We start from the raw sequence: 72089 nt of genomic DNA on the forward strand, positions 1-72089 counted from the left end.
TTCTTGAATTATCTTCAACCGTAAACTACTCTCTTGAATGCACAAACAAAGACCTTTGAATAAAAAGCCATCGTGAAGAGTAAAATCTTTAGAAACGCCATTAGTTGCTTCCTCAAACACACGACCAAAGAATACGTCCGTCGGATATAGCTCAACCAAAGAAGAAAATCCAGTAACAGATGTTTGCATTGTCGTAAGTACACTGTGACGCCGACTGAGAGCATCTGCTACACGGTTTGTCTTGCCCGACTGGTGGCGAATTGAAAACGTGAACTGTTGTAGGTAGGCGATCCACGACGCATGGCGGGCAGAGACCTTGGCTTGGCTATCCAGATGACGCAAGGCGTCATGGTCTGTGAAAAGAATAAATTCTCGATGCACCAAATAATGACGCCAATGTTTGATAGCCTGGACGATCGCATAGAATTCCACATCGTAAGTACTATAACGTGAGCGAGCACCAGCCAGTTTCTTGCTAAAATAGGCTATAGGTCGACCCCGTTGACTGAGAACAGCTCCAATGCCCAGCTTAGACGCATCACTATGCAACTCAAATGTCTCGTTGAAGTCGGGTAACACGAGAATAGGTGTGGTCGTTAGTTTAGCTTTGATTAGTTCGAAAGCTTTGGTTGCCTTCTTTCATACAAGTAGTTATCGGTGCCATAATGGTACTAAAGTGATCCACGAACCGACGATAAAACGAAGCGAGACCATGGAAACTTCGAACTTCTGAGACGGTTGTTGGAAGTGGCCAAGAACGTACTGCTTCAACTTTGGATTGGTCCATTGCTAATCCTTTACCAGATACGACGTACCCCAAGAATAAGACCTCAGGAACACCGAACTCGCATTTTTGCTTTGCCGCAAAAAGTTGATCACGCCGAAGAACATGCAGGACATCACGGATATGAGTAAGATGTTCTTCCATGGAAGAGCTAAAGATTAGAATGTCGTCAAAGTAGACGACAACAAATTTCCCAATAAACGGCCGTAGTGACTGGTTCATGATTCGCATGAAAGTACTTGGTGTATTAGGCAATCCGAAAGGCATGACGAGCCATTCGAACAATCCTTCACGGGTCTTAAAAGCTGTCTTCCATTCATCTCCTGGTCGGATCTGTATTTGATGATAACCGCTTTTAAGATCAATTTTTGAGAATATTGATGCTGATCCGATTTGGTCCAAAAGATCATCGAGTCGTGGTATCGGAAAACGGTAACGCACAGTGATCTTGTTGATGGCTCTACTATCGACACACATACGCCAAGATCCATCTTTTTTTGGAATGAGAAGGGCGGGAACCGCACAAGGAGATAAACTCTCACGAATGTGACCTTTCGAAGCAACTCCTCCACTTGTCGACGTAGTTCTTCGTGTTTGTCAGGACTCATCCTGTAGTGAGGACGGTTTGATAGAGTTGCCTCTAGAACTAGATCGATATGGTGTTGAATGTCTCTCAATGGTGGTAAAGAACTAGGTAGGTCCTTTGGAAAGACATCTAGAAACTCTGTTAACACCGATGCAATGTCCGGGTGGATTGCGACGGAAGAAAGAGGTGAGGTAGTCGCCGGGACCAGAGCCAATGCCACTCCTTCCGTACCCAGTTCTGACCTGAACGCTTCATACGAGCAGATGAGAGATGGCTTTTTTGGTGTTGATGATGAGGCCGGCGATGGCAAGGTGGGGGTCGGGGAAGGCGGAGGAGAGTCCTTGGATGGGATAAGGAGAATCTTATGAGTGTTCCACGTGAACTGATAAGTGTTCTCGGCACCGTAATGGATAATGTCACGATCGAACTCCCATGGTCTTCCTAACAACAAGTGGCTTATATCCATTGGAGCCACATCACAATATATGCGATCCTTATAATGTGGTCCGATAGAGAATGAAACAATTACTCGTTGAGAGATACGGATGTTTACTTTGTCGTTAAGCCATCCTAGAGTGTAAGGCGCGGGATGTGTTTCACGAACGAGTCCCAACTTGTCGACTGCCTCTTCCGATATAACGTTTTTGCTGCTGCCGGAATCGATCACAAAGCTGCAGACACGGTCGTTGATCGTGCAGGTGGAGCGAAAGATATTTGTTCGAAGCCACTTTTCATCATGACGACGAGGTGCAAGACAAGTTCTGCGGACGACGAGTAAGTGTCCCGTATCGCTGGTGGTGTGATGGATCTTTTCGTCGAGCTGGTCAGTGTCATCTTGAGAGTCATAGACGTCCTGTTCTTCGATTGTCTCATCGATTAGTAACCCTCGGTGTGTCGCATGAGGACACGCTGACTGTCTGTGACCTGTTTCTCCAGAAGCGTAACATTTAATAGCATTGAGACGCGCTGATCGTCGGAGTTGTTGTTCATCATGTACCGGTGGTTTTGTTCCCGGATTTGTGGTGTCGCCCTCCTCCTTTGTTGTTGTTGCCGGTGTGCTGCTACCCGGTTGGTCTTGAGAAAGACCTCGAGTAGAAGATTGAGACCAATTAGATGAACGAGACTGCTGTTCAAACGAAGCGGCGCATCGGTGTGCTTCTCCCACTGTGGTTGGATCGAACTGAGCCATTGAATTTTGTAGTTGTGGTGGTAGGCCTCCAATGAAACGAGAAACAAGCTGAACTTGGCTGTCATTAATCTCGTTACGAGTTAATAACAAAGCAAATTCCTCCGCGTACTCATCTACACTACGATTTCCTTGCCGCAAATTTTGAAGCTTCGTATACATTGTTCTCTCGTAATTGTGCGGTAGAAACGTTTGACGCAGGTGCTTTGTTAACTTATCCCATGATTGAATTGGTGTCTTGCCCATACGTGATCTCGTCAGCTTCAGTTGTTTCCACCAAGTTGCCGCATGGCCTCGGAAACGTATTGCTACTAGAGGTACACGACGGTCGACTGGTACCTGCTTAAACTCCATGATTTCTTCTACCGATACCAACCAATCGATAAGTTCGTCTCCGCGGAGACCTCCGTGAAACTCTGGGATATCAACCCGAAAGCTCTTTTCCCAGCAGTCATCATAGTTGTGTCTTTGATGGAGGTCCTCAAAATACACCCTTCGATGGAGGTCAGCTTCATCTTCTGCGGGAATATTATGGCGTTGGTGTGGGTGTTGTTGTTGTTGTTGTTGGTGTTGTGATGGCGCGCGAGGATGGTGCTGTTGCGGTGGTACCGATAACTACTTGTATTGAAAACGCGAATTCTTCCCGAAACGTTCTTGCTCTGATACTAACTGATAGAGAGCGGAAGCTATATGATTCAAAGATCAAGGGTTTGATCTTAAAACTGTTAACTTGTGTTCGAAGGTAACTCGAAAACAAGATTGATAGAACGCGATTACTCTTCGCAGTGCCTTTTGCAAAGCTCTTTAAAACCAAAACCTTATAATTCTTATTATCAAAATCGTGTCCCCTAAGTAATGAATACAATCCCTATTTATAATATCTAGAAAATCATAAGCAACATAGTAATGGAAAATCCTTAACCTAATAGTAATTAGAACAAAAGGAAAGAAAGCCCAAATCAAAAAAGGAAACAGAGGTTACTATGACGGTTAGGTTGTAACCGTTGGTTGGGCTGCATCATAATCTCATTCCGTGCAAGGCGCGGGTTATTACCTAGTAGTAGTATTATAGTTGAAACATGTATATGTATCACATAGGAGGATACAGCCAAAGGAGAAAAGGTACCAACAGTAATATTTGCAACAAAGGTTAAGAAAAGTCAAAATACAATCCACTCCATGTTTTCTATGAAACAAAGCTGGAAAAAATCTATGGAATCTATCAAACTAATTACCAAAAGGTGTCAAATTTTTTCTATTGAATCCATGACTGTTAGTCTGTTACAATGCATTTTCTTTCCAAAAATTAGCTGAAGCAGCAATAAAAAACATGGAGAGAGAAACGGTGATCACACTACCTTGAAGCTCAATTTGAACGTCCAAAAACATGGACGAGGATCCATTTCTTCATTATTGATCACGGAAGAACCACCAGATTCGTATGTTATATATGTGTATATATATAATAGCAAAAATTCATAAGAAATGTTGTTTTATTATCTTTGCCGAATATGATGAATGCACTTGTTTATTATTCACTAAATCCTATATACTCTCTTTTACATATCAACAAACACGATAGAAACGAAATAGAAAAGAAATAAAAAAATCCTCAGAAATCTTGTTTGGTTCTGGACAGCCTCAACGCTGTTCTTAGTACAACGTTAAAGAAAATTTTTCAGTCTAATCGGAAATAGAAGTCCAAATGAATTCAAATGCCTCAAACTCCAACATATCATTACTAAACCTTTTCACTGGCAACCTCAGTTCACTACTCCCTTCAAACATGTCATTTCCATCATCTATGAACGGAAAAGGAGATCCCGGTAGACTCCAATCAAGGGAGGTGGAGATCATGCTATCTTTCATCCAGGGAAACTCAAACACTCCGAAACTCTCCTGCCCGGATTTCTCAGTTCTTTCGCATATCTTCTTTTCCTCAGGATTTAAGTTAATACTATTGTTGATCACATGTCTCTTCTTGTTTTTCTTCATATGCTCATCTATTTTTTTTCGCTTATTGTTTTTAGACGAGCCCTCCATCGATGTGAAGCTTTGAGATGATGAGATCCGGAGTAAATTGAAATAAATATATACGGGAGTCACGCCTTTTTACCCGTATTCATCTGTCATTTAGCATTTTAAAAGCAAACCAACCAAATCCTTTTGTGTTAATTTCGTGTATTCCGTCTTTTACGTTCTCCATTCTCCCTCCCCCATCCACACAAGAAATTGACAAACGTTTTTGAGATATCAAAGGATGAGGTGGAACATTAAGAAACAAACGGCTATTTTTAGGACTTTTTTTAAGTTCAGTCACCACTCATCCAATTCACATGATCACTTTTTTAGATATTGATAAATAAATAGACTACAAATTAGTCTTAGTTCAATTCAAAATACAGTTTTTTTTTTAATATTACATCTGTCACATGTTTAATCTAAATTCGGCACATATTAAATGTAACGAATTCAATGGTGAGTTATTTGAAAGATTCCGGATATGTATAACAAGAAGAAAGATTGAATTTATGTGAAAGGATGTTTGATAGGTCCCATAATTTATCACTTAGGCCATGTTATAAGCCATATTTAGAGTTCTTATTATGTACTTAGAGTATGTTTTAGGTCATTTACAGGTCTATGTCCGTTTGGTTGGACTTTGAAGATAAATGAGTTTTTTGAGATGCAGAACTGCGCAGTCGCGCAGAAGTTTAGCAACGGATGGACGCTTTTCCGTGGTGTGATTGAGCTCATATTTTGACATTAGATATAGCTTTGAGTGTTATTTCCAATTCCACCAGTTTAAGGTCAATCAGAATCCTAGATCAGAAGTTATGTTAGTTTTACTGAAGATTGGTCCGTCTTACGCGCAAAGAGAAGCTGTCGAGTATTGAAGTCTGCGAAAAGCATCGACTGACGAACCATGAGCGTCGAAAGAGGTCCATGCTGCTAAGTACCCAACAAGTTTTTATCAAGTTACAAGAATTTCATTTTGGTCCAGAAATATCCCTTATTTACAAAGAAGTGCCTATGTGTTTTAACCTATATTTTGTAAAGCCATTGTTGGTGGCTAAGCTTTCTTTTGTATTGGAAAGGAGAAGAATTCCTTGAGAGTCTACTTCAAAACTCTTTTGGGTTTTTTATTGAGTTTACTATATGATTCCTATTCAGATTATGATTTGTGCTCCTACTTTCATGTCTGAGTAATGACCCTGTTAGATCTAGGGATTTTATGAGCTTAATGTCAAATTGCTAATCATAGAATTGCTAGGGTTATCCATCATATTCTACATCAGGATTTTTTTATCATACTAGGATCTAGAGTAATTCATTAGAACCTTGAATCATATGATCACCGTGAGAGACGAGAGTGTAATTGATTGCTTGAACCTAATCATGCTGAACTAGTTATCCATTAACAGCGAGAATTGCTTTAGGATTGTATTTGCACATTATCGATATTGTTTATTGCTTGTTTGATTCATCGGAAACGCAGTGAGAGTTGGTATTAGATTAGAGTTAGACATCATATAGTTTACACAGCGAGATCTGGATAACTTACTTGTTGCATTCGAGTCATAGAATCCAACTTGACAAACCCTTGGCACCATTGATTGTAGTTTTGAATCCATTATTTGCAATTCCCTAGATCTAACGTTTCTCCTTATAACTTACAAACCGATTTACTTTTTTTTGTTTACTACGTTATATTATTTACTACCTGGCTTAATCTGAGAACCATAAGTCTATTGTGTGAAACACTGAGTCTTTGTAGATTTGATCCCTAAGTACTGCAATGGATCTCTTTTTTTAGAGAGTTGCTCTATGGTAATTTGAGCATATCAAATTTCGCGCCGTTGCCCGGAACTCTAGTCACTATTAGACTAGGTGTAGGATTTAGACTAGTTTTTTCTTTTTGTATATTTATTTTCTCTTGTGGTTCCAGGTACAAGCATATTAGTACTGGAAGCAACAAGGGGAAAGGGCTCTCAATACAAGAGCTACTGGAACTAGAACGCATGAACAGATGACAAGCATCGAACGACACACACAGAGCATCGAGCGACGCCTCTCAAAACATAGCATCATACGACCCCACAAGAGCATCGATCGGCACATTTCAACGAAAGACAGAGGTGGTCGAAGTACTCATACTGAGTATTGATGAGAATGGGGTCTTATGATATACCATGGATTTTACCCATTTTTAGCTATGGTAAATAAGTGTTTTAGGAACTATTTATTTTGTTTTGGAGTATGTTTAGTATATTTAAAGGTTCAAGAGTGTTTTGGAGGAAAGTGGTGATTTTGGTGAGTTTTGGAGATAAAATAAGAAGAAACCCGTAGCTGACAATCGAACCAGTCAGAAGGTCGACAACCATAGACAAACATCAACCGACGCACATCCTGTGCTGTCAATCAACAACAAAGCGCGAAAGACCCGAGTAGGTTTCCAACCGACTTAAATCCCAAGTCACAACACATTTACAAAAATACCTCTGGCCGATTTTAACCTAATAGTTATATGTTATGCCATTGTTCTAGGCAACACACACTTTCATATTTTCTACTTTTCACAACAAACAATACTTAGGGTTGATAGTAGATTTGGATAGAAGATCCAAGACTCCTTCAGAGATTTGTATTAGAACTCCAGTATTTCTAACTCTAATCTATTTATGCATTTTATTCAGTTTATGTTTATGAATTGCTTTACTATGTCTGAGTAATTCATCTGTTAGATGTTCAAAAAGGTTAAGAGGGATTATCCCAAAATATAGAATTGCTAAGGTAATAAATATCTTTCAAAGAATTGTAGTTAATGCATGTGTTTTAGAGTAGCTAAATAGAACCTTGAACTAAGGATTGTGGACAACTACGATGGTAGGTTCTGTACCAGAACTAATTCCTTTGAGCTAGTATTGCTAGAAACAAACGAAAAATTATTTAGACAATACTAGTGAACCTATCGATCAACTCGCTAAAGCATGTCTAAGAGATCACCGATCGACGTTCTTACCATAACATCGATAGACGTTCGTATCAACAAGCGACAGCTGAGATATTTGACTTAGTCAAAACGCAAGAATCACATGCGAAAGCTGGATATTTTTACACTAGGAGTCGAGTTCTAGGATTGACAACCTAAGTATTTTATACCTCTATAATCCTAATTACCTGAATAGAAACCCTAGATCTAGCGCTTTCTAATAACTATTTACAAACCTCAAACCAATCAACTGAACAAATGTTTTGTTCGCTTTACTTGCAATTTACAGTTTTCATTATTTACCTAGCTTAATCACAAACTGTTTAGATCCATTGTATGCCCTAGCTCCTTGTGGATTAGATCCCTAAATACTACAATTGAACATCTTATTTGAGAGAGTAAAATCATTCCTTAGGGTGAGCTTTGATCGTCATTAGATTATGTGGGAACCGAAATTTGCATTGTCGATTTCCGTTTAAATAAGGAAACTAGGAAAACCCTAATTTCCCAGAGGACCCGGATATCTGCTAATTACCACACGTCAAGCAATCAGAACACGAGAATAACAACGATAAAGAATAAGACATCGAAAAAGAGAGCAAAGAAGATCTTATTCCGAATTTGCGTATGAGCGTTTACAACAAGGTATAAGCCTAGGCTCGAGAGCTGTCGGCGAGATTCCTAGTTCTAGTAACCCTAAGACGGCTAAACCTAATTGAGTCGCAGCTCGAAATAACAAAAACGGAAAATTGCCTAAATTGCTATAAGTGCTAAGTTTGCTCTGAAAAAGTTCTCTCCTCATGCTCCTCGCCTAGGACTTCTTATATACTAGCTCCAAGGTCGGTTTATGCTTTTACTCTTCTGCCCTTAAGCCGTCATAGCATAAAATGGAGATATTCCATTTTTCCCGATCTTCACAATTATCTTCAAAACTTCCGTATTTATCCGCGGAAACTTGACATTTATCCTTCCTTGTGGACCAAGCGTAAACCGTGCTGTGGTTTACGGGCTTTTGGTTAAGAAATCGTAGGATGGGCCTCGAGTCGTGTTTTAGGTCCCTTTGGGCCGTCTTCCGACTCGACACGTTTACTACGATTTCTTGTGACAATGAACGAACTTTCCACGGTTTCTAATCCGCGAAGTTTGATCGATGAGTTAGAATAGCGAAAACATGGACTGCGCCTGCTACGGTCTTCGGGAGATAGCATTTGAAGGTTTGACGAGAATGCATGGACTTGTGTCGTATCGATGTTCGGAAGAGTTCAATCGCTACACAGCGACCAAACTTCGGCTCGAGCCCGGTCGCTATGTAGCGATCGAGTGGGACGAGCGCTCGGTCGCTACGTAGCGACCGAGCGGGACGAGCGCTCGGTCGCTACGTAGCGGCCGAGCTTTGGCTCGAGCTCGGTCGCTACGTAGCGACCGAGCTTTGACTCGAGCTCGGTCACTACGTAGCGACCGAGTGGGTCGGACGTTCGGTCGCTATGTAGCGGCCGATATCGACCCGGACTTGGTTGCTACGTAGCGACCAGACGGCGTGTACGCGTGGTAATTACGCAACGACCGAGCTCGGTTTGTTTGGTTTGAATCTTCAAGGATACTTCTTCGTAAAAACTTCGTGTTTGGTTATATTTTACAAAAATTACATCTTTCTTTTTACTATCTCTTTCGGAAATACGATCTCCGAGGATTTTCGGGTGGTAATTCCGTCGTAACCGTTTTTGACCCCAACAGTTAGCCCCCCAGCCCGTTAGGATCATGCATCGTAGGATCCTAGCGTGCGGTTAGGCATGTTTGGCAAGTTAGGCGTGATGGATGGAATTAATATCCGAAAGTTCGAGCTTGAATAGTAAATCCTCATGCCTATAAGAAGGGAGGTAACTTGTTTCATAATTTTTTCACTTTCTTGTCTTTCTCTAAGATCTTTCTTAAGAAAAAAATTTCTTTCTTTCTCTCCACCCTTTTCCTCTATTTTCTTAAGAGAAGTTTAAAAATGTCGAGCAAGAAAAAGATTGCGAAAAAGGGTCTTCATCCGCGAGTGCTTACGAAGAGCTCATTGTTCCGAAGATGGAGTTCGTGCCTCACTCGGTACATCCCGCTGAGAACGAGGCATGGTGGGTTGCTCATTATGGCTCGATGACCCCTCCCAAAGAGAAGTCATTCCCGGTCCTGACCCATCGTGGAGTCGAGAAAGGGGATGCAAGCAGTATTACCGACGAGTTTCTCGCGATCATGCGATCGTTCTACCATATCCCGGATGCTGTGGAGTTCCGGGTTCCCTGCCGCGGGGAATGTGCTAACAGCCCCAGAGGGTTACTTCACTTGCTACGAGGCGTTCGTAGTGCGTTGTCGGTTATGGTTCCCAATACCCGAAATCCTCGTCCGAGTGTTGGACCGTTTCGAGGTTGCGATAAGCCAGTTGACTTCCCTTGCCATTCAGCATCTTATTGGGATCCTGATCCTGAGCTACGAGCATGGCCTTTCCCTTTCCGTCGATCATTATGAAGCGCTTTTGAGGCTTCGTCAAAGATACGGACAAGCATAGGTTGGTCCCTCGGAACTTTATGTCAGTGGTTAAGAAGTTCATTTCGAACTTCAACTCGTGGAAGAAGTTCTTTTTCTTTGTTCGTATAGACGCTGCGTCCGTCGAAGAGAGTTGCATTCCACTGTTCCGGAGGTTGCCGAATGATCGTCCCTTCATCAACCCTCTTGCTCCGTTCCCTGAGGACATCATTGCGGTGAGGGATCTTCTCAGGAACGGTCCCTTCTTCTGGACTTCTTTTACGCCGAAGAGGGTTCGGAAGGCACTGAGATTCGTGCAACCCGGTCCTGCTTCGGCTGCGGACACGGGAAGCGACTCCGAACCCGACGACCAGAATCCCGTCGTAGCTCCAGCAGCTGTGCCGGAGTCGAGCTCTTGGAAGGGAAAAGATGTCGATCTTGGCGACATAGAATGTTTGATGGATGACTCTATGCTTCCAGGATGGGATCCGAACCTTGCTTACGGCGATGGGAGTGGTTCGAGCGAGGTCCCTATTCCGGATTTCGATGATTTCTTTGCTGGTCTGCCACCGGGTTTCGATGCTCCTCCTCCTACGAAAGAATCGGCGAGGCCGAAAGTCATCGCGGAAGGATCTCGCATCATCAATGGGGTTAGTTTTTTGAGAATTTCTTGGTGATTTACCTATGTATATATATATTTTTTTATAACATGTCAATCGATTTTGCAGGGCCTGAGCTTGCTGGGCTCGGCCATTGAGGCGGGCCATAGAGAAGCCATGGTCTACCGCTTCAAGGCGGAGAAAGCGGAGCGAGATCTCGCTCGCGTGCAAGGCAAGATGTTGGAGCGAGAGGCGCAGCTTACTCGTGATCATGCGCGAGCCATCCGCAAAGCGGAAAGGAAGGGCAAAAGGGAAATCGTCGAGGTGATGAAGACTCGTGCCTCTCAATTCCAGGTTGAGTATGGGAACCTCAAGAATGCCTTTACCTCGGTGGGTGATTTCCGTGAGTGCCGCGGTTCGGTCGGAAGTCTTTGGAGGACGCGAGCCGATGACTACGTGTTCGAGGAGGAAATGAGATTGATGAAGAGTGGAATGAATGAACGTGCCCATGCTGAGGCGCTCATCCCTTCGATCGACGAGCGGATTCATGGGTTCTGGGATTCCATCCCGGTTTCCCCTGATACCGAGGAGGTTTCGACCGGGTTTCCTGACGGTGGCGAGGAAGTGGATCGTCCCGCGGATGCGTTCGGTGCTTCGTTGTCCGGGGATTTTGATTTTGGATTATGAGAGGTGGAATAGTTATCGAAAGAAAGATGCTAGTCTTTATGTTTTATGTTTTTGGCCGAGTGTGGCCGAGAGATTTGTACGGGCCTGTTTTGGCCGTTTTTATTGCTTATCGGGACTGGCCGTTGGTGGCTTTGAATCCCCTTACCGCTTTACGTGGTTATTTATATGATGAATGTTTCGTTTTTTGAATTTTCCTGAGTAGGTTCGAAGTAAATATGAGTTGTCGTCTCATATTTAATTCCGATGAGACGTTCAATCTGCTGGTTCGTTCGTGATTTTCGTAAGAATTACCTATCTTTACGATTTTTGAGAACATTGAGATACAAACGGAGATACATGGTTTAGGATCTCGTATCTTTTAGATATCATGCCTTGAGATGTTTGAGACCAGAGCGTTGGGTTTAAGGCAAGACCTAGGTTTACTTTTGGTTAAGGTTTGTGCGGTGACTAGCCGGCTATCGTTTTTCCTGTTGCGATTTCTTCCTGACTCGTACCGATTTAAAGTCCGCGATATGTTCTCGGCTTATATGACTTGTATGGTACGACTCGAGCATCTTCTCAGAGTCAACTGGAAGTGCTAAACCAAAATTTTGGGTTTTTGTTGTAGCGCGCTTTTGTCCTTGTGCTGGACTTTTTGAAGATCAAAAGAGTGATCGAATTGCGTTTGTTTAAGACGGCTAGCTTGTTCGTCGGGGCCAATCGACGAACGGGGTGTAAGGTTTTGGTGGTCGCGTTTGGACAATTTGTTAGTATTATCCTCGAATTTTAACTTTTGCGACGTCTCGCAGTTATTTCGAGGATTGTACATGTATCTTTGAATGTTTGAAAGATGATAATTTTTACGATTTTTGGGCCGGATGAGGCCGCAGACAAGAGTCTTAATGTTTCCAGGCGTGTCCTGAAAGTTTCTTTTGTGTTTTGCTGAAGCGTAAACGTTTTCGATAAAAAGGAAAACGTATATTGTAGTAAAAGTTTTTGAAATTTCTAAAAACTCGATTACAATAATGGTGATTTTTCTAAGTGGGAGTATCCGAGTATACGCACCCACTCCCCCCCTTTTTTAGAGAGGGGGATAGCTGAACTCGTCTTTTGACGAGCTGCCTACGTACCCCTTTCGAGGATCAAGCCATCTCGTAGTTCTGTTTCATGCCGCGAGTGTTCTTACTCGGCGGTAGATGTCGCGATGTCCGCCTTGACCATGTCGATCGTGGCTGGGTCAACGCTATTTTCCGGATGTTCCGGTTGAGTTATAGCGTGGGCTTCGGACTCGTATCGAGCTTCGACGTCCGATACGTTTGCGTTGGTAGACGATTTTAATTCATCTTTTCCTGGGGCGTTTTTGGCCGAGGATCGATCTATCTTCGTGCGTTTGCCGTTTGCAGTTGCAGAAGTCGTGATTTGCCTTAACTTGTGCTCTGCGAGGAAGCATAGCCGCGACTGTTTTTGGCATCCCCTGATAGCCGCGACTCCGCTTGGAGTTGGGAATTTGAGACCCAGGTGGTAGGTCGACGGAACTGCCTGCATGGCGTTGAGCCATGGGGTTCCCATGATCACGTTGTAGATAGCGGGATGATCGACTACCGCGAACTCGACGATTTTCGTGATCTCCTTGGCCATGACTGGCAACTGGATCGATCCAAGAGTCATCGATACTTCGCCTGAAAAACCCGTGAGTGGTTTTGGCGTCGGAATTACTTCTCCGAGTTCGATGCTCATCCGCTTGAGAGTGTCGCGGAAGATTACGTTGACCGTGCTTCCCGTGTCGACGAGTACCCTTCCGACTTCTAAGTCTCGTATGACGAGATCTATGACGAGCAGGTCGCAGTGAGGTTGATCGATGCCGCCGGCTTCTTCCTTTGTGAAGGTGATCGAGCAATTTTGGCCATCTCGGGGAGGAGACCATGTAGGCCAATTTGCACTCGACTCTGCCTTCCGTTGGTAAGCCTTGATGGCTGACACAGTATCGCCGCAGTATTGTGATCCTCCGATGATCATATTGACTCTGCGACGATTGTTATCGTTCCCCTTGTCGTCCGGCCTCCTACCGCGTTTATCCCCAGGCTGGTTTCGTTGAGGGGATTTTTCAGCGGACGGATTTCTGTCCGTCTTTGGAGGGCGATCAGAATCGAGGATGAGATCCTTGACGCTAGTTACTTCCGAGAGCTCTCCAGCGAGTAGCTTCGCGGCCAGTCTTGCTCCCAAGACTTTGCAGTTGATTGTGGAATGTCCTCGGGATTGGTGGAACTCGCAGAAGGTGTTTTCGTCATACACTTGATTGCGAGTCCATGTGTTGCCCGTGGTCCGACCCTGATCCGAATTGATCGCATAGTTATGCGCCCCCTGGAGATCTTCCCCCTCGTGATGGACGTACTTGTCGTTACGAGAGTTCTTCTTTTTCCCTTTCGGATCCACGTCTTTCGAGGATGGTCTTACCGCCTTATGTTTTTGCGATAAGACTTTAGTTTCTTCCTCGACTATGATGTAGTCCGTCGCTTTGTGGAGGGCATCCTGGATCGTTCGCGGTTTGTCGAGAGTTATCCACTTTATGAATTTCGACTTGTACCAGAGCGTCTTTCTCAGCGCGTCGATGACCACCTTGTCGCTTATCCTGCTGACCCTGGACATTATCAGCTCGAACCGACTGATAAACTCGCGGAGGGGTTCGTCTTCCCTCTGGGAGAGACTCCAGAGATCAACATCGGAAGTCTCTCTGTCTATGAATACAGAGTACTGTTTGAGAAATTTCGATGCGAGCTATCGGAAACTCACGATGGTGTTGCGTCGAAGGCGTGCGAACCATTCGAGCGCTGCTCCTTCGACGCAACACCATCGGGAGTTTCCGACAGCTCGCATCGGAATTTCTCAAACAGTACTCTGTATTCATAGACAGAGAGACTTCCGATGTTAATCTCTGAAGTCTCTCCCAGAGGGAAGACGAACCCCTCCGCGAGTTTATCAGTCGGTTCAAGCTGATAATGTTCAGGGTCAGCGGGATAAGCGACAAGGTGGCCATCGACGCGCTGAGAAAGACGCTCTGGTACAAGTCGAAATTCAGAAAGTGGATAACTCTCGACAAACCGCGAACGATCCAGGATGCCCTCCACAAAGCGACGGACTACATCATAGTCGAGGAAGAAACTAAAGTCTTATCGCAAAAACATAAGGCGGTAAGACCATCCTCGAAAGACGTGGATCTGAATGGGAAAAAGAAGAACTCTCGTAACGACAAGTACGTCCATCACGAGGGGGAAGATCTCCAGGGGGCGCATAACTATGCGATCAATTCGGATCAGGGTCGGACCACGGGAAACACATGGACTCGCAATCAAGGGTATGACGAAAAAACCTTCTGCGAGTTCCACCAATCCCGAGGACATTCCACAATCAACTGCAAAGTCTTGGGAGCAAGACTGGCCGCGAAGCTACTCGCTGGAGAGCTCTCGGAAGTAACTAGCGTCAAGGATCTCATCCTCGATTCTGATCGCCCTCCAAAGACGGACAGAAATCCATCCGCTGAAAAATCCCCTCAACGAAACCAGCCTGGGGATAAACGCGGTAGGAGGCCGGACGACAAGGGGAACGATAACAATCGTCGCAGAGTCAATATGATCATCGGAGGATAAAAATACTGCAGCGATACTGTGTCAGCCATCAAGGCTTACCAACGGAAGGCAGAGTCGAGTGCAAATTGGCCTACATGGTCTCCTCCCCGAGATGGCCAAAATTGCTCGATCACCTTCACAAAGGAAGAAGCCGGCGGCATCGATCAACCTCACTGCGACCTGCTCGTCATAGATCTCGTCATACGAGACTTAGAAGTCGGAAGGGTACTCGTCGACATGGGAAGCACGGTCAACGTAATCTTTTGCGACACTCTCAAGCGGATGAGCATCGAACTCGGAGAAGTAATTCCGACGCCAAAACCACTCACGGGTTTTTCAGGCGAAGTATCGATGACTCTTGGATCGATCCAGTTGCCAGTCATGGCCAAGGAGATCACGAAAATCGTCGAGTTCGCGGTAGTCGATCATCCCGCTATCTACAAGGTGATCATGGGAACCCCATGGCTCAACGCCATGCAGGCAGTTCCGTCGACCTACCACCTGGGTCTCAAATTCCCAACCCCAAGCGGAGTCGCGGCTATCTGGGGATGCCAAAAACAGTCGCGGCTATGCTTCCTCGCAGAGCACAAGTTAAGGCAAATCACGACTTCTGCAACTGCAAACGGCAAACGTACGAAGATAGATCGATCCTCGGCCAAAAATGCCCCAGGAAAAGATGAATTAAAATCGTCTACCAACGCAAACGTATCGGACGTCGAAGCTCGACACGAGTCCGAAGCCCACGCTACAACTCAACCAGAACATCCGGAAAATAGCGTTGATCCAGCCACGATCGACATGGTCAAGGCGGACATCGCGACATCTACCGCCGAGTAAGAACACTCGCGGCATGAAACAGAACTACGAGATGGCTTGATCCTCGAAAGGGGTACGTAGGCAGCTCGTCAAAAGACGAGTTCAGCTATCCCCCTCTCTAAAAAGGGGGGGGGAGTGGGTGCGTATACTCGGATACTCCCACTTAGAAAAATCGCCATTATTGTAATCGAGTTTTTAGAAACTTCAAAAAATTTTACTACAACATACGTTGTCCTTTTTATCGAAAACGTTTACGCTTCAGTAAAACACAAAAGAAACTTTCAGGACACGCCTGGAAACATTAAGACTCTTGTCTGCGGCCTCATCCGGCCCAAAAATCGTAAAAATTATCATCTTTCAAACATTCAAAGATACATGTACAATCCTCGAAATAACTGCGAGACGTCGCAAAAGTTAAAATTCGAGGATAATACTAACAAATTGTCCAAACGCGACCACCAAAACCTTACACCCCATTCGTCGATTGGCCCCGACGAACACGCTAGCCGTCTTAAACAAACGCAATTCGATCACTCTTTTGATCTTCAAAAAGTCCAGCACAAGGACAAAAGCGCGCTACAACAAAAACCCGAAATTTTGGTTTAGCACTTCCAGTTGACTCTGAGAAGATGCTCGACTCGTACCATACAAGTCATATAAGCCGAGAACATATTGCGGACTTTAAATCGGTACGAGTCAGGAAGAAATCGCAACAGGAAAAACGATAGCCGGCTAGTCACCGCACAAACCTTAACCGAAAGTAAACCTAGGTCTTTCCCTAAACCCAAGGCTCTGGTCTCAAACATCTCAAGGCATGATATCTAAAAGATACGAGATCCTAAACCATGTCTCTCCGTTCGTATCTCAATGTTCTCGAAAATCGTAAAGATAGGTAATTCTTACGAAAATCACGAACAAACCAACAGATTGAACGTCTCATCGGAATTAAATATGAGACGACAACTCATATTTACTTCGAACCTACTCAAGAAAATTCGAAAAATGAAACATTCATCATATAAATAACCACGTAAAGCGGTAAGGGGATTCAAAGCCACCAACGGCCAGTCCCGATAAGCAATAAAAACGGCCAAAACAGGCCCGTACAAATCTCTCGGCCACACTCGGCCAAAAACATAAAACAGAAAGACTAGCATCTTTCTTTCGATAACTATTCCACCTCTCATAATCCAAAATCAAAATCCCCGGACAACGAAGCATCGAACGCATCCGCGGGACGATCCACTTCCTCGCCACCGTCAGGAAGCCCGGTCGAAACCTCCTCGGTATCAGGGGAAACCAGGATGGAATCCCAGAACCCTTGAATCTGCTCGTCGATCGAAGGGATGAGCGCCTCAGCGTGGGCACATTCATTCATTCCACTCTTCATCAAGCTCATTTCCTCCTCGAACACGTAGTCATTGGCTCGCGTCCTCCAAAGACTTCTGACCTAACCGCGGCACTCACGGAAATCACCCACCGAGGTAAAGGCATTCTTGAGGTTCCCATACTCAACCTGGAATTGAGAGGCACGAGTCTTCATCACCTCGATGATTTCCCTTTTGTCCTTCCTTTCCGCTTTGCGGATGGCTCGCGCATGATCACGAGTAAGCTGCGCCTCTCGCTCCAACATCTCGCCTTGCACGCGAGCGAGATCACGCTCCGCGTTCTTCGCCTTGAAGCGGTAGACCATGGCTTATCTATGGCCCGCCTCAATGGCCGAGCCCAGAAAGCTCAGGCCCTGCAAAATCGATTGACAGGTTATAAAAAAAATATATATACATAGAACAATCACCAAGAAATTCTCAAAAACCCCATTGATGATGCGAGATCCTTCTGCGACGACTTTCGGCCTCGCCGATTCTTTCGTAGGAGGAGGAGCATAAAAACCCGGTGGCAGACCAGCAAAGAAATCATCGAAATCCGGAATAGCGACCTCGCTCGAACCACTCCTATCGCCGTAAGAAAGGTTCGGATCCCATCCTGGAAGCATAGAGTCATCCATCGAAAATTCTATGCCGCCAAGATCGACATCTTTTCCCTTCCAAGAGCTCGACTCCGGCACAGCTACTGGAGCTACGACGGGATTCTGGTCATCAGGTTCGGAGTCGCTTCCCGTGTCCGCAGCCGAAGCAGGACCGGGTTGCACGAATCTCAGTGCTTTCCGAACCTTCTTCGGCGTAAAAGAAGTCCAGAAGAAGGGACCGTTCCTGAGAAGATCCCTCACCGCAATGATGTCCTCAGGGAACGGAGCAAGAGGGTTGATGAAGGGACGATCATTCGGCAACCTCCGGAACAGTGGAATGCAACTCTCTTCGACGGATGCAGCGTCTATACGAACAAAGAAAAAGAACTTCTTCCACAAGTTGAAGTTCGAAATGAACTTCTTAACCACTGACATAAAGTTCCGAGGGACCAACCTATGCTTGTCCGTATCTTTGACGAGTTGAAACCTCAAAAGCGCTTCATAATGATCGACGGAAAGGGAAAGACCATGCTCGTAGCTCAGGATCAGGATCCCAATAAGATGCTGAATGGCAAGGGGAGTCAACTGGCTTATCGCAACCTCGAAACGGTCCAACACTCGGACGAGGATTTCGGGTATTGGGAACCATAAGCGACAACGCACTACGAACGCCTCGTAGCAAGTGAAGTAACCCTCTGGGGGCTGTTAGCACATTCCCCGCGGCAGGGAACCCGGAACTCCACAGCATCCGGGATATGGTGGAACTCGCAGAAGCTAGGATATTGCATAGTGTGCTTTTGTGATTAGGACTTTTTAAATGTGTTTGCAAAATTGTTGAGGAAAAGATTTCTATGGTTTAAAATCTTAAGTCCCTAATATTTTCAAACCTCTTTCAGAGACACTGCCTGTACGTTTTGCTTAAGGACAAGCAAAAAGGTAAGTCTGGGAGAGTTGATATACCTTGGATTTGACCTGTTTTCATCCATGGTATATAAGTGTTTTACTATATATATATCTATGTTTTCTACTCTTCTAGGTATGTTTTCAGGTTCAGGTGCATTTCGGAGTAAAGCTATGACTTTGGAGCATTTTGGAGCTTAAAGGACATTTCACCCGAGCTGACCATGTAGAGGTCGACGAGAGGAAGAACAATCGATCGATGCGCATCCAGTGCTGCCGATCGACACCAGGAGATGCCTCGACAGATGAAGATCAATATCGATCGATGTACACAAGTACCATCGATCGATGTCGAGACATTGGACACGCGACATTTTGGATCCAGCGGACTTAAAACCCAAGGCCAAGCTAAATTACGAAAAATGCCCTGACGAGTTTTTAACCTAGTAGATTATATACTGCCAAGGTGTTTTGACGGCAAGAGAGCTTTTTGGTTACAGTTTCACTTTGAGAGAGAAGAGAGAGTTTTGGAGAGAAGATCACTTGTGATTGGAACTCCTTGTTTTCTTTTATTTTCATCTATACTATGAATTTCCATTTCTTCATTGTTATGAATTGCTTTGCTATGTCTGAGTAGTTCATTTATTAGATCCATGGTTCAGATAGGTTTGTGGGATTAGCCCCAAACTATAGATCTGCCTTGTTGTGATATTCATGATAGATTTGTATTCATTGCTTGTTTTAGCCTTGCTAACTAGAACTTGATCATAGGATTGTGTACTCAAGCACCCTTGTTATCCCATCCTGACATCTATCTATCATATTAGGACTGCTAGAGAGGGCTAACCGCCAATTTAGTATTTTAATAGGGCATATCATACTCGCGCATAGGCCTGGCTAGAACCCGTCGATCGATATCCTCAACTGACTATCGGTCGACGTAGGCAAAGGTGTATCGGTCGACGTCCCAATAGGACCATCGATCGACACTCTTTCGTTGTCAACATACTAACCGTTGAGACACGAGATCTAGCCTGTTAACCAGTGAAACATGCGACAGCTGATCACTGAGTTAAGCGGTTGAGCTCTAACATATCATGCATGCAACAAATAGGCATCTATAGGTATTATAACCTCCAACACTTGAATAGTGGCCCTGCATCTAATATCATTTCCAAGCAAGTTACATTTACTATTTACTTCGCTTGTTACTATTGCTATTTCATTTAAACATTTACAACTCTTAGAATTAATAAACACTAGATTTAATTGTTCCCTAGCTCCTTATGGATTCGATCCCTAAGTACTACATCTGAACCTCTTTTGATGAGAATAACACTCCTTAGGGTAATTTGAGTGGTATCACGCGCGGTTTGATGATTTAGGAAAAGTTAGGCGTATCAGACGAAGTTTGTACTCTAAACTCCGCGGAAGAAAGTCATCGAGAAAGTATATGTTTAACAATATCATAAAAAAAATTCTAAGCCCATACTTCTATAAGTAGTGAGCTCTTGTCATTCATTTTCTTCATACCTTCCCTTCTTCAAACCTTCAAACCTTCTCTAGCTCCCAAATTTTAGCCTTTAACATGTCTTCCTCACAAGGTGGCAAGAGAAGTTCTGACGTTGAGATGGGCGAGGCCACCTCTCCGGCTCCGATTCCGACTTCTTCCGTCGAAGCGCCGGCTTGCGTTGCTGACCATCTCTCCTTCCGAGAGTGATGTGCCCCAGTCCAGGGAACAGACCGATCTGAACGTTCCAGATGTCCCAGCTGAGGTTCATCCTACCGATCAGATCAGACAGATCCACCGGGCCGTCTATCGGCTCGACCTGCGAACGTCCGGATTGGAGCTGCGTCCAGATCCTCGACCAGATGCTCGAACAGACCGAACTGAAGCCTGTCTCTCCCGGCCAACTCGACAAGCCAAGACTGATAGCCAATCCAGACTTGACTTGGATCATGCTAGACTTGAGAAGGATCATGCCAGATTGAGAAAGATCATGCCAGACTTGACTTGGATCATGAGGTTTCACAAAATGATCGAGACTTTTCTCTTTTGTCTCGATTGGCTCGTACCGCATGTACTGATGACCGTGCTGATGATCTCTCTACCTTGTTCAATCCGGTCATGGACTTTTCCTTTGAAAATTTCTCTAAGGCAAGGATCCTTAAGCTATCAGAAGACTTGGGTTTTGTTGGAACGCAACTTGTCCGACCAGAATGCCCCGCGGCCTTAGCAGAACGTCCTGCGGCCCTTGCTGATCGTCCTGCCTATGTGACTGTCCTTACCGCCTTGGACTTAGCCGGTTCAGATGCATCTTGATGGAAGCCGATCAGTCACATTAATTAATCTTCTCTTTATTTCCGTGTAATAACTAGCTCTAGATCTAGATCTACTTTTCATTTAATTCCTAGATCTACAAAACTCTATAAGTATGAAACTCTTTTCATTTTAATAATGAGAAATTGTTTTTGTCTAAAGTTTGAGTTAAACTCTTTGTTCTTTGTTTAAGAACTTGTCTTGTTTCTTGGTGAGTCATATCCAAGTAAACACTTCCTCAAATCGTTGGTCTTGTGAGTCATATCAAGCAACGACGAGAGATCGTTCACTTGGTGGTCTTGTGAGTCATATCAAGCACCATTTTGAGTCGGGAATATTGAAGGCCTTTCCGCAACCTTCGTGCGACCCTTCAATCCATCCAGTTCTCCATCCGGAGTTCATATCCAAATCTGATCCATTCGAGTGAGCCGATCTTAGGGTCCTTCAAGTGGTATCAGAGCCACTTGTTTGGTATCTTCTAAATCATTCATCTTTCTCATCTTCCATTTCTTCATAAACACTCTTCATCTATCTATCTTGAATCCGGGCCCCTCATTACCATCCTCAATCTATGAAAAAAAAAGAAAGAAAAAGATCTATCAAAAAAAAAAAAAATTCGAAAAGTTTTTCATTTGGGGATTGGTGGTGGAAGAGAAAGTCTGCTGGCTGAGGAGAAATCCAGCTTTTGAAGTGGTTAAAACGGATTCCCAAAACAGAAAATCTCTTATCTTTCTCTCTTTTTAAAATTCCCTTGTGTTTGCTTGGATTTTGTCCATTGAGTTTCTTTGATTTGTTCTTCTTAGAATTTTGAGTGAAAACTTGTTGTGTGACCATCCAAATTCTGAGAGAAACACGTGTGTGGGTGAGGATCAAACACTTGAGAGAGTGAGGAATTTTTATCTAACGTTTTGTGTTTAAGAAATTTCAGGAACCATGAGTAGTGATGATGAACGGAACCGTCCCAGAAACTCAGTTGCTGGATTGTCTAACCTTCAAATGCGTGCCTTGAATGATTCTATGTCTAACATGTTGAACAAAGGTTTAGATCAGATCCACTAGAGGCTTGATGAGATTAAGGCCAGCCAAACTCCTTCTACAGCCGGAGTAAGAAGAGACCGTCTGCGTAGGAACACTCGGTCTGACGATGAGATCCGAGAGGAGGATGATCAAGAGGACGAGGCCAGATAAGCATACCATCCAAGAAGAGGTCCTAGAACCCGAGATCCAGGTGATGTCAATCCTTTTGCTAGAAATGAACGTACTAATGATAGCTTAAGTGATTTGAAACTAAAAATCCCACCTTTTGAGGGTAAAAATGATCCTGATGTCTTTCCTGAATGGGAAAGAAAAATTGAACATGTCTTTGATTGTCAAAACTTTTCTGAACTTAAGAAAGTTAGACTAGCTGTTACTGAATTCTCTGGCTATCCTATTAATGGGTATGATCAATTTGTGACCCACAGGAGGAGAACAGGTGAAAGACCGATTGAGACATGGGATGAGTTTTCCATGCTGATGAGGAGACGATTTGTTCCTGCTCATTATCGCAGAGACCTCCACCAGAAATTCAGACGCTTGCTTCAAGGCACTAAGTCCGTGGAAGACTACCACAAGGAGTGTGGGAACCAAAATTTGCACTGTCGATTTCCGTTTAAATAAGGAAGCTAGGAAGACCCTAATTTCCCAGAGGACCCGGATATCTGCTAATACCACACGTCAAGCAATCAGAACACGAGAATAACAACGATAAAAATAAGAAATCGAAAAATGAGCAAAGTAGATCTTATTCCGAATTTGCGTATGAGCGTTTACAACAAGGTATAAGCCTGGGCTCGAGAGCTTTCGGCGAGATTCCTATTCTAGCAACCCTAAGACGGCTAAACCTAATTGAGTCGCAGCTCGAAATAACAATAACGGAAAATTGCCAAAAATGCTCTAAGTGCTAAGTTTGCTCTGAAAAAGACTCTCCCACGCTCCTCGCCTAGGACTCCTTATATACTAGCTCCAAGGTCAGTTTACGCTTTTACTCTTCTGTCCTTAAGCCATCATAGCATAAAAATGGAGATATTCCATTTTTCCCAATCTTCGCAATTATCTTCAAAACTTCCGTATTTTTCCGCGGAAACTTGACATTTATCTTTCCTTGTGGACCAAGCGTAAACCGTGCTGTGGTTTACGGGATTTTGGTTAAGAAATCGTAGGATGGGCCTCGACTCGTGTTTTAGGTCCCTTTGAACCGTCTTCCGACTCGAAGCGTTTACTACGATTTCTTTCGATAAGGAACGAACTTTACGCGGTATTATTCCGCAAAGTTTGATCGATGATTTAGAATAGCGGAAATCATAGACTGAGCTCGCTACGGTTTTCGGGAGACAGCATTGAAGGTTTGACGAGAATGCATGGACTGGTGTCGTCTCGACGTTTCGGAAGAGCTCGGTCGCTACGCAGCGACCGAACTTTGGCTCGAGCCCGGTCGCTACGTAGCGACCGAGCGGACGAACGCTCGGTCGCTACGTAGCAACCGAGCTTGGCCGTGCTCGGTCGCTACGTAGCGACCGAGCTTTGGCTCGAGCTCGGTCGCTACGTAGCGACGAAGCGGGACGGACGCAGCGACCGAGCTTTGGCTCGAGCTCGGTCGCAACGTAGCGACCGAGATTTGGCTCGAGCTCGGTCGCTACGTAGCGACCGAGCAGAACGGACGCTCGGTCGCTACGTAGCGACCGAGCCGAACTGATGCTCGGTCGCTGCGTAGCGACCGAGCTTTGGCTCGAGCTCGGTCGCTACGTAGCGACCGAGCAGAACGGACGCTCGGTTGCTATGTAGCGACCAAGCTTTGGCTCGAGCTTGGTCGCTACATAGCGACCGAGCGGAACGGACGCTTGGTCGTTACGTAGCGACCGGATAGCGTGCGTGTGCGGTACTTTCGCAATGATCGAGCTTGAGTTGTCCATTTTGAGCTTTCAAGGACAACTGGATGATCGACCACCGCGAACTCGACGATTTTCGTGATCTCCTTGGCCATGACTGGCAACTGGATCGATCCAAGAGTCATCGATACTTCGCCTGTCGATGCTCATCCGCTTGAGAGTGTCGCGGAAGATTACGTTGACCGTGCTTCCCGTGTCGACGAGTACCCTTCCGACTTCTAAGTCTCGTATGATGAGATCTATGACGAGCGGATCGCAGTGAGGTTGATCGATGCCGCCGGCTTCCTCCTTTGTGACGGTGATCGAGCAATTTTGGCCATCACGGGGAGGAGACCATGTAGGCCAATTTGCACTCGACTATGCCTTCCGTTGGTAAGCCTTGATGGCCGAAATAATATCGCCGCAGTATTGTGATCCTCCGATGATCATGTTGACTCTGCGACGATTGTTATCATTTCCTTTGTCGTCCGGCCTCCTACCGCGTTTATCCCTGGGCTGGTTTCGTTGAGGGGATTTCTCAGCGAACGGATTTCTATCCGTCTTTGGAGGGCGATCAGAGTCGAGGATGAGATCCTTGACGCTGGTTACTTCCGAGAGCTCTCCATCGAGTAGCTTTGCGGCCAACCTTGCTCCCAAGACATTGCAGTTGGTCGTGGAGTGTCCTCGGGACTGGTGGAACTCGCAAAAGGTGTTTTCGTCATACCCTTGGTTGCGGGTCCACGTATTGCCGGTGGTTCGGCCTTGGTCCGAATTGATCGCGTAATTATGCGCCCCTTGGAGATCTTCCCCCTCGTGATGGACATACTTGTCGTTGCGAGAGTTCTTCTTTTTTGCTTTCGGATCCACGTCCTTCGAGGATGGTCTTGCCGCCTTATGTTTTTGCGATAAGACTTTAGTTTCTTCCTCGACTATGATGTAATCTGTTGCTTTGTGGAGGGCGTCCTGGATCGTTTGCGGTTTGTCGAGGGTTATCCACTTTCTGAATTTCGACTTGTACCAGAGCGTCTTTCTCAGCTCGTCAATGGCCACTTTGTCGCTTATCCCGCTGACCCTGGACATTATCAGCTTGAACCGGCTGATAAACTCGCGGAGGGGTTCGTCTTCCCTCTGGGAGAGACTCCAGAGATCGACATCGGAAGTTTCTCTGTCTATGAACACAGAGTATTGTTTGAGAAATTCCGATGCGAGCTGTCGGAAACTCCCGATAGTGTTGCGATGAAGGCGTGCGAACCATTCGAGCACCGCTCCTTCCAGATTTTCGACGAACAGGCGGCAGTAGCCGGCATCTTTTTCGCCGTCCTTCAGTCTCGCTCTTCCCATCGCAATGTGGAAAGCCTGAAGGTGGGCCTTCGGATCGGTCGTACCATCGTACTTCGGTACTTTGATCTTTCCCGGATCGGAAACTCTCATATCCGAGATACGAGTGGTGAAGGGGGTCTTACGAGCCCCTTCCAGCAGCCTGTCGATCTCGGGAGCAGCGCTAGTAACGTGATGGATTTGAGACTTTACGGCTCTTACTTCCGCCGCAGTCTTGGTGATGTAGTCGCGAAGATCGCGGATATCCGACGTCTCGCCAGCGCTAGTAACGTGATGGATTTCTCACAAGGGTTTTGACCCGAAGGTCGTTCCCGCGCAATTCCAGATCTGTCGAGTGGGGTAGCGAAGTCGAGTCTCTTCCCGCGGATTTTGGTGGTTCCGCGGGGACGGATTGCTCGAGTCCTTGCCATTAAGGTTTCAACCTGTTTGGTCAAGGTACTCCCGAGCTTATCATGTTCTTCCGACCTTTTCTCATAGGTGGCGAACATCTTTTTAAACTCCTCGAGCGCCGCGGCGTTGGCTGGTGCGTTGGCCGCGGATACATCCGCTGCTGGAGTGTGGAGATCGGTGCCGCTGCCTCCGTTAAGAGGAGTCTGCATGTTATCCGCGTCGTTAGTTGACATGTCTGATTGAGCGTGATGTGGCTTTTGCGGGTTAGATTGATCCGTATCCCCCTCCTTCTAGCGCCAAACTGTGGGAACCAAAATTTGCACTGTCGATTTCCGTTTAAATAAAGAAACTAGGATGACCCTAATTTCCCAGAGGACCCGGATATCTGCTAATACCACACGTCAAGCAATCAGAACACGAGAATAACAACGATAAAAATAAGAAATCGAAAAGAGAGCAAAGTAGATCTTATTCCGAATTTGCGTATGAGCGTTTACAACAAGGTATAAGCCTGGGCTCGAGAGCTGTCGGCGAGATTCCTAGTTCTAGCAACCCTAAGACGGCTAAACCTAATTGAGTCGCAGCTCGAAATAACACGGAAAATTGCCTAAAATGCTCTAAGTGCTAAGTTTGCTCTGAAAAAGTCTCTCCCACGCTCCTCGCCTAGGACTCCTTATATACTAGCTCCAAGGTCGGTTTACGCTTTTACTCTTCTGTCCTTAAGTCGTCATAGCATAAAAATGGAGATATTCCATTTTTCCCGATCTTTGCAATTATCTTCAAAACTTCCGTATTTATCCGCGGAAACTTGACATTTATCTTTCCTTGTGGACCAAGCGTAAACCGTGCTGTGGTTTACGGGCTTTTGGTTAAGAAATCGTAGTATGGGCCTCGACTTGTGTTTTAGGTCCCTTTGGGCCGTCTTCCGACTCGAAGCGTTTACTACAATTTCTTTCGATAAGGAACGAACTTTCTGTGGTATTAATCCGCAAAGTTTGATCGATGATTTAGAATAGCGGAAATCATAGACTGAGCTCGCTACGGTCTTTGGGAGATAGCATTGAAGGTTTGACGAGAATGCATGGACTGGTGTCGTCTCGACGTTTCGGAAGAGCTCGGTCGCTATGCCCGGTGGCTACGAGCGGGACGGACGCTCGGTCGCTACGTAGCGACCGAGCTTGGCCGAGCTCGGTCGCTACGTCGCTACGAGCGGGAAGGACGCTCGGTCGCTGCGTAGCGACCGAGCTTTGGCTCGAGCTCGGTCGCTACGTAGCGACCGAGCAGAACAGACGATCGGTCTCTACGTAGCGACCGAGCTTTCGCTCGAGCTTGGTCGCTACGTAGTGACCGAGCGGAACAGACGCTCGGTCGTTACGTAGCGACCGGATAGCGTGCGTGTGCGGTAGTTTCGCAATGATCGAGCTTGAGTTGTCCATTTTGAGCTTTCAAGGACACTTATTCGTAAAAACTTCGTATTGGTTATTTTTTACGAAAATCATATTTTTATTTTACTATCTTCTCGGAAATACAATTTCCGAGGGTTTTTGGGTGTTAATTCCGTTACGACCGTTTTTGACCCCAACAAGGAGATGGAAACTTTGATGATCAAGGCTGATGTAGACGAGCCCATGGACGCCACTATGGCTAGGTTCCTCGCTGGCCTTAACCGAGACATCCAAGACCGTATGGATCTTCAAGAGTATGGTAGTGCGGAACAGATGCTACACAAGGCCATCTTGATCGAGCAACAAGTTAAGAGGAAGAGTTTCTCAAAGCCGGCCGTTACCTCTAAACCAACCTACTCTCCTAAACCGGCTTTTGCTCCTAAGCTAAGCTACAAAGACAAAGGTAAGTCTTCTTCCACAACACATAATGCTTTTAAAACTGATGTCCCTGCTCGTGATGACAAAGGAAAGGCAGTTGATACTTCTGGCCGAGCAAGAGACATTAGGTGTTTCAAATGTCAAGGTCTTGGACATTTTGCCAAAAATTGTCCCAACCAACGAGTGATGATTCTCATGGAGAATGGAGAAGTTGAATCTGAGGATGAGCAGGAGAACAAAGAAGATCTTGGTCCTATCTTTGATAAAGAGGACGAGTCCTTTGGATATCCGCATCACGGGCCATTACTCGTTGCTAGGAAAGGCATGGTCGAGTCTATCTTCGATGAGACGGACGGCCACTTGGTGGATGGTTCCGACCCAGCCTTTGATGATGAGTCTGACCCGATCTATGTTGAGGAGCCTTGCTTCGACTATCTAGCTCATGGTCCTCTACTTGTCACAAGAAGAACTCTGTGTGTCCAACCCTAAAACAATGAAAAGGAACAAAGGGAGAATCTCTTTCATTCTCGATGTTTAGTTTCTGAAAAGGTTTGCTCTTTGATTATTGATGGTGGGAGTTGTACTAATGTTGCTAGTGACACTCTTGTCAGGAAACTAGGACTTGCTACTCGTCCTCTCTCTCGTCCTTTCAGGTTGGAATGGCTAAACGAGGCTGGAGAACAGTATGTGAAAGAGCAAGTCACTGTCCCTATTACCATTGGCCGATATGAGGACGAGGTCGTTTGCAACGTTCTTCCTATGGACGCATGCCACTTTCTCTTGGGCCGGCCATGGAATTTGATAAGAGAGCCGTGCATGATGGCTTCACAAACCGACACTCCTTTGATCATAAAGGGAAGAAGATCACGCTTGTTCCTTTGACACCTTTGGAGGTTCATCAAGATCAGATCCAGCTCAAGAGGAACCGTGACAAGGAACCCAAGCAAGATGAACCTGAATCATCCCAACGGAACTCCAATTTCTATATCAAACAAAGTCAGGTCAAGAGATCTCTTTACTCTGAAAAGCCATTTCTTTTACTTGTGTACAAAGAATCTCTTATGGCTTCTTCTTCTGACCTTGCACCGGAGATTCCGAGTGAACTTTTAGATGTTTTGCAGAAGTATTCTGATGTTTTTCCAGATGAGAATCCTAAGGGATTGCCACCAGTACGAGGCATTGAGCATCAGATCGACCTTGTTCCTGGCGCGTCTCTACCAAACCGGCCAGCTTACCGTACCAATCCGGTGGAGACCAAGGAACTTCAGAAACAGATTGGTGACCTTCTTAAAAAAGGCTACATCCGAGAAAGCCTCAGTCCTTGTGCCGTTCCTGTCCTTCTTGTGCCCAAAAGGGATGGTTCTTGGCGCATGTGTGTGGACTGCCGCACCATCAACAACATCACGGTAAAGTATAGGCATTGTTGGGGTCAAAAACGGTCACGACGGAATTAACACCCGAAAATCCTCGGAAATCGAATTTCCGGAAAAGATAGTAAAAAGAAAAATATAATTTTTCGTAAAAAATAACCATTACGAAGAAGTATCTTTGAAGGCTCAAAGCAAACGAACCAAGCTCGGTCATTGCGTAACTACCGCACATACACGCTGTCCGGTCGCTACGTAGCAACCAAGTCCGAGCCAAGCTCGGTCGCTACATAGCGACCGAGCATCCAACCCGCTCGGTTGCTACGTAGCGACCGAGCGCTCGTCCTGCTCGGTCGCTACGTAGCAACCGGGCTCGAGCCAAAGTTCGGTCGCTGCCCAGCGACCGAGCTCTTCCGAAACGTCGAGACGACACCAGTCCATGCATTCTCGTCAAACCTTCAAATGCTACCTCCCGAAGACCGTAGCGAGCTCAGTCTATGATTTCCGCTATTCTAAATCATCGATCAAACTTTGCGGATTAATACTGCGGAAAGTTTGTTCCTTATCGAAAGAAATCGTAATAAACGCTTCGAGTCGGAAGATGGCCCAAAGGGACCTAAAACACGACTCGATGCCCATCCTACGATTTCTTAACCAAAAGCCCGTAAACCACAGCATGATTTACGCTTGGTCCACAAGGAAAGATAAATGTCAAGTTTCCGCGGATAAATACGAAAGTTTTAAGGATAATCACGAAGATCGGAAAAAATGGAATATCTCCATTTTATGCTATGATGGCTTAAGGGCAGAAGAGTAAAAGCGTAAACCGACCTTGGATCTAGTATATAAGGAGTCCTAGGCGAGGAGCGTGGGAAAGAGAGGATTTTCAGAGAAAACTTAGCACTTAGAGCAATTTTAGGCAATTTTCCGTTTTTGTTATTTCGAGCTGCGACTCAATTAGGTTTAGCCGTCTTAGCGTTGCTAGAACTAGGAATCTCGCCGACAGCTCTCGAGCCCAGGCTTATACCTTGTTGTAAAAGCTCATACGCAAATTCAGAATAAGATCTTCTTTGCTCTCTTTTCGATTTTTTATTTTTATCGTTGTTATTCTCGTGTTCTGATTGCTTGACGTGTGGTATTAGCAGATATCCGGGTCCTCTGGGAAATTAGGGTTTTCCTAGTTTCCTTATTTAAACGGAAATCGACAGTGCGAATTTCGGTTCCAACAGTTTGGCGCTAGAAGGAGGGGGATATGGATCAATCTAACCCGCAAAAGCCACACCACGCTCAATCAGACATGTCAACTAACGACGCGGATAACATGCAGACTCCTCTTAACGGAGGCAACGGCACCAATCTCCACACTCCAACAGCGGACGTATCCGTGGCCAACGCTCCAGCCAACGCCGCGGCGCTCGAGGAGTTTAAAAAGATGTTTGCCACCTATGAGAAAAGGTCGGAAGAACAGGATAAGCTCGTGAGTACCTTGACCAAACAGGTTGAAACCTTAACGGCAAGGACTCGAGCAATCCGTCTCCGCGGAACCACCAAAATCCGCGGGAAGAGGCTCGACTTCGCAACCCCACTTGACAGATCTGGAGTCGCGCGGGAACGACCTTCGGGTCAAAACCCTAGCGAGAAATCTTCCATCGAAAAGGGGAACCCTGAAAGTCCTTCGCCTCCTGCAAAGGATTCAGAGGATAACGAAGCCGAACGCATTGACCTGGATCCTAGCGATGTCTCCAACGACACCGATGAGGACGTCCACAGACATCCAAGAAGGACCAGAAGCCGATATGCTCGGGAAAGCTCTCCGTTCGACAAACCAATGACGGAAGAAGAGGAAATCGTCTATTGGAACGAACAAGAAGAGCTGGCTGAAAAGCAAACCGACCTCACTCGCAGTAAACGCCGACAGGCTCGGAAATCTACTGACGAGACATCGGATATCCGCGATCTTCGCGACTACATCACCAAGACTGCGGCAGAAGTGAGAGCCGTAAAGTCTCAAATCCATCATGCTACTAGTGCTGCCCCCAAAACCGATCGATTGCTGGAAGGAGCTTGGAAAACCCCCTTTAGCAGTCACATTTCGGATATGAGGATATCCGATCCGAGAAAAATCAAAGTACCAAAATACGATGGTACGGCCGATCCAAAAGCACACCTTCAGGCTTTCCACATCGCGATGGGAAGAGCGAGACTGAAGAACGGCAAAAAAGATGCCGGCTACTGCCGCCTGTTCGTCGAAAATCTGGAAGGAGCGGCGCTCGAATGGTTCGCACGCCTCCATCGTAACACCATCGGGAGTTTCCGACAGCTCGCATCGGAATTTCTCAAACAATACTATGTGTTCATAGACAGAGAAACTTCCGATGTCGATCTCTGGAGCCTCTCCAAGAGGGAAGACGAACCCCTCCGCGAGTTTATCAGCCGGTTCAAGCTGATAATGTCCAGGGTCAGCAGGATAAGCAACAAAGTGGCCATTGACGCGCTGAGAAAGACGCTATGGTACAAGTCGAAATTCAGAATGTGGATAACCCTCGACAAACCGCGAACGATCAAGGACGCCCTCCACAAAGCAACAGACTACATCATAGTCGAGGAAGAAACTAAAGTCTTATCACAAAAACATAAGGCGGCAAGACCATCCTCGAAGGACGTGGATCCGAAAGCGAGAAAGAAGAACTCTCGTAACGACAAGTACGTCCATCACGAGGGGAAAGATCTCCAAGGGGCGCATAATTATGCGATCAATTCGGATCAAGGCCGAACCACGGGCAACACGTGGACCCGCAATCAAGGGTATGACGAAAACACCTTCTGCGAGTTCCACCAGTCCCAAGGACACTCCACGACCAACTGCAAATTCTTGGGAGCAAGGCTGGCCGCGAAGCTACTCGCTGGAGAGCTCTCGGAAGTAACCAGCGTCAAGGATCTCATCCTCGACTCTGATCGCCCTCCAAAGACGGACAGAAATCCTCCCGCTGAAAAATCCCCTCAACGAAACCAGCCTGGGGATAAACGCGGTAGGAGGCCGGACGACAAGGGGAATGATAACAATCGTCGCAGAGTCAACATGATCATCGGAGGATCATAATACTGCAGCGATACTGTGTCGGCCATCAAGGCTTACCAACGGAAGGCAGAGTCGAGTGCAAATTGGCCTACATGGTCTCCTCCCCGAGATGGCCAAAATTGCTCGATCACCTTCACAAAGGATGAAGCCGGCGGCATCGATCAACCTCACTTCGATCCGCTCGTCATAGATCTCGTCATACGAGACTTAGAAGTCGGAAGGGTACTCGTTGACACGGGAAGCACGGTCATAGTAATCTTCCGCGACACTCCCAAGCGGATGAGCATCAAACTCGGAGAAGTAATTCCAACGCCAAAACCGCTCACGGGTTTTTCAGGCGAAGTATCGATGACTCTTGGATCAATCCAGTTGCCAGTCATGGCCAAGGAGATCACGAAAATCGTCGAGTTTGCGGTAGTCGATCATCCCGCTATCTACAACGTGATCATGGGAACTCCATGGCTCAATGCCATGCAAGCAGTTCCATCAACCTACCACCTAGGTCTCAAATTTCCGACCCCAAGCGGAGTCGCGGCTATCTGGGGATGCCAAAAACAGTTGCGCCTATGCTTCCTCGCAGAGCACAAGTTAAGGCAAGTCACGACTTCTGCAACTGCGAATCGAAAACGCACGAAGATGGATCGATCTTCGGCCAAAAACGCCCCAAGGAAAGACGAATTAAAATCGTCTGCTGACGAAAACGCATCGGACGTCGAAACTCAACACGAGTCCGAAGCCGACGCTACAACTCAACCGGAACATCCGGAAAATAGCGTTGACCCTGCGACGATCAACACGGTCAAGGCGGACAGTGCGACGTCTACCGCCAAGTAAAAACGCTCGCGGCATGAAACAAAATTACGAGATGGCTTGATCCTCGAAAGGGGTACATAGGCAGCTCGTCAAAAGACGAGTTCAGCTATCCCTCTCTCTAAAAAAGGGGGGGGGAGTGGGTGCGTATACTCGTATACTCCCACTTAGAAAAATCTTCATTATTGTAATCGAGTTTTTAGAAACTTCAAAAACTTTTACTACAATCTACGTTGCTCCTTTTTATCAAAAATGTATACGCTTCAGTTAAACGCAAAAACTTTCAGGACACGCCTGGAAACGTTAAGACACTTGTCTGTGGCCTCATCCGGCCCAAAATCATAAAATTATCATCTTTCAAACACTCAAAGATACAAGTATAATCCTCGAAACAACTGCGAGACGTCGCAAAGTTAATTGTCCGAACGCGACCACCAAAACCTTATACCCAGTTCGTCGATTGGCCCCGACGAACACGCCTGCCGTCTTAAACAAACGCAATTCTGTTGGGGTCAAAATCGATCACGACGGAATCAACGTCTGAAAGTCCGTTGTGGGAACCGAAATTCGCACTGTCGATTTCCGTTTAAATAAGGAAACTAGGAAAACCTAATTTCCCAGAGGACCCGGATATCTGCTAATTACCACACGTCAAGCAATCAGAACACGAGAATAACAACGATAAAGAATAAGAAATCGAAAAAGAGAGCAAAGAAAATCTTATTCCGAATTTGCGTATGAGCGTTTACAACAAGGTATAAGCCTGGGCTCGAGAGCTGTCGGCGAGATTCCTAGTTTTAGTAACCCTAAGACGGCTAAACCTAATTGAGTCGCAGCTCGAAATAACAAAAACGAAAAATTGCCTAAATTGCTCTAAGTGCTAAGTTTGCTCTGAAAAAGTTCTCTCTTCATGCTCCTCGCCTATGACTCCTTATATACTAGCTCCAAGGTTGGTTTACGCTTTTACTCTTCTGCCCTTAAGCCGTCATAGCATAAAAACGGAGATATTCTATTTTTCCCGATCTTCACAATTATCTTCAAAAATTCCGTATTTATCCGCGGAAACTTGACATTTATCCTTCCGTGTGGACTAAGCGTAAACCGTGCTGTGGTTTATGAGCTTTTGGTTTAGAAATCGTAGGATGGGCCTCGAGTCGTGTTTTAGGTCCCTTTGAGCCGTCTTCCGACTCGACACGTTACTACGATTTCTTTTGACAATTAACGAACTATCCGCGGTTTATAATCCGCGAAGTTTGATCGATGAGTTAGAATAGCGGAAAACATGGACTAAGGCTGCTACGGTCTTCGGGAGATAGCATTTGAAGGTTTGACGAGAATGCATGGACTGGTGTCGTATCGATGTTCGGAAGAGTTCAATCGCTACACAACGACCGAACTTCGGCTCGAGCCCGGTCGCTACATAGCGATCGAGCGGGACGAGCACTTGGTCGCTACGTAGCGACCGAGCTTTGGCTTGAGCTCGGTCGCTACGTAGGGACCGAGCGGGACGAGCGCTTGTTCGCTACGTAGCGACCGAGCTTTGGCTCGAGCTCGGTCGCTCCGTAGCGACCGAGCGGGACGAGCGCTCGTTCGCTACGTAGCGACCGAGCTTTGGCTTGAGCTCGGTCGCTCCGTAGCGACCGAGCGGGACGAGCGCTCGGTCGCTACGTAGCGACCGAGCTTGGCTCGGGCTCGGTCGCTACGGAGCGACCGAGCGAGACGAACGCTCGGTCGCTACGTAGCGACCGAGCTTGGCTGAGCTCGGTCGCTACGTAGCGACCGAGTGGGTCAAATCCAAGGTATATCAACTCTCCCAGACTTACCTTTTTGCTTGTCCTTAAGCAAAACATACAGGCAGTGTCTCTGAAAGAGGTTTGAAAATATTAGGGACTTAAGATTTTAAACCATAGAAATCTTTTCCTCAACAATTTTGCAACCACATTTAAAAAGTCCTAATCACAAAAGCACACTATGCAATATCCTAGCTTAGCAACCATTTCTAACATAACACAACCATTTCCAACGTAGCGACCGAGCTTTGACTCGAGCTTGGTCGCTACGTAACGACCGAGTGGGTCGGACGTTCGGTCGCTATGTAGCGGCCGATATCGGCCCGGACTTGGTTGCTACGTAGCAACCGGACGGCGTGTACGCGTGGTAATTACGCAACGACCGAGCTCGGTTTGTTTGGTTTGAATCTTCAAGGATACTTCTTCGTAAAAACTTCGTGTTTGGTTATATTTTACGAAAGTTACATCTTTCTTTTTACTATCTCTTTCGGAAATATGATCTCCGAGGATTTTCGGGTGGTAATTCCGTCCTAACCGTTTTTGACCCCAACAGTTAGCCCCCCAGCCCGTTAGGATCATGCATCGTAGGATCCTAGCGTGCGGTTAGGCATGTTTGGCAAGTTAGGCGTGATGGATGGAATTAATATCCAAAATTCCGAGCTTGAATAGTAAATCCTCATGCCTATAAGAAGGGAGGTAACTTGTTTCATAATTTTTTCACTTTCTTGTCTTTCTCTAGGATCTTTCTTAAGAAAAAATTTTCTTTCTTTCTCTCCACCCTTTTCCTCTATTTTCTTAAGAGAAGTTTAAAAATGTCGAGCAAGAAAAAGATTGCGAAAAAGGGTCTTCATCCGCGAGTGCTTACGAAGAGCTCATTGTTCCGAAGATGGAGTTCGTGCCTCACTCAATACATCCCGCCGAGAACAAGGCATGGTGGGTTGCTCATTATGGCTCGATGACCCCTCCCAAAGAGAAGTCGTTCCCAGTCCTGACCCATCGTGGAGTCGAGAAAGGGGATGCAAGCAGGAGTACCGACGAGTTTCTCGCGATCATGCGATCGGTCTACCATATCCCGGATGCTGTGGAGTTCCGGGTTCCCTGCCGCGGGGAATGTGCTAACAGACCCCAGAGGGTTACTTCACTTGCTACGAGGCGGTCGTAGTGCGTTGTCGCTTATGGTTCCCAATACCCGAAATCCTCGTCCGAGTGTTGGACCGTTTCGAGGTTGCGATAAGCCAGTTGACTCCCCTTGCTGTGGGAACCGAAATTCACACTGTCGATTTCCGTTTAAATAAGGAAACTAGGAAAACCCTAATTTCCCAGAGGACCCGGATATCTGTAAATTACCACACGTCAAGCAATCAGAACACGAGAATAACAACGATAAAAGTAAGAAATCGAAAAGAGAGAGCAAAGTAGATCTTTATTCCGAATCTGCGTATGAGCGTTACAACAAGGTATAAGCCTGGGCTCGAGAGCTGTCGGCGAGATTCCTAGTTCTAGCAACCCTAAGACGGCTAAACCTAATTGAGTCGCAGCTCGAAATAACAAAAACGGAAAATTGCCTAAATTGCTCTAAGTGCTAACTTTGCTCTGAAAAAGTTCTCTCCCTTGCTCCTCGCCTAGGACTCCTTATATACTAGCTCCAAGGTCGGTTTACGCTTTTACTCTTCTGCCCTTAAGCCGTCATAGCATAAAAATGGAGATATTCCATTTTTCCCGATCTTCACAATTATCTTCAAAACTTCCGTATTTATCCGCGGAAACTTGATATTTATCCTTCCTCGTGGGCCAAGCGTGAACCATGCTGTGGTTCACGGGCTTTTGGTTAGGAAAAATTGTAGGATGGACCTCGAGTCGTGTTTTAGGTCCCTTTGGGCCGTCTTCCGACTCGACACGTTTACTACGAGTTTTCCGCGGTTTCTAATCCGCGAAGTTTTATCGATGAATTAGAATAGCGGGAAACATGGACTGAGCTTGCTACGGTCTTCGGGAGATAGCATTCAAAGGTTTGACGAGAATGCAAGGACTGGTGTCGTATCGATGTTCGGAAAGGTTCAATCGCTACACAGCGACCGAACTTTGGCTCGAGCCCGGTCGCTACGTAGCGACCGAGCGAGACGAGTGCTCGGTCGCTACGTAGCGACCGAGCTTTGGCTCGAGCTCGGTCGCTACGTAGCGACCGAGCGGGACGATAGCTTGGTCGCTACGTAGCGACCAAGCGGGACGATCGCTCGGTCGCTACGTAGCGACCGAGCTTTGGCTCGAGCTCGGTCGCTACGTAGCGACCGAGCTTTGGCTCGAGCTCGGTCGCTACGTAGCGACCGAGCTTCGCTCGGGTTTGGTTGCTGCATAGCGACCGGACGGCGTGTATGCGTGGTGACCGAGCTTGGTTTGTGCGGTTTGAATCCCAAAGGATACTTCTTCGTAAAAACTTCGTATTGGTTATTTTTACGAAAATTGCATCTCTTCTTTTACTATCTCTTTCGGAAATACGATCTCCGAGGATTTTCGGGTGGTAATTCCGTCGTAACCGTTTTTGACCCCAACACTTGCCATTCAGCATCTTATTGGGATCCTGATCCTGAGCTACGAGCATGGCCTTTCCCTTTCCGTCGATCATTATGAAGCGCTTTTGAGGCTTCAACTCGTCAAAGATAAGGACAAGCATAGGTTGGTCCCTCGGAACTTTATGTCAGTGGTTAAGAAGTTCATTTCGAACTTCAACTCGTGGAAGAAGTTCTTTTTCTTTATTCGTATAGATGCTGCGTCCGTCGAAGAGAATTGCATTCCAGTGTTCCGGAGGTTGCCGAATGATCGTCCCTTCATCAACCCTCTTGCTCCGTTCCCTGAGGACATCATTGCGGTGAGGGATCTTCTCAGCAACGGTCCCTTCTTCTGGACTTCTTTTACGCCGAAGAGGGTTCGGAAGGCACTGAGATTCGTGCAACCCGGTCCTGCTTCGGCTGTGGACACGGGAAGCGACTCTGAACCTGACGACCAGAATCCCGTCGTAGCTCCAGCAGCTGTGCCGGAGTCGAGCTCTTGGAAGGGAAAAGATGTCGATCTTGGCGACATAGAATTTTCGATGGATGACTCTATGCTTCCAGGATGGGATCCGAACCTTGCTTACGGCGATGGGAGTGGTTCGAGCGAGGTCCCTATTCCGGATTTTGATGATTTCTTTGCTGGTCTGCCACCGGGTTTCGATGCTCCTCCTCCTACGAAAGAATCGGCGAGGCCGAAAGTCGTCGCGGAAGGATCTCCCATCATCAATGGGGTTAGTTTTTTCAGAATTTCTTGTTGATTCTCCTATGTATATATATTTTTTTTATAACATGTCAATCGATTTTGCAGGGCCTGAGCTTGCTGGGCTCGGCCATTGAGGCGGGCCATAGAGAAGCCATGGTCTACCGCTTCAAGGCGGAGAAAGCGGAGCGAGATCTCGCTCTCGTGCAAGGCGAGATGTTGGAGCGAGAGGCGCAGCTTACTCGTGATCATGCGCGGGCCATCCGCAAAGCGGAAAGGAAGGGCAAAAGGGAAATCGTCGAGGTGATGAAGACTCGTGCCTCTCAATTCCAGGTTGAGTATGGAACCTCAAGAATGCCTTTACCTCGGTGGGTGATTTCCGTGAGTGTCGCGGTTCGGTCGGAAGTCTTTGGAGGACGCGAGCCGATGACTACGTGTTCGAGGAGGAAATGAGCTTGATGAAGAGTGGAATGAATGAACGTGCCCACGCTGAGGCGCTCATCCCTTCGATCGACGAGCGGATTCAAGGGTTCTGGGATTCCATCCCGGTTTCCCCTGATACCGAGGAGGTTTCGACCGGGTTTTCTGACGGTGGCGAGGAAGTGGATCGTCCCACGGATGCGTTCGGTGCTTCGTTGTCCGGGGATTTTGATTTTGGATTATGAGAGGTGGAATAGTTATCGAAAGAAAGATGCTAGTCTTTCTGTTTTATGTTTTTGGCCGAGTGTGGCCGAGAGATTTGTACGGGCCTGTTTTGGCCGTTTTTATTGCTTATCGGGACTGGCCGTTGGTGGCTTTGAATCCCCTTACCGCTTTACGTGGTTATTTATATGATGAATGTTTCGTTTTTCGAATTTTCCTGAGTAGGTTCGAAGTAAATATGAGTTGTTGTCTCATATTTAATTCCGATGAGACGTTCAATCTGTTGGTTCATTCGTGAATTTCGTAAGAATTACCTATCTTTACGATTTTCGAGAACATTGAGATACGAACGGAGAGACATGGTTTAGGATCTCGTATCTTTTAGATAGCATGCCTTGAGATGTTTGAGATCAGAGCGTTGGGTTTAGGGCAAGACCTAGGTCTACTTTCGGTTAAGGTTTGTGCGGTGACTAGCTGGCTATCGTTTTTCCTGTTGCGATTTCTTCCTGACTCGTACCGATTTAAAGTCCGCGATATGTTCTCGGCTTATATGACTTGTATGGTACGACTCGAGATTCTTCACAGAGTCAACTGGAAGTGCTAAACCAAAATTTCGGGTTTTTATTGTAGCGCGCTTTTGTTCTTATGCTGGACTTTTTGAAGATCAAAAGAGTGATCGAATTGCGTTTGTTTAAGACGGCTAGCGTGTTCGTCGGGGCCAATCGACGAACGGGGTGTAAGGTTTTGGTGGTCGCGTTTGGACAATTTGTTAGTATTATCCTCGAATTTTAACTTTTGCGACGTCTCGCAGTTATTTCGAGGATTGTACATGTATCTTTGAATGTTTGAAAGGTGATAATTTTTACGATTCTTGGGCCGGATGAGGCCGCAGATTAGAGTCTTAATGTTTCCAGGCGTGTCCTGAAAGTTTCTTTTGTGTTTTACTGCAGCGTAAACGATTTCGATAAAAAGGACAACGTATATTGTAGTAAAAGTTTTTGAAGTTTCTAAAAACTCGATTACAATAATGGCGATTTTTCTAAGTAGGAGTATCCGAGTATACGCACCCACTACCCCCCCCCCCTTTTTAGAGAGGGGGATAGCTGAACTCGTCTTTTGACGAGCTGCCTACATACCCCTTTCGAGGATCAAGCCATGTCGTAGTTCTGTTTCATGCCGCGAGTGTTCTTACTCGGCGGTAGATGTCGCGATGTCCGCCTTGACCATGTCGATCGTGGCAGGGTCAACGCTATATTGCGGATGTTCCGGTTGAGTTGTAGCGTGGGCTTCAGACTCGTGTCGAGCTTCGACATCCGATACGTTTGCGTTGGTAGACGATTTTAATTCATCTTTTCCTGGGGCGTTTTTGGCCGAGGATCGATCTATCTTCGTGCGTTTGCCGTTTGCAGTTGCAGAAGTCGTGATTTGCCTTAACTTGTGCTCTGCGAGGAAGCATAGCCGCGACTGTTTTTGGCATCCCCAAATAGCCGCGACTCCGCTTGGGGTTGGGAATTTGAGACCCAGGTGGTAGGTCGACGGAACTGCCTGCATGGCGTTGAGCCATGGGGTTCCCATGATCACGTTGTAGATAGCGGGATGATCGACTACCGCGAACTCGACGATTTTCGTGATCTCCTTGGCCATGACTGGCAACTGGATCGATCCAAGAGTCATCGATACTTCGCCTGAAAAACCCGTGAGTGGTTTTGGCGTCGGAATTACTTCTCCGAGTTCGATGCTCATCCGCTTGAGAGTGTCGCTGAAGATTACGTTGACCGTGCTTCTCGTGTCGACGAGTACCCTTCCGACTTCTAAGTCTCGTATGACGAGATCTATGACGAGCGGGTCGCAGTGAGGTTGATCGATGCCGCCGGCTTCTTCCTTTGTGAAGGTGATCGAGAAATTTTGGCCATCTCGGGGAGGAGACCATGTAGGCCAATTTGCACTCGACTCTGCCTTCTGTTGGTAAGCCTTGATGGCTGACACAGTATCGCTGCAGTATTGTGATCCTCCGATGATCATATTGACTCTGCGACGATTGTTATCGTTCCCCTTGTCGTTCGGCCTCCTACCGCGTTTATCCCCAGGCTGGTTTCGTTGAGGGGATTTTTCAGCGGACGGATTTATGTCCGTCTTTGGAGGGCAATCAGAATAAAGGATGAGATTCTTGACGCTAGTTACTTCCGAGAGCTCTCCAGCGAGTAGCTTCGCGGCCAGTCTTGCTCCCAAGACTTTGCAGTTGATTGTGGAATGTCCTCGGGCTTGGTGGAACTCGTAGAAGGTGTTTTCATCATACCCTTGATTGCGAGTCCATGTGCTGCCCGTGTTCCGACCCTGATCCGAATTGATCGCATAGTTATGCGCCCCCTGGAGATCTTCCCCCTCGTGATGGACGTACTTGTCGTTACGAGAGCTCTTCTTTTTCCCTTTCGGATCCACGTCTTTCGAGGATGGTCTTACCGCCTTATGTTTTTGCGATAAGACTTTAGTTTCTTCCTCGACTATGATGTAGTCCGTCGCTTTGTGGAGGGCATCCTGGATCGTTCGCGGTTTGTCGAGAGTTATCCACTTTTTGAATTTCGACTTGTACCAGAGCGTCTTTCTCAGCGCCTCGATGGCCACCTTGTCGCTTATCCCGCTGACCCTGGACATTATCAGCTTGAACCGACTGATAAACTCGCGGAGGGGTTTGTCTTCCCTCTAGGAGAGACTCCAGAGATCAACATCGGAAGTCTATCTGTCTATGAATACAGAGTACTGTTTGAGAAATTCTGATGCGAGCTGTCGGAAACTCCCGATGGTGTTGCGTCGAGGCGTGCGAACCATTCGAGCGCTGCTCCTTCAAGATTTTCGACGAACCGGCGGCAATAGCCGGCATCTTTTTCGCCGTCCTTCAGTCTCGCTCTTCCCATCGCGATGTGGAAAGCCTGAAGGTGCGATTTTGGATCGGCCGTACCATCGTACTTCGGTACTTTGATTTTTCCCGGATCGGACACCCTCATGTCCGAAATGCGACTGGTAAAGGGGGTCTTTCGAGCTCCTTCCAGCAGTCGATCGATCTCGGGGGCAGCACTAGTAGCATGATGGATTTGAGACTTTACGGCCCGCACTTCTGCCGCAGTCTTGGTGATGTAGTCGCGAAGATCGCGGATATCCGATGTCTCGTCAGTATATTTCCGAGCTTGTCGGCGTTTACTGCAAGTGAGCTCGTTTTGCCTTTCAGCCCGCTCCTCCTGTTCGTTCCAATAGGCGATTTCTTCTTCTTCCGACATTGGTTTTTCGAACGGGTAGCCTTCCCGAGCAGATCGGCTCCTGGTCCTTCTTGGATGTCTGTCGACGTCCTCGTCGGTGTCGTTGGAGACATCGCTAGGATCCAGGTCAATGCGTTCGGCTTCGTTATCCTCCGAGTCCTTTGCAGGGGGCGGAAGACTTTCAGGGTTCCCCTTTTCGATGGGAGATTTCTCGCTAGGGTTTTGACCGGACGGTCGTTCCCGCGCGACTCCTGATCTGTCGAGTGGGGTAGCGAAGTCGAGCCTCTTCCTGCGGATTTTGGTGGTTCCACGGGGATGGATTGCTTGGGTCCTTGCCGTTAAGGTTTCAACCTGTTTGGTCAAGGTATTCACGAGCTTATCCTGTTCTTCCGACCTTTTCTCATAGGTGGCAAACATCTTTTTAAACTCCTAGAGCGTCGCGGAGTTGGCTTGTGCGTTGGCCGCGGCTACGTCCGCTACTGGAGTGTGGAGATCGGTGCCGCTGCCTCCGTTAAGAGGAGTTTGCACGTTATCCTCGTCGTTAGTTGACATGTCTGATTGAGAGTGATGTGGCTTTTGCGGGTTAGATTGATCCGTACCCCCCCCCTCCTTCTAGCGCCAAACTGTGGGAACCGAAATTCGCACTGTCGATTTCCGTTTACATAAGGAAACTAGGAAAACCCTAATTTCCCAGAGGATCCGGATATCTGCTAATTACCACATGTCAAGCAATCAGAACACGAGAATAACAACGATAAAGAATAAGAAATCGAAAAAGAGAGCAAAGAAGATCTTATTCCGAATTTTCGTATGAGCGTTTACAACAAGGTATAAGCCTGGGCTCGAGAGCTGTCGGCGAGATTCGTAGTTCTAGTAACCCTAAGACGGCTAAACCTAATTGAGTCGCAGCTCGAAATAACAAAAACGGAAAATTGCCTAAATTGCTCTAAGTGCTAAGTTTGCTCTGAAAAAGTTCTCTCTTCATGCTCCTCGCCTAGGACTCCTTATATACTAGCTCCAAGGTCGGTTTACGCTTTTACTCTTCTGCCCTTAAGCCGTCATAGCATAAAAATGGAGATATTCCATTTTTCCCGATCTTCACAATTATCTTCAAAACTTCTGTATTTATCCGCGGAAACTTGACATTTATCCTTCCTTGTGGACCAAGCGTAAACCGTGCTGTGGTTTACAGGCTTTTGGTTAAGAAATCGTAGGATGGGCCTCGAGTCGTGTTTTAGGTCCCTTTGGGCCGTCTTCCGAATCGATACGTTTACCACGATTTCTTTTGACAATGAACGAACTTTCCGCGGTTTCTAATCCGCGAAGTTTGATCGATGAGTTAGAATAGCGGAAAACATGGACTGAGCCTGCTACGTTCTTCGGGAGATAGCATTTGAAGGTTTGACGAGAATGCATGGACTGGTGTCGTATCGATGTTCGGAAGAGTTCAATCGCTACACAGCGATCGAGTGGGACGAGCGCTCGGTCGCTACGTAGTGACCGAGCTTTCGCTTGATCTTGGTCGCTACGTAGCGACCAAGCTTCGGCTCAAGCTCGGTCGCTACGTAGCGACCGAGTTTGGCTCGGGCTCGGTCGCTATGTAGCGACCGAGCTTTGACTCGAGCTTGGTCGAAGCGACCGAGTGGGTCGGACGTTCGATCGCTATGTAGCGGCCGATATCGGCCCGGACTTGGTTGCTACATAGCGACCGGACGGCGTGTACGCGTGGTAATTACGCAACGACCGAGCTCGGTTTGTTTGGTTTGAATCCTCAAGGATACTTCTTCGTAAAAACTTCGTGTTTGTTATAATTTACGAAAGTTAAATCTTTTTTTTTACTATCTCTTTCGGAAATACGATCTCCGAGGATTTTCGGGTGGTAATTCCGTCGTAACCGTTTTTGACCCCAACATCCGTAAAAATCAGCATAAACGTTTTTACGAAAAGTAATCTTCGTAAAGATATCTCAATCGAACCACTAAATACCGATTGTCCGAAGGCAACAGACATGTATCCAAATCGGCCGCGGACAAGCTCGAGTATGGAAATCAGACTGCGGACAAGCCAAGGTAGATCGATACGCGGCGACCAAGCATGCACACAGCTCGGTCGCTACGTAGCGACATAGCTCGAGCCAATCTCGGTCGCTACGTAGCGACCGAGCGTCCGTCCCGCTCGGTAGCTATGTAGCGACCGAGCTCAAGCCAAGCTCGGTCGCTACGTAACGACATAGCGTCCGTCCCGCTCGATCGCAACGTAGCGACCGAGCGGAATGGACGATTGGTCGCTACGTAGCGACCAAGCTCGAGCCAAGCTCGGTCGCTACGTAGCGACCGAGCGTCCGTCCCGCTCGGTCGCTCGTAGCGACCGAGCTCGAGCTAAGCTTGGTCGCTACATAGCGACCGAGCTCGAGCCAAGCTTGTTCTCTACGTAGCGACCGAGCGTCCGTCCCGCTCGATCGCTACGTAGCAACCGAGCGTGCGTTCTGTTCGGTCGTTATGTAGCGACCGAACTCTTCCGAAACATCGATACGACACCAGTTCATGCATTCTCGTCTATCCTACGATGCTATCTCACGAAGACCGTAGCGAACTCAGTTCATGTCTTCCAACCATTCTAAAGACATCAATCAAACTTTGCGGTAAAAACCGCGGAAAGTTCCTTCTTTATCGAAAGAATTTGTAATAAACGTTTCGAGTCGTAAGACGGCCCAAAGGGACCTAAGACACGACTCGAGGCCCAACTTACGATTTCTTAACCAAAAGCCCATAAACCGTATGACGGTTTACGCTTGGTGCGCAAGGAAGGATAAATGTCAAGTTTCCGCGAATAAATACGAAATTTTGAGGATAATTACGAAGATCGGAAAAATGGAATATCTCCATTTTATGCTATGACGGCTTAAGGGCAGAAGAGTAAAAGCGTAAACCGACCTTGGAGCTAGTATATAAGGAGTCCTAGGCGAGAAGCATAAAGAGAACTTTTTAGACTCGGAATTCTCTGCACTTAGAAACTTTAGGCCTTATTCTCGACAAGTTAGGTTTCTATGACTGGCACTCAATTACTAGACAAACTCGCCCAGGCAGTTCGATCTCTTGTCCAGCTCTATCAATTGAACTACGTTCAGCTTGATCCTCGAAAGGGGTACGTAGGCAGCCTTTAACAAGGTTCAGTCCGAAATCAATTGAAAACCTTTTCTGTATTTTTTTTGTCTTTTGTTATCGAGCTGCGACTCAACTAGGTTTGAGCTTTTAGGCCGCTAGAACTAGGTAACTCGCTGACAGCCTTTGCGGCCAAAGCTTTTATGATCTCTTGTAATGATCGCAACGCTCTTACGCAGACTCGAAATAAGATCTACTGTTTTCTCTAAACTCGTTTGTTATCTTTTCACGATTTCCGCATATATTTTTGATCACTTGTCGTTGGCTCTCGCAGAGATCCGGGACCTCTGGGAAATTAGGGTTTTCTTAGTTTCCTAATTTAAACGTAAATCGACAGTGCGAATTTCGGTTCCCACAGTTTGGCGCTAGAAGGAGGGGGGGTTACGGACTACTCTTACTCATGGCCACAAAACGCTTGATCGAAACTATGTCTGGATATATAAAAGACAAACTCGCAGCACTGACTGCTCCTATGGCCAACGCTTACGCAAACGCCGTAGTGTTCAACAAAATTGAAAGCCTTGCTGCGACCTTCCGCCACAGGAAGAGCACTAAAACAAGCTCGCGATTTCTCTTTCTAAACATAAAGGGAAACGATAAATCTTATCAAACCCCATAAGTTTGGCTCATTACCGAACAAAAGAAATCTCGATTCGTAAGGGTTTTACCAAAACACGTTTTCCGTTGACATTTCGGAAGGATAAAACTTGTTCTCCCAAAAACCGCTGAAAAACCCCTAGGTTAATCGCGGAAAAAGGAAACACAACAAAACGATTACCTAGCTCGGTCGTTACGTAGCAACTGAGCACGCACAGGTTGCTCGGTCGTTACGTAGCGACCGAGCACACACACTGCTCGGTCGCTACGTAGCGACCGAGCTCAAGCCAACTCTCCACTCGCTAGGTAGCGACCGGTAAGGCCTCAGAAAGGTCCCCCTTTGGGTTCTCTTGTGAATCCTCATTGCCACGCTTTTCGTTACGTCTCAATCAGAGATTCCGTTGAGATTTTACGACGAAAACAAGTAGGACTCTTCTTGCCTTGCTTCCACTCGCTACGTAGCGACCTGTCAGACCGTCAGTCACTACATAGCGACCTGTAAGGCCTCAGAAAGGTCATCCTTTGGGTTCTCTTTTGAATCCTCATCGAAACGCTTTTCATTTCGTCTCAATCGGAGTTTCCGTTGAATTTTACGACGAAAACAAGTACGACTCTTCTTGGCTTGCATCCAGTCGCTACATAGCGATCTGTCAGGCCGTCAGTCTCTACGTAGAGACCGTTAAGGCCTCAGAAAGGTCCTCCTTTGGGTTCTCTTGTGAATCTTCATCACCACGCTTTTCGTTTCGTCTCAATCAGAGTTTCCGTTGAGATTTTACGACAAAAACAAGTAGGACTCTTCTTGGCATGCTTCCACTCGCTACGTAGCGACCTGTCAGACCGTCAGTCGCTACATAGCGACCTGTAAGGCCTCCAAAAGGTCCTCCTTTGGGTTCTCTTTTGAATCCTTATCGAAACGCTTTTCGTTTCGTCTCAATCGGAGTTTCCATTGAGATTTTACGACGAAAACAAGTAGGACTCTTCTTGGCTTGCTTCCGCTCGCTACGTAGCGACCTGTCAGGCCGTCAGTCGCTACATAGCGACCTGTAAGGCCTCCAAAAGGTCCTCCTTTGGGTTCTCTTTTGAATCCTCATCGAAACGCTTTTCGTTTCGTCTCAATCGGAGTTTCCATTGAGATTTTACGACGAAAACAAGTAGGACTCTTCTTGGCTTGCTTCCGCTCGCTACGTAGCGACCTGTCAGGCCGTCAGTCGCTATGTAGCGACCTGTAAGGCCTCAGAAAGGTCCTCCTTTGGGTTCTCTTTTGAATCCTCATCGAAACGCTTTTCGTTTCGTCTCAATCGGAGTTTCCATTGAGATTTTACAACGAAAACAAGTAGGACTCTTCTTGGCTTGCTTCCACTCGCTACGTAGCGACCTGTCAGACCGTCAGTCGCTACGTAGCGACCTGTAAGGCCTCAGAAAGGACATCCCTTGGTTTCTCTTTTGAATCCTCATCGAAACGCTTTTCGTTTCGTCTCAATCGGAGTTTCCGTTGAGATTTTACGACGAAAACAAGTAGGACTCTTCCTGGCTTGCTTCCACTCGCTACGTAGCGACCTGTCAGACCCCCATATCGCTACATTGCGACCTTTCAGGCTTCAAAAAGCTCCTCCTTTGTGTTCTCTTTTGAATCTCGATCGAAACGCTTTTCGTTTCGTCTCAATCGGAGTTTCCGTCGAGATTTTACGACAAAAACAAATAAGACTCGTCTAAACTCCTTCGCTTGCTCCTACTCGCCCTTACCTCCAGCTTTGTATTCTCCTTCAAATCTCGATCGAAACGTCTCTTGTTTCTATCGGAGATACCATTGAAACTTTACGATAAAAAAAAAACCCGCAAAGATTTGTTTTCTCGCATGGATTCAGATTAAATCGTATAAAACAGCAGCGGTTAACTTAACATCTTAGCCGCCTTAACTATACGATTACGTTGAACCTTTTTACAAAAATCGACGTCTTATCTAAGGAGAAGATAACAGTCAAGTTCGGAAGATAAATGTCATGTTTCAAAGGATAAACACCAATATCGGAAATGGCGAACATACACGAGAAGAGGAAAGGGAAATGAGCAAGCAAAACTGAGAAGAGACAAAACTGCATCTTCGAGAGAACTAAGGTATTTCCGACTTGAAATTTTTGAAATCAGACTTGGAATTTTCGTAGGAAATTTCTTTGAGGCTGCCATAGAACTTTAGGGAACGTAAAACCTAGGCGGATAGTCTAGCGAACTAAGTTTTAAAGCGATTTTTCCTGTCTCGATATATTGTTCCATAATTGTTCATCCAGATCTTGCAAACCGATCTAAACTCTCCGAAAGTCGAGAAACGATCGCCACGCATATCAAGCTCGCTTCCTAAAGAGAGAAAAAGTTAGAGACATCAACGTCGTCTTAAAACCGATTTGTTTCTTGCAATTTTCTCGGAACCGACATATCCCAAGTCGTCAACGTGGAAACAACCAAATCACAGTCCAAGCGTCGTATATAAATCGTCCCGAATTATCGATCATTCCAAACATCAGAAGAAGAAACGTACAAAACCCTTCAAAGTATCGGTTCAACCGTTTTCTTTCGTAAAAAAAAAAGGGGGAGTAGGTACGTATACTATACTCGTATACTCCCTAACTTCAAAAACTTCTGCAAATCGTCAAGAATAGGCAAACGACAATCTTAATATTCGTCTAAACGCTAGCAACATATCCAGACGATCATGAACATAATCTCAAAAAACTATACATCATTTATTGTCGCAATCATGCGTACAGAAAACTTGTACCAATATCAAACTGAAACTCGACGATTAGCCAAAGTATTGAAGCCTTTTCCGGCTTCAGAAAGCCAGTTTCGTTTTAAAAATTTCTACGAGAAATCTTCACCCACCAAAGCATTTCTTTCAGTTTCCGTTGTACCAAGTAAGTCACGGAAAAGCATCAAAAACATTTGCGATGAAGAAAACTTGAGAATAGATGTATCATCGTGCACATTAAAAGGAGCACTTTCCTCCCGATGGTTAGCTAGATCCACCTCTGGTTGACCAATTCGTTTAAGAAACGAATGTGTCATGAGAATCCTCTCAAAAAACCAATGACAAACGTTCTGTGACTAGATCGTATTGAAATAAACTTCGGTAACACTCAATGAGTAACTCCAAGCAACTTTCGCCTAAGATCAAAATCGCAACAGAAACGTTTCTCGTAAAACCCGCAGAAACAACGCTACTTTGACATATGTATACATATCACTGATTTACAACCTTCGTAAAACCGGTTATATGATATGATAAATTATCGTATAGCCCACCGTCGGAAAGCATATGATAAATTCTTCGTAACGAAACTAAGTCCTAACAATCAAACGGTTAACGGAAAATCTAAACTTCTCGAAAATTGACCAAGTTTAATACGCTCCACACTTCACTTTAAGCCCGCAACGTTTTACCTATAATACGGGGCATGTAAGGAAAAAAAATTCGTAACAAAGCTTCTAGAGCTATACGAAACATCCTCAAAAATGCACGAAATAGATCTCGGAAGGCCAACAATTCAAAAAACATTATGAAGGAAAACACTTCTTCCCATGGATAAATTTACGCTACACCTCAATCCTAATTCCTCGATCGAAAATCAAATTATTAGCATCCAAACAGGAACAACAATTTTTGCTGCGAACATCCGTAGTCAAACAAGAACGTTTCTCAAACATAGGGCTAAGACTAAACCCTTGCAACATCGCGAAACATCTTCAAGCCCGCAAACATTTCAAGCACGAAACGCGGCATACGAAAGAATAACAAATCTTCAGCATCGCGAGACGTCGCAGACGCCTGAAGATTCGTTCTTCGACGAAATTTCCTTCCTCGATAAAAACATTTTCTTGAAAGACCAGACAGTCATACGCACTAACATCTTCTCAAAACATATCCTTTGCGAAGACTCGAAACGGTATTTTTTTTACCATTAATTTTGTTGCTGATCACAACAAACTCTCAACGTCCTAAACAGACATAGCCATCTCACGAAGATGACTCTCTTACATCCGACACAAGGATAATAGCGCTATAAAAGAAATCCGAAATTTTGGTCCAGCACTTCCGGTCTCCGGAGAGACGCTCGATTCGTATCAAACAAGTCGTATAAGCCGAGAACCTATCGCGGACTTTAAATCGATACGAATCAGGAAGAAATCGCAACAGGAAAACGATAGCCGGCTAGTCACCGCACAATCCTTAAACCGAAAGTAAACCTAGGTCTTGCCCTAAACCCAGCGCACTGGTCTCTAACATCTCTAGGCATAGTATCAAACACCCTGATACGAGATCCCAAAATTTGTCTCTTTGCCAATATTCGAACGTCTTTAGAAAATCCCGCAAGTTTACACACTGCGGAAAACTCTCGAAACAGATTATGGATATGTCAGTTCACACAGAGTTAGATTACGAGATGACAACTCGTAGTCTTCCCTCTACACCTATACAAAATGCCATCGGCAGCAACACGCCTTATAACCGCTACATAAAAACTAGACCATAAAGGTCCCACTGGAAAACTAGTCATAAGAACCTTAACTCCAAGACGAACTACGAAAGGCTTGATCCCTTCAACAAGGGTACGTAGGCAGCCGTCATAAGGCGCAGCCCCAATCTTATCGCGTTTTCTACTTTTAGGAGAGCGAGAAGATCACTTACCACAGACCTTTTCAACCATTAATTCTGCCTAACTCACCTAACTTGCCTAACTTACCAAGCCACTCGCTAGAACCTCATGCTAGAAGCTCATGGTTCTAACGAGCTGGGGGGCTAACTATTGGGGTCAAAATCGGTCACGACGGAATCAATGTCTGAAAGTCCGTAAAAATAAGCATAAACGTTTTTACGAAAAGTAATCTTCGTAAAGATATCTCAATCGAACCACTAAATACCGATTGTCCGAAGGCAACGGACATGTATCCAAATCGGCCGCGGACAAGCTCGAGTATGTAAATCAGACTGCAGACAAGCCAAGCTCGATCGATACGCGGCAACCAAGCATGCACACAGCTCGGTCGCTACGTAGTGACCGAGCGTCCGTCCCGCTCGATCGCTACGTAGTGACCGAGCTCGAGCCAAGCTCGGTCCCTACGTAGCGACCGAGCTCGAGCCACGCTTGTTCTCTACGTAGCGACCGAGCGTCCGTCCCGCTCGATCGCTACGTAGCAACCGAGCGTGCGTTCTGTTCGGTCGTTACGTAGCAACCGAACTCTTCCGAAACGTCGATACGACACCAGTTCATGCATTCTCGTCTATCCTACGATGCTATCTCCCGAAGACCGTAGCGAACTCAGTTCATGTCTTCCGACCATTCTAAATACATCAATCAACCTTGCGGTAAAAACCGCTGAAAGTTCCTTCTTTATCGAAAGAAGTCGTAATAAACGTTTCGAGTCGTAAGACGGCCCAAAGGGACCTAAGACACGACTCGAGGCCCAACTTACGATTTCTTAACCAAAAGCCCATAAACCGTATGATGGTTTACGCTTGGCACGCAAGGAAGGATAAATGTCAAGTTTCCGCGAATAAATACGAAATTTTGAGGATAATTACGAAGATCGGAAAAAATAGAATATCTCCATTTTATGCTATGACGGCTTAAGGGCAGAAGAGTAAAAGCGTAAACCAACCTTGGAGCTAGTATATAAGGAGTCCTAGGCGAGAGGCATAAAGAGAACTTTTTAGATTCGGAATTCTCTGCACTTAGAAACTTTAGGCTTTATTCTCGACGAGTTAGGTTTCTATGACTGGCACTCAATTACTAGACGAACTCGCCCAGGCAGTTCGATCTCTTGTACAGCTCTATCAATTGAACTATGTTCGGCTTGATCCTCGAAAGGGGTACGTAGGCACCCTTTAACAAGGTTCAGTCCGAAATCAATCGAAAACCTTTTCTGTATCTTTTTTGTCTTTTGTTATCGAGCTGCGACTCAACTAGGTTTAAGCTTTTAGGCCGCTAGAACTAGGTAACTCGCTGACAGCCTTTGCGGCCAAAGCTTTTATGATCTCTTGTAATGATCGCAACGCTCTTACGCAGACTCGAAATAAGATCTACTGTTTTCTCTAAACTTGTTTGTCATCTTTTCACGATTTTCGCATATATGTTTGATCACTTGTCGTTGGCTCTCGCAGCGATCCGGGACCTCTGGGAAATTAGGGGTTTCTTAGTTTCCTAATTTAAACGTAAATCGATAGTGCGAATTTTGGTTCCCACAAATTTGATCACTCTTTTGATCTTCAAAACGTCCAACACAAGGACAAAAGCACGCTACAACAAAAATCCGAAATTTTGGTTTAGCACTCCCAGTTGGCTTAAAAACTGCCTATGAGAAGATGCTCGATTCGTACCATACAAGTCATCTAAGCCGAGAACCTATCGCGGACTTTAAATCGGTAGGAGTCAGGAAGAAATCGCAACAGGAAAAACGATAGCCGGCTAGTCACCACACAAACCTTAAACCGAAAGTAAACCTAGGTCTTGCCCTAAACCCAACGCTCTGGTCTCAAACATCTCAAGACATGATATCTAAAAGATACGAGATCCTAAACCATGTCTCTCCGTTCACATCTCAATGTTTCCAAAAATCGTAAAGATAAGTAATTTTCTACAAAAGTCACGAACGAACCAACAGATTGAACGTCTTATCGGAATTAAATATGAGACGACAACTCATATTTACTTCGAACCTACTCAGGAAAATTTGAAATGAAACATTTATCATATATATAAAACCGCGGATTCAAAGCCACCAACGGCCAGTCCCGGTAAATACAAATACGGCCATCTAGGCCTAAGCAAAATCCAAATTTAAAAGGCCACACTCGGCCGAAAACAGATAAACGATAATCAAACTCAACCATCGACACAAAGGATCAGTCCATCCAATCGCTATCTTCTCACCCACCAAAGACAGGATCCTTAACGGTCGGTTTTGCATCATCCTCAGCGTCAGGCGGCCTTCGACCACTGCTCTGCCCAGTGGCATAGACAGCAGGCGAGGAGGTATCTTCGAAAAACACCCCCATGTCATCATCAATCGACGAGCTGAAACGAGATCGATGAGTATCGACCGCAGCACGGACCCTCTCGGGAGAGAAGCAACCCCAAAACAGGGGACCACCACGGAGAAGGTTTCGGACGACGCACAGATCTTTCGGAAAAGGAGGAATGGGGTTGTGCACTGCAAAATAGACATCGTTCAGATATAAAGTAAAAAACGGGTGGCAAGAAAACAACGAGTGATCATTCACGATTACCTCCTACCCCCCACAGTCGCCTAAACGAGGGAAGGCACTCCACGGCAACCGAGGCTTGATCCAATCTAACATAAAAGAAGTAACTCTTCCATCCACGATCGCCCTGAGAGAATCCTTTCAGGACTTCCATAAAAGTATGCGGTCTGAAACCGTACAGACGATGGGTCCCAACATGAGACAGGGTAAGGAAAGCTTCGAGATATTCAGCAGTGAGCTCTATGCCTCGCTCGTATCCTAAGACTAGCAACCCGACAAGGTGCTTTATACCGCGGGGAGAAATCTGACTTATCGAAACTTCCAAACGGTTCAGAAACTCTACTATAACCGACAGAATGGGAAACCATAGGCGAGCACGCATCATATGCTCCTCGTACAAACTAAAAAAGCCTTCGGGAGGTTCGTCAGCCCTCTCCCCCTCGAGGGGTAATCGAAAATCATGTTTTCCAGAACATGACAGAAGCTGCATACGGTTCCAAGGAATCGGAGGGTACACCTGCTCGGTCTCCCGACGACCCTTTCCGAAAAGGCCTCACGGGAACCCACGGCTCGGGAGGCGGTTCTTCCACATTGCACAAAGCCACCCAATGTGCGTCGGCCTCGGCATGGTCAACGGAGTGTGCCACGAACTATATCTTTCGAACAACCTCACCGCGTTGGTCACGGATAGCTTCACGATTGAAGATAGTAGGCTGAGCGCTTCTCAAAATCCCTTGAGACATTCTCAACAGGGAGGGAAAGGAAAAATCTCAATGATAGAAAGAGAAAATTGAAAGGATCTTTTCACTCTTGAACTTTGAAAAGATAATGAAGTGAAAAGCTAGAAGCAAGTTACCTCCCTTCTTATAGGCATGAGAATTTCGGATATTAATTCCATCCAACACGCCTAACTTGCCAAACATGCCTAACCGCACGCTAGGACCCTACGATGCATGGTCCTAACGGGTTTGGGGGCTAACTGTTGGGGTCAAAAACGGTCACGACGGAATTAACACCCGAAAATCCTCGGAAATCGTATTTCCGAAAAAGATAGTAAAAAGAAAAATATAATTTTCGTAAAAAATAACCAATACGAAGTTTTTACGAAGAAGTATCTTTGAAGGCTCAAAGCAAACGAACCAAGCTCGGTCATTGCGTAACTACCGCACATACACGCTGTCCGGTCGCTACGTAGCAACCAAGTCTGAGCCAAGCTCGGTCGCTACATATTGACCAAGCATTCAACCCGCTCGGTCGCTACGTAGTGACCGAGCGATCGTCCCGGTCGGTCGCTACGTAGCGACCGAGCTCGGCCAAGCTCGGTCGCTACGTAGCGACCGAGCGCTCGTCCCGCTCGGTCTCTACGTAGCGACCGAGCTCGAGCCAAAGCTCGGTCGCTACGTAGAAACCGAGCACTCGTCCCGCTCGGTCGCTACGTAGCGACCAAGCACTCGTCCCGCTTGGTCGCTACGTAGCGACCGAGCACTCGTCCCGCTAGGTCGCTACGTAGCGACCGAGCGTTCATCCCGCTCGGTCGCTACGTAGCGAACGGTCTCGAGCCAAAGTTCGGTCGCTGCCCAGCGACCGAGCTCTTCCGAAACGTCGAGACAACACCAGTCCATGCATTCTCGTCAAACCTGCAAATGCTATCTCCCGAAGACCATAGTGAGCTCAGTCTATGATTTCCGCTATTAAAAATCTTCGATCAAACTTTGTGGATTAATACTGCGGAAAGTTTGTTCCTTATCGAAAGAAATCGTAATAAACGCTTCGAGTCGGAAGACGGCCCAAAGGGACCTAAAACACGACTCGAGGCCCATCCTACGATTTCTTAACCAAAAGCCCGTAAACCACAGCATGGTTTACGCTTGGTCCACAAGGAAAGATAAATGTCAAGTTTCCGCGGATAAATACGAAAGTTTTAAGGATAATCATGAAGATCGGTAAAAATGGAATATCTCCATTTTATGCTATGACGGCTTAAGGGCAGAAGAGTAAAAGCGTAAACAGACCTTGGAGCTAGTATATAAGGAGTCCTAGGCGAGGAGCGTGGGAAAGAGAGGATTTTCAAAGAAAACTTAGCACTTAGAGCAATTTTAGGCAATTTTCCGTTTTTGTAATTTCGAGCTGCGACTCAATTAGGTTTAGCCGTCTTAGGGTTGCTAGAACTAGGAATCTCGCCGACAGCTCTCGAGCCCAGGCTCCTGATCAATCTCCATTTTTTCGAGAGTATCTTTGAAGATGATATCAGCCGAACTTCCAGTGACAATTAGCACCCTAGCGACGTCGATGTCTCGAATAGTTAGCTCAATAACAAGGAGGTTGTTACGAGGTTTGGCTCGATTGATTGTTGCTCCCACTTGAACGAGATGACGTTTGCGCATGTCGAGTCTCGCATATCGTTCCAGATCGTTGAGTGGCTTTTGCGGGTTAGTTTGATCCGTACCCCCCGCCTTCTAGCGCCAAACTGTGGGAACCAAAATTCGTACTGTCGATTTCCGTTTAAATTAGGAAAGTAAGAGAACCCTAGTTTTCCAGAGGTCCCGGAGATCTGCTAATTACCACACGTCAAGCAATCAGAACACGATATAACAACGATAAAGTATAAGAAATCGTAAAAAGAGAGCAAAGAGAAGTCTTATTCCGAATTTGCGTATGAGGGTTTACAAAATGGTATAAGCCTGGGCTCGAGAGCTGTCGGCGAGATTCCTAGTTCTAGCAACCCTAAGACGGTGAAACCTAATTGAGTCGCAGCTCGAAATAACAAAAACGGAAAGTTGCCTAATTGCTCTAAGTGCTAAGTTTGCTGTAAAAAAGTCGTCCTTATGCCCCTCGCCTAGGACTCCTTATATACTCGCTCCTAGGTCGGTTTACGCTTTTCCGCTTCTACCCTTAAGCCGTCATAGCCTAAAAATGGAGATATTCCATTTTTCCCGATCTTCGTAATTATCTTCAAAATTTCGTATTTATCCGCGGAAACTTGACATTTATCTTTCCTTGCAAACCAAGCGTAAACCGTCCTACGGTTTATGGGATGTTGGTTAAGAAATCGTAAGTTGGGTCTCGAGTCATATCTTAGGTCCCTTTGGGCCGTCTTTTGACTCGAAGCGTTTATTACGGCTTCTTTCGATAAAGAACAATCTTTCCGCGATTTTTACCTTAAAGTTTGATTGATGACTTCGAATGGCGGAAACATGAGACGGGTTCGCTAGAGTGTTTGGGAGATAGCATCGAAGGATAGACGAGAACGCATGGATTCGTGTTGCATCAACGTTTCGGAAGAGCTCGGTCGCTACGTAGAGACCGAACAGAACGCACGCTTGGCTCGAGCTCGGTCGCTACGTAGCGACCGAGCGGGACGCGCGCTAAGTCGCTACGTAGCGACCGAGCTTGGCTCGATCTCGGTTGCTACGTAGCGGCCAAGCGGGACACGCGCTCGGTCGCTACGTAGTGACCGAGCTTGGTCGCTACGTAGCGACCGAGCGGGACGTGCGCTCGGTCGCTACGTAGCGACCGAGCTTGGCTCGAACTTGGTCGCTATTTTTCTCATTTCTTTATTTTAAGCAAGGAACTCGCCCTCTTCCCATGGTCCCTCTCGAGCTCTCCAATCTGAACCTCGAGCTTTGACACCTTTGAACAAGGCTCCAGACTCAGACAGTTTGCCCTGCATCTCGGTCAAATCTCTCGCAAGACGACTGACCTCGGAACCACATTTGCTGATCATCCCATAGATCAGCGACACAAACTGCAAGGTGAGGAAAAACTATTAAGAGATGTGGAGCAAAACATGACAAAACGGGATATCGCGTTCTAAGAGTAAAAAGATAAAGTGAAGAACGAACATTTCCGCGGAGTCCAGACGCCAGATTCAATCCTTCCTGCTGTGAAGATTCCCTGTCATTGCCCGTGACGCACTTTCTCTTTCGGCCCTTTGGTTGAACAACCGGAGTAGCGGTAGGCGCACGCAATGCCAGGACAATCTTTTTCCTAGCTGGAGGAGGAAGCATCAACTCAGTGGCCTTTTTGTTGCTCTCAATCAGAATGGGAGTTGTAGACGATCCAGACGGCTGCACCAAAGCGTCTGGCACAAATGGAACTCCCGCTTCGACTTGCGCTCCCATGCCTTGCAGAACCTGAACCTCAAGTTCGTGAGTTGGAGCAACGACCAGAACGGAAGAGGACTGGAGCTCGGCGTCGGCGTGGGCCATTTTCTTCTTAGCCTTACGACGAGCCATCTTATCTCGGAAAGAGAGAAAGCCGGCGACACAGGCCGGAGCGTCGTCAAAAGGGGTTGGCTCCGGCGCCTGGGAGGAGGCCTCGGCCATCTCAGCATCGGGACTCTTCTTGTCGTTTTGGGAGGAAGACATCTTGAGAGCTAAACTGAGGAAAGAAGCTAGAGAGAGTTTAGAAAGAGAGAAATGTGTGAAGAGAATGAAGGATGGGAGCTCACTACTTATAGAGGTAGGAGTTTAAGATTTCGATTTATATTTATTCCTTTTTCAATATTTTTCCGCGGAATTTTTTTTGATAAAAAGTTCATCCAGTACGCCTATCTTGCCTAAACTCGCCAAACCGAACGCTAGAATCTCGTCGCAATCCACCATTCGAACGGGCTGGGGGGCTAACTGTTGGGGTCAAAAACGGACACGAAGAAGTTAACATCCAAATATCCGGGAAAATTAACATGAACGTTTTCACGAAAAGTATTCTTTGTAAAAGATTACTTTTACGAAAAATTTTGCGGTGAAACATTACGTTAATCTTGTATCATTCATCGGAACTAAGGAACACGTTCACGAAACAGCGGAAAAGGACGCAAACAAGGTCGCCACGTAACGATCGACCCGCGAACAAGCCGGTCGCTACGTAGCGACCGACCGAGTCTCTCGATCGGTCGCTACGTAGCGACGGATCCGCAGCGAGTTGGTCGCTACCCAGCGACCGATTCCCAACGAGTCGGTCACTACATAGCAATCGACCGAGCCTCTCGATCGGTCGCTACGTAGTGACCTATCCGTGATGAGTCGCTCCCTATGTAGCGACCGACCAAGCCATTCTTTCGGTTGCTACGTAGCAACCGGTCCATCGCGGACTCGGTCTCTACATAGCGACCAAACTGTTTCGGACATCGATCAACGGGCACGACCCAAAACCTTGCATTCTCGTCAGTTCCTCAATGCTAGTTCCCGAGTACCGCGGCCATATCATTTCACACTCCCGTCGATTGGAGTTATCACTTAAACTTTACGATAAAAATCGTGGAAAGTTTATGTTTATCTATAAAAATCGTAATAAACGTTTCAAGTTGAAAGACGGCCTAAATAGGTCTAAAACGCGACTAGAAACCCACTTACGAATTTTCAAGGAAAAGCCGATAGATGTTATGGCGGTTTACTCTTTTTCCGCAAGAAAGGATAAATGTCAAATTTCCGCAGATCAATGTTAAGTTTCCGCGGATAATCATGAAGATCGAGAAAAATGGAATATCTCCATTTTTGATTAATGACGGCTTAAGGGCTGGAAGGGAAAAGCTCAAACCGACCTTGGACGGATTATATAAGGAGTTCTAGGCGAGAGGCACAAAGAGAACTTTTTCAGAGCAAAACTTAGCACTTAGAGCATTTAGGCAACTTTCCGTTTCTGTTATTTTGAGCAATGACTCAACTAGGTTTTGCAGTCTTAGGTTGTTTGAACTAGGAATCTCGCCGACAGCTCTCATAGCCGAGGCTTTTACCTAGTTGTAACGCTCATAGTGAATTCAGAATAAAACTCCTTTTGCTCTTTTTTACTATTTCTTATTTCGTTTCGTCTTTACTTTCATGTTCTGATTGATTGGCGTGTGGTTTAGCAGATATCCGAGACTTCTGGGAAATTAGGGTTTTCCTAACTTTCCTAATTTAAACAGAAATCGACACTGCGAATTTCGGTTCCCACAGTATTCACCCTATACATGGCTGATTATCAGTTGGGAGTCGCTGAAGACTTGAACATTATCTGCCCCATTTGCTTGGCGAGTGATAGGCGTGCGATTAAAGATTGCTACTCACTCTCATTGTTGGTTGCTTTGAAGTTGCATCTTACTGCTCTGCAGGCTGTATCTCCGGCTGGAGAAGTTTGTACTATTTCTACTCCGGCTCCTAGAACATTGCTGGAACCATCCACTTAAAGTGCCAATTCTCCGACTCCTCTCTTCTCACTCCGAAGTTCGATCTCTTGCTGTAAGGCTGGGAGCATAGCGGGAGAGAACTATTCTACGAAGTCAGCTAATACCTGTGACTTGATGGCGGTAGCTGCTATGAATACCGCATCATATTCCCCCAAGTCTACTTCCCAATTACCTAATCGTCCTAAGAATTCGGGCTTGTGCAAGACCATCTTGATGGGAAGCTAAGTTACCACTATGACTTGATGAGCTTGGACGTAGGGTCGTATTTTTCGAGCTGCTACTACCAAAGCTAGAGCCAGCTTCCCCAGGTGGCTATATCGGGTTTCTGCATCGAGAAGGGACTTGCTGACATAATAGACTGCCAGTTGTTTATTTTCCTCTTCCCACACCAGGACAGCACTCGCGGTGTGCTCAGATACCGCGAGGTACAAGAGCAAGGTTTCTCCGTTCAACGATTTTGACAACAGAGGAGGTGTCGTCAAGTAAGCCTTGAGCTCAACAAGGGCAGACTCGCATTTACCAGTCCATTGGAAGTCCTTTGGATTCTTAAGGGCTTCGAAGAAGGCATGAGACTTGTCGGATAATCTGGAGATGAATCTGCTCAAGGCCGACATTCTCACGGTTAGTCTTTGGATCTCCTACATGTTTCTAGAAGATGGGATCACATGGATGGCCCTTATTTGTTCGGGATTCGCTTCGATACCCCAGTGTGTCACTATATACCCTAGAAAATTTCCGGACCTAACTCTGAATGAGCACTTCGTTGGGTTGAGTTTCATGTTATATCTTCGGAGGGTGGAGAAGGCTTGCTGCAGGTGCGATATATGGTCTTTGGCGTCTATGGATTTGACCAACATGTCATCGATATAGACCTCCATGGACTGGCCGATCTGATCTGCGAACATCATATTTACCAGCCTTTGGTAGGCAGATCCCGCGTTCTTTAGGCCAAACGGCATAACCTTATAGCAGTAGATACCCATAGACTTCATGAAATACATTTTCCGAGATGCATTAGTATCTGGTTGTAGCCGGAGAACGCGTCCATAAAGCTCATCAGCTGATGTCCGGCTGTAGCATTGACGAGTATGTCGATATGTCGTAGTTGGAACGGAATCTTTGGGCAGGACTTATTGACATCGGTGAAGTATATGCAGACTATCCACTTCCCGTTCTTTTTCTTCACTACCACCATGTTAGCAAGTTATTCTATGTATTGGACCTCTCTGATGAACCCGACATTTAGCAAGTTCTCGACCACTTCGTTGATGATCTCATCTCTTTCAGGAGCAAACTTTCTCTTTTTCTGCCTGACGGGTCGATTCCTGGCATATCTTCGTGGGACCATGCGAAGCAGTCGGAGTTAGACTGAAGAAATTCTATTAACCTCTACCTTTGGTCATTAGTGAGTTTAGAGCCTATCTTCAGGTTCCGAGTGAAATCTCCTTCGGTTAATGGAACGTCATCCATCTCTTCGACCTCCTGCTCTTCGTCATGTAAAGACGGAAGTTTGCTCTGTAATTGCTATAAGACCGGGGTCTTTCCCTTGAGGGTGGTTTGATAGCAAGATCGGGAGTTTTCCTGATCCCCTACAATCGTTGTAATGCCCCAGGGAGTAGGAAACTTGACCATTTGATGGAGTGTCGAAGGAACAGCTCCCATATCATGAATCCATGGTCGCCCTAGTATCATGTTGTACGAGGAATTGCAATCAACGACGAGGAACTTGGTAGAAATATTGATTCCTTCAGCGTACAAGGGGAGGATGACTTCTCCAGATGTTTGTTTGACCTCTCCGCTTAACCCTATGAGCGGGGTAACATTTCGTGTTATTGCGCTTTAATCCACCCCGAGGTCACGGTAGGCGGTCTGGAAAAGAAAGTTGCTAGAGATCCCATTGTCCACTGTTATCCTTTTAACTAGGCAGTTCGCGATGGTGGGAGATATGACTAAGGCGTCATGATGGGGGGCCAGGACCTTCTCCTGCTCCTTCGCCGTGAAACTGATCTCATCTGTGCCCAGGAGCAGGCACTTTACTTTTCCAGTCTCCTGACCGCTCTTGGCATTCCGGGTACTTTTCTTTGCGGCCACGTGGCTTATGCCACTTATTTTAGAGCATCCGGAGATGACATAAATTACTCTATCTTGTCTTGGAGGTGAAGCGGGAGCAGCTTCAGGGGACGTTTTGCTAGTCTCCTTGTTGGGGCGGATTTTGGCTTTATCAAAAAGGAACTCCCGAAGGTGTCCTTTTTTCAGCAGCTCATTAACCTTGATCCTTAGTGTGGGAACCGAAATTCGCACTGTCGATTTCTGTTTAAATAAAGAAACTAGGAAAATCCTAATTTCCCAGAGGACCCGGATATCTGCTAATTACCACACGTCAAGCAATCAGAACACGAGAATAACAACGATAAAGTATAAGAAATCGAAAAGAGAGCAAAGAAGATCTTATTCCGAATTTGCGTATGAGCGTTTACAACAAGGTATAAGCCTGGGCTCGAGAGCTGTCGGCGAAATTTCTAGTTCTAGCAACCCTAAGACGGCTGAACCTAATTGAGTCGCAGCTCGAAATAACAAAAACGGAAAATTGCCTAAATTACTCTAAGTGCTAAGTTTGCTCTGAAAAATCGTCCCCCACCCACGCTCTTCGCCTAGGACTCCTTATATACTAGCTCCAAGGTCGGTTTACGCTTTTACTCTTCTGCCCTTAAGCCGTCATACCATAAAATGGAGATATTCCATTTTTCCCGATCTTCACAATTATCTTCAAAACTTCCGTATTTATCCGCGGAAACTTGACATTTATCCTTCCTTGTGTGGACCAAGCGTAAAGCGTGCTGTGGTTTACGGGCTTTTGGTTAAGAAATCGTAGGATGGGACTCGAGTCGTGTTTTAGGTCTCTTTGGGCCGTCTTCCGACTCGAAGCGTTTACTACGATTTCTTTTGATAAAGAACGAACTTTCCGCAGTATTAATCCGCAAAGTTTGATCGATGATTTAGAATAGCGGAAATCATAGACTGAGCTCGCTACGGTCTTCGGGAGATAGGATTTGAAGGTTTGACGAGAATGCATGGACTGGTGTCGTCTCGACGTTTCGGAAGAGCTCGGTCTCCGGGCAGCGACCGAACTTTGGCTCGAGCCCGGTCGCTACGTAGCGACCGAGCGGGATGGACGCTCGGTCGCTACATAGCGACCGAGCGAGACGGACGCTCGATCTCTACGTAGCGACCGAGCGAGACGGACGCTCGATCGCTACGTAGCGACCGAGCGAGACAGACGCTCGATCTCTACGTAGCGACCGAGCTTGGCTCGGGCTCGGTCGCTACGTAGCGACCGAGCTTGGCCGAGCTCGGTCGCTACGTAACGACCGAGCGGGACAGACTCTCGGGCTCAGTCGCTACGTAGCGACCGAGCGTGGCGCGCTTAGTCGCTGCGTAACGACCTGTTTCGAGATTTTTTCGGACGTCTCGTTCTTTCTTACGAAAAGTTCTTTCTTCCGCAAAGCTTTTTCATAAGAAAGAATCTATTTCGAAAAGTATTCATCGGAAAAATTTTTATTTTCTTCCTTAGACGTTTTAAATGTTAAATTTGTCGCAACCGTTTTTGACCCCAACAGTTAGCCCCCCAGCTCGTTAGAGTCGTGACTCTAGCGGGCGGATTGATGGTTTTGACAAGGTCAAGCGTATTGGACGAAATTCACACTTAAACTCCACGGAAGAAATGTTATCGAGACAGTATGTGTGTTACGAATTCCGAACCCATACTTCTATAAGTAGTGAGCTCTTGTCATTCATTTTCTTCACACCTTCCCTTCTTCATACCTTCAAAAACCTCTCTAGTTCCAAAGCCTTTGCTTTCTACATGTCTTCCTCCCAAGGTGACAAGAGAGATTCCGACGTCGAGATGGGTGAGGCCACTTCTCCGGCTCCGGTTCTGACTTCTCCGGCTGAAGCACCGGCTTGTGTTGCTGGCCATCTCTCCTTCCGGGAGAAACTAGTTCGTCGCCAAGCCGAGAAGGAACTGGTCCAAGCTGGCTTCGAGTTCCCATCTTCTTCTATGCGGGTTGTTGCCCCGGGTCATGGGACCGAGGTCTTGGCTCCTCTTCCGCAAGCTCTACCTGCCGGATCCTCCACGACTCTGATCCTTATCGAGGACAAGGAGAGGGCCGCTGACTCTATGCCTCCTCCTCCGGCCAGGAAAGAAACCGTTCTGGCGTTGCGTGCTCCCAGTGCTGTTTCGGTTGCTCAGCCTAAGAGCCGGAAGAGGAAGCTTGCCAAGAGTGGTGACGGGGAATCTTTGCAGCAAGGTGGGTCGAGCCTAGTGTCGGGACTTCGCGGAAAGGTTTGCCTCTCACATGAGTTCTCGATCGTTTCATGTACATTCTTTCTCGGACTTAGTCTTAAAATTTTTTATTGTTCGCAGTTCATGTCGTTGATTGATGGGATGATCAGCGAGTGCTGTTCTGAGACCAGTCGTCTTGCCGGGGAGTTGGTGGAACTTCAGGGTAGATGGTCTGAAACCAAAGCCATGCTGACGGCTGTCAAGGATTCTCATTCCGCGAAAGTGTCGAAGCTCGAGGTTGCGATAGGAGAGCTCGAGAGAGACCTCAGGAAGACGGCGAGTTCCTTGCTTAAGGAGAAGAAGGCCAAATCCTCGGAGGTGCGTCGGCCCCAGCGTTAGATCGAGGGCGATGCGGGACTAGCGAGCCGTGGGATCCAGGAGGCCACGAATGCTCTTTGCGCAGAGTTTCAGGCTCACTTGGCGAAGATTTCTGCATCCCTGGGTTCCCTCGAGTGTATCCGGAGCAAGGACTTAGCTTTGGCGATGATTGAGGGCGGGATGGCCGTGGTTTGGTCGTTCCAAAGTGAGACTCCCCCGACCTTGGAGGCTGAAGAGGCCCGACTGTCTGGCTGTAAGGGAGATATGGCGGCCGTGGATGGATATTTCGATCTAATCCTGGCTGACCTGAAATCCGCATGCTTCCTTCCGACGTGTTCAGAAGACCCAGAGGGGAAAGACCCGATGGTTGGAGAAAGCGGAGGTGATGCGGCTCCAGGCTCGGACGAGGCGTTGGGTGAAGAGGGGGTGTGAGTTCTGAGGATGACTTGGGTTAGATCTCTTGCCAGAGATTTTTTTTATGTTTTTATGTTTCGGCCTTGAACGGCCTTGTTTTGTATTTCGAGACTGGCCGCGTGTGGCTTTGAATCCCTGCCGCTCTGCGGCTTTTTATGATAAGATAATCAAATGGCAATTTTTTACGAGTTTGTGTATAGTGGGGAGGAAGGCGATGAGTTGTCGTCTCATATCATTCTTTGATTGTGAAATGTTTCATTCGAGATCTGTTTCGAGAGTTCTTCCGCGAGATGTGAACTTCGCGGAGGCGCTGAAGATGTCAAATATACACATAGAGGCATGGTTTAGGAATCTCTTATCTTTCGATATCATGCCTTGAGATGTTAGAGACCAGTGCGCTGGGTTTAGGGCAAGACCTAGCTTTACTTTCGGTTTAAGGCTTGTGCAGTGACTACCCGGCTATCGTTTTTCCTGTTGCGATTTCTTCCTGATTCGTATCGATTTAAAGTCCGCGATAGGTTCTCGGCTTATACGACTTGTTTGATACGAATCGAGCATCTCTCCGGAGACCGGAAGTGCTGGACCAAAATTTCGGATTTCTTTTATAGCGCTATTGTCCTTGTGTCGGATGTAAGAGAGTCATCTTCGTGAGATGGCTATGTATGTTAAGGACGTTTGTGAGTTCGATGTGATAAGCATCGGACTTGGTGGCGAATGTCGTTGTTTCGAGTTTTTGCGCAAAATGAGTGTTAATGTGTGCATATATATGTCATTTTTGTGATGGAGGTTTCGTTTGTTCAGAAGAAATAACCTTTGAGGCATCTTTTGCGACGTCTCGCGATGCTAAAGGTTGCTTCTCCTAAACGGCTGATTAATTTCCGAAGACCTCGCACCGATTTTACGGGTGAGGATGATTTGATAAGTCGAAAACACCAAGAGCGTGGTAAGATGTTTTTCGATTTTGGGAGTATACGAGTATACATACCCACTCCCCCCTTTTTTTTTAATGAGGGGCGACAGCTGAATTTGCCTTTCGCCAAACTGCCTACGTACTCCTTGCGGAGATCAAGCCGTCTCGTAGTTCAGTGATTGCGAGTTGGTTTGTTTAGTGATAGTACTTTTTGAGATGCATCGCGTTCCAGGTTCTAGGAATTTTTATGCCTTGCATGTTGGCTATTTCGTAGGAACCTGGTCGGATGACTTTTTCGATTTTATAGGGACCTTCCCAGTTTGCTCCGAGTTTTCCCGCTTTTCGTTCACCGGTGTTTTGGAAGACTTTGCATAGGACCAGATCTCCTTGATTAAACCTACGATTTTGTACGTTGGAATTATAGTATTTTGCAGCGGCGTGCTGGTAATTTTGGATTCGGATGAGCGCTCGATCTCTGCGCTCGTTAATGAGATCGAGATCATCCAGGAGCATGGCATCGTTGAGTTCCTCTTGTTCGGGTAGTAACCTTCTTTGAACGCCGGGGAACTCTACTTCTGCGGGAATCATGCATTATGTGCCGTATACCAGAGCGAAGGGAGTTTCTCCCGTTGCTCGCCTTGGGGTGGTACGTGTGGGAACCGAAATTCACACTGTCGATTTCCGTTTAAATAAGGAAACTAGGAAAACCCTAATTTTCCAGAGGACCCGGATATCTGTTAATTACCACACGTCAAGCAATCAGAACACGAGAATAACAACGATAAAAGTAAGAAATCGAAAAGAGAGAGCAAAGTAGATCTTTATTCCGAATCTGCGTATGAGCGTTACAACAAGGTATAAGCCTGGGCTCGAGAGCTGTCGGCGAGATTCCTAGTTCTAGCAACCCTAAGACGGCTAAACCTAATTGAGTCGCAGCTCGAAATAACAAAAACGAAAAATTGCCTAAATTGCTCTAAGTGCTAAGTTTGCTCTGAAAAAGTTCTCTTCCTTGCTCCTCGCCTAGGACTCCTTATATACTAGCTCCAAGGTCGGTTTACGCTTTTACTCTTCTGCCCTTAAGCCGTCATAGCATAAAAATGGAGATATTCCATTTATCCCGATCTTCACAATTATCTTCAAAACTTCCGTATTTATCCGCGGAAACTTGACATTTATCCTTCCTCGTGGGCCAAGCGTGAACCATGCTGTGGTTCACGGGCTTTTGGTTAGGAAAAATCGTAGGATGGGCCTCGAGTCGTGTTTTAGGTCCCTTTGGGCCGTCTTCCGACTCGACACGTTTACTACGAGTTTTCCGCGGTTTCTAATCCGCGAAGTTTTATCGATGAATTAGAATAGCGGGAAACATGGACTGAGCTTGCTACGGTCTTCGGGAGATAGCATTCGAAGGTTTGACGAGAATGCAAGGACTGGTGTCATATCGATGTTCGGAAAGGTTCAATCGCTACACAGCGACCAAACTTTGGCTCGAGCCCGGTCGCTACGTAGCGACCGAGCGAGACGAGTGCTCAGTCGCTACGTAGCGACCGAGCTTTGGCTCGAGCTCGGTCGCTACGTAGCGACCGAGCGGGACGATCGCTCGGTCGCTACGTAGCATAGCGACCGAGCGGGACGATCGCTCGGTCGCTACGTAGCGACCGAGCTTGGCTGAGCTCGGTCGTTACGTAGCGACCGAGCGGGACGATCGCTCGGTCGCTACGTAGCGACCGAGCTTTGGCTCGAGCTCGGTCGCTACATAGCGACCGAGCGGGACGATCGCTCGGGTTTGGTTGCTGCATAGCGACCGGACGGCGTGTATGCGTGGTGACCGAGCTTGGTTTGTTCGGTTTGAATCCCAAAGGATACTTCTTCGTAAAAACTTCGTATTGGTTATTTTTACGAAAATTACATCTCTTCTTTTACTATCTCTTTCGGAAATACGATCTCCGAGGATTTTCGGGTGGTAATTCCGTCGTAACCGTTTTTGACCCCAACAGTTAGCCCCCCAGCCCGTTAGGATCATGCATCGTAGGATCCTAGCGTGCGGTTAGGCATGTTTGGCAAGTTAGGCGTGATGGATGGAATTAATATCCGAAAGTCCGAGCTTGAATAGTAAATCCTCATGCATTATAAGAAGGGAGGTAACTTGTTCCATTTTTTTTTCACTTTCTTGTTTTTCTCTAAGATCTTTCTTAAAAAACTTTCTATCTTTCTCTCCACCCTTTTTCTCTATTCTCTCAAGAGAAGTGTAAAGATGTCGAGCAAGAAAAAGATTGCGAGAAAAGGGTCTTCGTCCGCGAGTCCTTATGAAGAGCTCGTCGTTCCGAAGATGGAGTTCGTGCCTCACTCGGTGCATCCTGCCGAGAACGAGGCATGGTGGGTTGCTCATTATGGCTCGTTGACCCCTCCCAAGGAGAAGCCGTTCCCGGTCCTGGTCCATCGTGGAGTCGAGGAAGAGGATGCAAGCAGGACTACTGACGAGTTTCTCGCGACGATGCGATCGTTCTACCACATCCCGGATGCTGTGGAGTTCCGGGTTCCCTGCCGCGGGGAATGTGCTAACAGCCCCCCGGAGGGTTACTTTACTTGCTATGAGGCGTTCGTAGTGCGTTGTCGCCTATGGTTCCCCATACCCGAAATTCTCGTCCGAGTGTTGGATCGTTTCGAAGTTGCGATAAGTCAGTTGACACCCCTCGCCATTCAGCATCTTATTGGGATCCTGATCCTAAGCTACGAGCATGGCCTTTCCCTTTCCGTTGATCATTATGAAGCGCTTTTGAGGCTTCAACTTGTCAGGGGTACGGATAAGCATAGGTTGGTCCCTCGGAAATTTATGTCAGTGGTTAAGAAGTTTATTTCGAACTTCAACTCGTGGAAGAAGTTCTTTTTCTTTGTTCGTATGGACGCTGCATCCGTCGAAGAGAGTTGCATTCCACTGTTCCGGAGGTTGCCGAATGATCGTCCCTTCATCAACCCTTTCGCTCCGTTCCCCGAGGACATCATTTCGGTGAGGGATCTTCTCAGGAATGGTCCCTTCTTCTGGACTTCTTTTACGCCGAAGAGGGTTCGGAAGGCACTGAGATTCGTGCAACCCGGTCCTGCTTTGGATGCGGACACGGGAAGCGACTCCGAACCCGACGACCAGAATCCCGTCGAAGCTCCAACAGCTGTGCCGGAGTCGAGCTCTTGGAAGGGAAAAGATGTCGATCTTGGCGACATAGAGTTTTCGATGGATGACTCTATGCTTCCAGGATGGGATCCGAACCTTGCTTACGGCGACGGGAGCGGTTCGAGCGAGGCCCCTATTCCGGATTTCGATGATTTCTTTGCTGGCTGCCATCGGGTTTCGATGCTCCTCCTCCTACGAAAGAATCGGCGAGGCCGAGAGTCGTTGCGGAAGGATCTCGCATCATCAATGGGGTTAGTTTTTTGAGAATTTTTTGGTGATTGTCCTGTGTATATGTTTATAACATGCCAATCGATTTTGCAGGGCCTGAGCTTGCTGGGCTCGGCCATTGAGGCGGGCCATAGAGAAGCCATGGTCTACCGCTTCAAAGCGGAGAAAGCGGAGCGGGATCTCGCTCGCGTGCAAGGCGAGATGCTGGAGCGAGAGGCGCAACTTACTCGTGATCATGCGCGGGCTGTTCGTAAAGCGGAGAGGAAAGGCAAAAGAGAAATCGTCGAGGTGATGAAGACTCGTGCATCTCAATTCCAGGTTGAGTATGGGAACCTCAAGAATGCCTTTACCTCGGTGGGTGACTTTCGCGAGTGCCGCGGTTCGGTCGGAAGTCTTTGGAGGACGCGAGCCGATGACTATGTGTTTGAAGAGGAAATGAGCTTGATGAAGAGTGGGATGAGTGAACGTGCCCATGCTGAGGCGCTTATCCCTCCGATTGACGAGAAGATTCAAGGGTTCTGGGATTCCATCCCGGTTTCCCCTGATACCGAGGAGGTTCCGACCGGGTTTCCCGATGGTGGCGAGGAAGTGGATCGTCCCGCGGATGCGTTCGGTGCTTCGTTGTCCGGGGACTTTGACTTTGGATTATGAGGGCGGATTAGTTATCCTTTTATCTGTTTTCGGCCAAGTGTGGCCCTTTGAATTTGGATTTTGTTTAGGCCTAGATGGCCGTATTTGTATTTACCGGGACTGGCCGTTGGTGGCTTTGAATCCCTTGCCGCTTTACGCGGTTTATTTATATGATAAATGTTTTGTTTCGAGTTTTCCTGAGTAGGGTTGAAGTAAATACGAGTTGTCGTCTCGTATTTAGTTCTGATTAGACGTTCAATCTGTTGGTTCGTTCGTGATTTTCGTAAAAATTTACTTATCTTTACGATTTTCGAGAACATTGAGATATGAACGGAGAGACATGGTTTAGGATCTCGTATCTTTTAGATATCATGCCTTGAGATGTTTGAGACCAGAGCGTTGGGTTTAGGGCAAGACCTAGGTTTACTTTCGGTTAAGGTTTGTGCGGTGACTAGCCGGCTATCGTTTTTCCTGTTGCGATTTCTTCCTGACTCGCACCGATTTAAAGTCCGCGATATGTTCTCGGCTTATATGACTTGTATGGTACGAATCGAGCATCTTCTCAGAATCAACTGGAAGTGCTAAACCAAAATTTCGGATTTTTGTTGTAGCGCGCTTTTGTCCTTGTGCTGGACGTTTTTAAAGATCAAAAGAGTGATCGGATTGCGTTTGTTTAAGACGGATGGCGTGTTCGTCGGGGCCAATCGACGAACGGGGTGTAAGGTTTTTGGTGGTCGCGTTCGGACAATTTGTTAGCATTGTCCTCGAATTTTAACTTTTGCGACGTCTTGCAGTTATTTCGAGGATTATACGTGTATTTTTGCGTGTTTGAAAGGCGATAATCTTTACGATTTTTGGGACAGAAGGGGCCGCAGATAAGAGTCTTAACGTTTTCAGGCGTGTCCTGAAAGTTTCTCTTGTGTTTTACTGAAGCGTAAACGTTTTCGATAAAAAGGACAACGTATATTGTAGTAAAAGTTTTTGAAGTTTCTAAAAACTCGATTACAATAATGAAGATTTTTCTAAGTGGGAGTATACGAGTATACGCACCCACTCCCCCCTTTTTAGAGAGGGGGATAGCTGAACTCATCTTTTGACGAGCTGCCTACGTACCCCTTTCGAGGATCAAGCCATCTCGTAGTTCTGTTTCATACCGCGAGTGTTCTTACTCGGCGGTAGATGTCGCGATGTCCGCCTTGACCGTGTTGATCGTGGCTGGGTCGACTCTATTTTCCGGATGTTCCGGTTGAGTTGTCGCGTGGGCTTCGGATTTATGTCGAGCTTCGACGTCCGCTGCGTTTGCGTCGATAGACGATTTTACTTCGTCTTCTCCCGGGGCGCTTTTGGCTGAAGATCGATCTATCTTCGCGCGTTTGCCGTTTGCGGAAGCCGTGATTTGCCTTAACTTATGCTCCGCGAGGAAGCACAGTCGCGACTGTTTTTGGCATCCCCAGATGGCCGCGACTCCGCTCGGCGTTGGGAACTTGAGACCCAGGTGGTAGGTTGACGGAACTGCCTGCATGGCGTTGAGCCATGGGGTTCCCATGATCACGTTGTAGATAGCGGGATGATCGACTACCGCGAATTCGACGATTTTCGTGATCTCCTTGGCCATGACTGGCAATTGGATTGATCCGAGAGTCATCGACACTTCGCCTGAAAAACCCGTGAGTGGTTTTGGCGTCGGAATTACTTCTCCGAGTTCGATACTCATCCGCTTGAGAGTGTCGCGGAAGATTACGTTGACCGTGCTTCCCGTGTCGACGAGTACCCTTCCGACTTCTAAATCTCGTATGACGAGATCTATGACGAGCGGGTCGCAGTGAGGTTGGTCGATACCGCCGGCTTCTTCCTCTGTGAAGGTGATCGAGCAACTTTGGCCGTCTCGAGGAGGAGACCATGTAGGCCAATTTGCACTTGATTCTGCCTTCCGTTGGTAAGCCTTGATGGCCGACACGGTATCGCCGCAGTATTGTGATCCTCCGATGATCATATTGACTCTGCGACGATTGTTATCGTTCCCTTTGTCATCCGGCCTCCTACCGCGTTTATCCCCAGGATGGTTTCGTTGAGGGGATTTTTCAGCGGGCGGATTTCTATCCGTCTTTGGAGGCCGATCAGAATCGAGGATGAGATCCTTGACGCTAGTTACTTCCGAAAGCTCTCCAGCGAGTAGCTTCGCGGCCAGTCTTGCTCCCAAGACTTTGCAATTGGTCGTGGAGTGTCCTCGGGATTGGTGGAACTCGCAGAAGGTGTTTTCGTCATACCCTTGATTGCGAGTCCATGTGTTGCCCGTGGTCCGGCCTTGATCCGAACTGATCGCATAGTTATGCGCCCCTTGGAGATCTTCCCCCTCGTGATGGACGTACTTGTCGTTACGAGAGTTCTTCTTTTTCCCCTTCGGATCTGCGTCTTTCGAGGATGGTCTTGCCGGCTTATGTTTTTGCGATAAGACTTTAGTTTCTTCCTCGACTATGATGTAGTCCGTTGCTTTGTGGAGGGCGTCCTGGATCGTTCGCGGTTTGTCGAGAGTTATCCATTTTCTGAATTTCGACTTGTACCAGAGCGTCTTTCTCAGCGCGTCGATGGCCACTTTGTCGCTTATCCCGCTGACCCTGGACATTATCAGCTTGAACCGACTGATAAACTCGCGGAGGGGTTCGTCTTCCCTCTGGGAGAGACTCCAGAGGTCAACATCGGAGGTTTCCCTGTCTATGAATACAGAGTACTGTTTGAGGAATTCCGATGCGAGCTGTCGAAAACTCCCGATGGTGTTGCGACGAAGGCGTGCGAACCATTCGAGCGCTGCTCCTTCGAGATTTTCGACGAACAGGCGGCAATAGCCGGCATCTTTTTCGCCGTCCTTCAGTCTTGCTCTTCCCATCGCGATGTGGAAAGCCTGAAGGTGCGCTTTTGGATCGGCCGTACCATCGTACTTCGGTACTTTGATCTTTCCCGGATCGGACACCCTCATGTCCGAAATGCGACTGGTAAAGGGGGTCTTTCGAGCTCCTTCCAGCAGTCGATCGATCTCGGGGGCAGCACTAGTAGCATGATGGATTTGAGACTTTACGGCTCTCACTTCTGCCGCAGTCTTAGTGATGTAGTCGCGAAGATCGCGGATATCCGATGTCTCGTCAGTGGATTTCCGAGCCTGTCGGCGTTTACTGCGAGTGAGCTCGGTTTGCCTTTCGGCCAGCTCCTCTTGTTCGTTCCAATAGGCGACTTCTTCTTCTTCCGTCATTGGTTTTTCGAACGGGGAGCCTTCCCGAGCGGATCGGCTTCTGGTCCTTCTTGGATGTCTGTCGACATCCTC

The 72089-nt window shown here is 46.7% G+C and overlaps 2 protein-coding genes across 2 annotated transcripts; one reads left to right on the top strand and one right to left on the bottom strand.

Annotated features, from left to right (window-relative positions):
• Positions 1–4239: 4239 nt before the first annotated feature.
• Positions 4240–4599, bottom strand: LOC103848110. Its single transcript, XM_009125085.3, has one exon. The coding sequence runs from the start codon at positions 4597–4599 to the stop codon at positions 4240–4242; it is 360 nt and encodes a 119-aa protein (XP_009123333.1).
• Positions 4600–28189: 23590 nt separating this feature from the next.
• On the top strand, positions 28190–37261 carry LOC117126093. Its single transcript, XM_033273479.1, has 2 exons — positions 28190–28770; positions 37207–37261. Exons 1-2 carry the CDS (start codon positions 28190–28192, stop codon positions 37259–37261), a joined length of 636 nt encoding a protein of 211 aa, XP_033129370.1.
• The last annotated feature ends 34828 nt before the right edge of the window (positions 37262–72089 follow it).

This window comes from Brassica rapa, chromosome A06 (genome assembly GCF_000309985.2).
Source record: "Brassica rapa cultivar Chiifu-401-42 chromosome A06, CAAS_Brap_v3.01, whole genome shotgun sequence".
NCBI lineage: Eukaryota > Viridiplantae > Streptophyta > Magnoliopsida > Brassicales > Brassicaceae > Brassica > Brassica rapa.

Bases quoted from the DNA above. Each gene is read 5' to 3' on its own strand.
- LOC117126093 (XM_033273479.1), top strand. From the start codon at position 28,190: ATGGAATTTGATAAGAGAGCCGTGCATGATGGCTTCACAAACCGACAC. The intron at 28,771-37,206 runs GTGTGTGGACTG...TTATTCGTATAG, and splicing joins AGGGATGGTTCTTGGCGCAT to ATGCTGCGTCCGTCGAAGAG.
- LOC103848110 (XM_009125085.3), bottom strand. From the start codon at position 4,599: ATGGAGGGCTCGTCTAAAAACAATAAGCGAAAAAAAATAGATGAGCAT.